General features: G+C 37.7%; 12 protein-coding genes, 1 long non-coding RNA gene and 1 pseudogene across 15 annotated transcripts; 3 read left to right on the top strand and 11 right to left on the bottom strand.

The window, feature by feature from the left end:
• Window positions 1-2,870: 2,870 nt before the first annotated feature.
• Window positions 2,871-3,515, top strand: LOC125209221 (agamous-like MADS-box protein AGL62 pseudogene; annotated as a pseudogene).
• A 15,138-nt stretch (window positions 3,516-18,653) lies between these two features.
• Window positions 18,654-19,222, bottom strand: LOC125210835 (basic form of pathogenesis-related protein 1-like). The gene has a single exon (XM_048110440.2). It carries the CDS (start codon window positions 19,220-19,222, stop codon window positions 18,740-18,742), a length of 483 nt encoding a protein of 160 aa, XP_047966397.1. The 3' UTR covers window positions 18,654-18,739.
• Window positions 19,223-22,655: 3,433 nt separating this feature from the next.
• On the bottom strand, window positions 22,656-23,284 carry LOC125217057 (pathogenesis-related protein 1C-like). The gene has a single exon (XM_048118882.2). It carries the CDS (start codon window positions 23,282-23,284, stop codon window positions 22,820-22,822), a length of 465 nt encoding a protein of 154 aa, XP_047974839.1. The 3' UTR covers window positions 22,656-22,819.
• A 4,100-nt stretch (window positions 23,285-27,384) lies between these two features.
• Window positions 27,385-28,003, bottom strand: LOC125216958 (pathogenesis-related leaf protein 6-like). Its single transcript, XM_048118749.2, has one exon. It carries the CDS (start codon window positions 27,965-27,967, stop codon window positions 27,479-27,481), a length of 489 nt encoding a protein of 162 aa, XP_047974706.1. The 5' UTR covers window positions 27,968-28,003; the 3' UTR covers window positions 27,385-27,478.
• Window positions 28,004-29,953: 1,950 nt separating this feature from the next.
• Window positions 29,954-30,542, bottom strand: LOC125208886 (basic form of pathogenesis-related protein 1-like). The gene has a single exon (XM_048108391.2). The coding sequence runs from the start codon at window positions 30,540-30,542 to the stop codon at window positions 30,075-30,077; it is 468 nt and encodes a 155-aa protein (XP_047964348.1). The 3' UTR covers window positions 29,954-30,074.
• A 1,396-nt stretch (window positions 30,543-31,938) lies between these two features.
• LOC125209217 (basic form of pathogenesis-related protein 1-like) lies at window positions 31,939-32,558 on the bottom strand. Its single transcript, XM_048108821.2, has one exon. It carries the CDS (start codon window positions 32,556-32,558, stop codon window positions 32,091-32,093), a length of 468 nt encoding a protein of 155 aa, XP_047964778.1. The 3' UTR covers window positions 31,939-32,090.
• A 3,799-nt stretch (window positions 32,559-36,357) lies between these two features.
• On the bottom strand, window positions 36,358-36,834 carry LOC125209215 (basic form of pathogenesis-related protein 1-like). The gene has a single exon (XM_048108820.2). It carries the CDS (start codon window positions 36,832-36,834, stop codon window positions 36,358-36,360), a length of 477 nt encoding a protein of 158 aa, XP_047964777.2.
• Window positions 36,835-37,742: 908 nt separating this feature from the next.
• LOC125209214 (basic form of pathogenesis-related protein 1-like) lies at window positions 37,743-38,192 on the bottom strand. Its single transcript, XM_048108819.1, has one exon. The coding sequence runs from the start codon at window positions 38,190-38,192 to the stop codon at window positions 37,743-37,745; it is 450 nt and encodes a 149-aa protein (XP_047964776.1).
• A 1,162-nt stretch (window positions 38,193-39,354) lies between these two features.
• Window positions 39,355-40,404, bottom strand: LOC125209645 (basic form of pathogenesis-related protein 1-like). Its single transcript, XM_048109233.2, has one exon. It carries the CDS (start codon window positions 39,930-39,932, stop codon window positions 39,438-39,440), a length of 495 nt encoding a protein of 164 aa, XP_047965190.1. The 5' UTR covers window positions 39,933-40,404; the 3' UTR covers window positions 39,355-39,437.
• LOC125211683 (putative pectin methylesterase CGR3) lies at window positions 40,402-43,766 on the bottom strand. 2 transcript variants are annotated; one of them, XM_048111575.2, is made up of 7 exons: window positions 43,634-43,766; window positions 42,952-43,094; window positions 42,566-42,605; window positions 42,268-42,309; window positions 41,416-41,784; window positions 41,078-41,133; window positions 40,402-40,814 (listed from the first exon to the last, which is right to left on the bottom strand). In XM_048111575.2, exons 2-7 carry the CDS (start codon window positions 43,069-43,071, stop codon window positions 40,662-40,664), a joined length of 780 nt encoding a protein of 259 aa, XP_047967532.1. In that variant the 5' UTR covers window positions 43,072-43,094; window positions 43,634-43,766; the 3' UTR covers window positions 40,402-40,661. The 2 variants fall into 2 exon arrangements, with proteins under 2 accessions (XP_047967532.1, XP_047967533.1); XM_048111576.2 differs by having other exon boundaries at window positions 42,952-43,091.
• A 1,677-nt stretch (window positions 43,767-45,443) lies between these two features.
• Window positions 45,444-49,244, top strand: LOC125213937 (DUF21 domain-containing protein At4g33700-like). Of its 2 annotated transcripts, XM_089067211.1 has the most exons (12): window positions 45,444-45,565; window positions 45,955-46,094; window positions 46,404-46,480; window positions 46,557-46,640; window positions 47,026-47,139; window positions 47,219-47,305; window positions 47,426-47,565; window positions 47,669-47,756; window positions 48,050-48,123; window positions 48,507-48,634; window positions 48,715-48,968; window positions 49,039-49,244. In XM_089067211.1, the coding sequence occupies exons 1-12, from the start codon at window positions 45,501-45,503 to the stop codon at window positions 49,081-49,083; spliced, it is 1,296 nt and encodes a 431-aa protein (XP_088923337.1). In that variant the 5' UTR covers window positions 45,444-45,500; the 3' UTR covers window positions 49,084-49,244. The 2 variants fall into 2 exon arrangements, with proteins under 2 accessions (XP_088923337.1, XP_047970695.1); XM_048114738.2 differs by lacking the exon at window positions 45,444-45,565 and having other exon boundaries at window positions 45,941-46,094.
• Window positions 49,245-55,039: 5,795 nt separating this feature from the next.
• On the top strand, window positions 55,040-55,638 carry LOC125213939 (histone H3.2). Its single transcript, XM_048114739.2, has one exon. It carries the CDS (start codon window positions 55,107-55,109, stop codon window positions 55,515-55,517), a length of 411 nt encoding a protein of 136 aa, XP_047970696.1. The 5' UTR covers window positions 55,040-55,106; the 3' UTR covers window positions 55,518-55,638.
• Window positions 55,639-56,230: 592 nt separating this feature from the next.
• On the bottom strand, window positions 56,231-60,539 carry LOC125214423 (squalene monooxygenase SE1-like). Its single transcript, XM_048115446.2, has 8 exons — window positions 60,171-60,539; window positions 58,559-58,670; window positions 58,217-58,391; window positions 57,734-57,902; window positions 57,411-57,629; window positions 57,049-57,324; window positions 56,677-56,955; window positions 56,231-56,587 (listed from the first exon to the last, which is right to left on the bottom strand). Exons 1-8 carry the CDS (start codon window positions 60,417-60,419, stop codon window positions 56,483-56,485), a joined length of 1,584 nt encoding a protein of 527 aa, XP_047971403.1. The 5' UTR covers window positions 60,420-60,539; the 3' UTR covers window positions 56,231-56,482.
• A 7,236-nt stretch (window positions 60,540-67,775) lies between these two features.
• Window positions 67,776-69,151, bottom strand: LOC125211167 (uncharacterized). Its single transcript, XR_007174469.2, has 3 exons — window positions 68,994-69,151; window positions 68,522-68,587; window positions 67,776-68,048 (listed from the first exon to the last, which is right to left on the bottom strand). It is a non-coding gene; the product is annotated as an uncharacterized LOC125211167 (long non-coding RNA).
• Window positions 69,152-69,962: the final 811 nt, after the last annotated feature.

Raw genomic sequence — 69,962 nt, 5'->3', positions numbered from 1 at the left:
TTTTTTCGGAGGGCCGCTTGTGTTCAAGAAGGGGGTGATGGCGGTGCAACTAGTGTTAAGAAGGGGTCGCGGTGGTGGTGCAGCTGGTTTTCAAGAAGGGGTTGCGGTGGTGCTAAGCAAAAATCATACTCCCTCCGTCTCACGTTACTTGAGGCGTTTCTTTTCGGCACAGGATTTAAGAAAGTTGTGAGTGAATTAAATAAAAAGAGAGAATAAAGCAAGAGAGAGGGTAAGGTAAAAAAAAAGAATAAAAATAAATGTGATTGGACGTTTTATTTTTAGCCAAAAAGAAAAATGACTTAAGTAACTTGAGATAATCCAAAATGGAATACAATCCAAGTAATTTAATTTGGGATAGAAAGAGTATCAATTAAAAGCCTAAGCGTATTAAATCCTATTTATAGCCGCGGTAGGATATCTCTAGAAACTAACACGAAGAACTAGAATACTTTGCAGATTTTCTACAATAAACTATTACTACTATCAAGTACTACCAAAAAACTACTACCTTCGTCTTTTAAAATTTGTCTCATTTTGATCCGACATTGGTTTTAAGAAATGTAATGGAAAGTAAATTGAAAAAGTTACTATTGTGGGTCCTATTTTTATATATTAGTTTTATAATAAAATATGAGTAGCAATGAGTTAGTGGAATATGTGGTCCACTACAAAAAATGATAAAAAGTGAAATGAGACAAATTTTGGGTTCGGGGACGGACGAAAATGGAAAAATGGGACAAATTTTTCAGGGGCGGATGTAGTAGAATACTTAGAAGCTTCTAGATAATTGTATCACTGTCCAGATAGTCTCAGGTGAACAAACACTTCCCCAACATTGTTTTGTGAACGACTAATTAGGTGCATTTCCACTAATAACATCAATCCAATTTCCTTCAATTCATTAAAAATGAAGAAATATTGTCTGGGACACTGCAGAATTCTGGCGTAGATGAGACGTACGCAACAGTTGTAAAGATGTGGCTCAACAAGTTCATTGTAGTCGTAGGAGAGTGGATCGAGCTCGTCAAAGAACGACCGGTGGATTGTGATACGGCAGAATTCTGGCGCGGACCGGAGAAGAACAACCTTCATATTAATGTTGACGCCTATCAAGATCAAACATATGCAGGGACGGATCCAGAAATAGGAATTTGTGGGATCGGATACGGTAAAGAATATTGATAGGGTATTCTGATTTCAGTGTTTCCTCTTCATCGTCATCCTAGTCAAACCTCCTATTAAAGTAATTAAACTATGACTATGATTATTATTACTACCGTTGTGAACTCTCATTTTCATACTCAAATTTAACGTCAAAATACGTGATTTGAGAATTGCTAGCCTCAAACAACATTTATCATTCTTACTTCGTTTACAACATTTATTCAAATTAGCACTCAATTAATGACCATATATCCATACATTAATTTATACCCTCTCCTTAGTATCCACATTTTTTATATTGCTGTATATTGCAATTAGTAAAGTTTAATAAGCGATATAAAACACAATAGGAGTTGTTATAACATGATTAAGATTATGGATATTGTCCCTAATATAAAAAAATTTAGTTGAAATTTAGTATTTTCCATAAATATAAATTTATTCACAAAAATCAGGAACTTATACAGTGTAATAAATTTCCCACAATTTTAAACATCATTCAAGAGTATTATTCTCATGTAATCCATATTTATTGTTATATGCTATGCTTTATACTCCCTCCGTCCCATAGTAGATGTTAACACTTTCTCTTTTAGTTTGTCCCACAAAAGATGTCACATTTTTTTTTTTGGAAAAAGTTTCCTCTCACATCAATTATAAAATTATATTTTCTCCCACCATTTAACACACAAAACAACATCCCCTAAAATCTAGTGTCATCTCCCAAGTGTGCCATCTTCTTTGGGACGGAGGTAGTAAAATTAGTTAGTTGGATTTCTAATACTCAACATAGTTATTGATATTATTAAATTAATGTATTATATAAAATTAATTCTTTTGATTTATTATTTATGTATTTGAAATTATTGAAAAAATAAACAAAATATACTTAAAATATTATAATTATAAATATAATAATACTAACGTACACGTTGTACATTTCATTTCACACCATTATATCTATAGAGGAATGATATGCTACATACCTTATGTGAGCACCACTCTCGTTTGCGCACGTTTAACGCTGTTCGTTTCGATTTATATTCTAATTTTAATCTAATACATTTTTTAATGTTATTAAAATTTTAATTTTACGAAATTCATAAAAATCAAAGGTCGATTTGCTCATTTTCTCTATAATTTTAAATAAATTAATAAAATAACAAATCAAGCTTTGATTTTATAAATTTTGTGAAATTAAAAATTTGAACAACTTTTGAAAAATGCATTAAAATCAAACTAAATATATAAATCGAAACAAATGTGCGTGAAACGAGAGTGATTCATGTACGTAGTATATCATATACTACATCCGGTACATAAATCAATCTATTACGTAGTTTTAAAACAACAACTAGTAACGACTATATTAATAATAAGATGCAGATTAAGGAGAAACTAATTAAAATAAGAAGCACTTTATAAATCGTTGGCCATTCGAATTTCCACATAAACCTAATTAAATCCTTCAGGTTAGAAACGTAATTAATTTAAACGTTAACAAAAAAACAAGTCTAAAATGGAGCAAATTAAGCAAGCGTGTAGAAGGTGAGAATCCACTGCATTAATTCCTCCAATATTTGCTACAATTTTCGCATTAAATCAATCATAGATTACAAAGATCCTCCAATTTTGCCGTAATTAAACCTTAATTAAACCCCTCACTTTCTTTAATCCTCCTACAAAAACCAACCATCATTTGTAGAGAGAAATTAGAGAGATGGCGATGATGAGAGAGAGCAGCGGCGCCGGGAAGAAGAAGACGATGCAGGGGCGGAAGAAGATCGAGATCAAAAAGATCGAGTGCTTGAGCAGCCGACAAGTCACCTTCTCGAAGCGGCGCTCGGGGCTGTTCAAGAAGGCCAGCGAGCTCTGCGTGCTGAGCGGCGCCGAGATCGCCATCATCGTCCACTCCCTCGGCAAGCGCCTCTTCTCCTTCGGCCACCCCTCCGCCGACGCCGTCGTCGATCGATACCTCGGCGGCGGCAATAGCGACGCTGCGGAGGTGGACACCAGGGAATTTAACCGCCACTACTCGGACGTGTCGAGGAAGGTGGAGGCGGAGAAGAAGCGGAGGGACGTGATCGAGGAGGAGAAGAGGGCGGAGGGAGATGTGTTGTGGTGGGATGAGGATGTGGAGGGGGTTGAATTGGATGAGCTGGAGCAGTACGCGGCGGCGCTGGAGGATTTGCTGAGGAATGTCGAGCTTAGGGCTAACGATCTCGTGATTTCGCACTCGCTGCCCAGGGTGATGAACCCTAGCGCGGAGGGGCTGTTTGGGGAAGAGAATAAGTTGGGGGAGTAGTTTCGATTTCGAGAACTGCGTTGTAATTCCTTATCAAGGGTTTGGGTATGGCCAGTTTTGATTGAACAATTAATTTTTTTTAAGGAATTTGTTTTAATTTGTTGATGCTTTTGTTTTCATAGTTTCTTCATGCAAGTATTAATGTAATGAATTAATGTTTGGACACGAATCCCCCCCCCCCCCTCTCATTTATGTTAAAATGATGAGAGTGTGAAATTAAGACAGATTAATGAATTCAAAATACTACACTAATTATTAATTTAAGGATAGTATTACTCATGTAGGAGTATGTTCCAAGTTTCTAACTAAATAGGTCACTGTTCCTTATTCATCAATCCGTACTCTAATCTAATTAGCAGTAGGAGAAAATCAACTCAACACAACCTATAAATTAACGCTCTCTCTTCAATCTTAATTTCATTGCACTTCACCCACCCACGCACACACACACATCTCTGAACTCCGTTGGAACGCGAGACCGGGCCGTTCGAAGCGACCACGGCTGCCACCGCGAGATTTTATGTAATTTTATTTTGTGTGTTAAGTGGAGAGAGTAAACTAAGAAAGAGAATAAAGTAGAGATAAACGTGTTTCCATTTTTGGTAATGGGTCATATTGGATGGGACAAACTAAAAAGAAAAGTATGTCATATTCATTGAGAGAATGAAGTAGCAGATATTTATTTAATGGAATACTATACTATGTACAGTGGAGAAAAAAAAAGTAAGAGATGTAAAGTGACAGAGATGAAGAGAGAATAAAGTAAGGAAGAAGATAAAGAACGTAAGACGGAGAGTGTTTTGCTTTTTGACAAATATGAAAATGATTCTATTATGATGGTGTTAGAAAGTAATCTCACATCAATCCAAGATCGTTGGATGAAGAGTGATGAAATCAAAGGCCAAGAATGGCTCGGAGGATTCAATTAGTTAAGCAGCTGGAGTGAGCTGCGGTTCTAACTAACTGAGCTTGGGCTCTTGAGAGAGTTGTTGAAATTGGAGGAGCAGTATAAAGAGAATATAGTTGCACTTCATCAATTCAGTTTTTCAGTTAGTTCTTCAAGAAAAGAGAGTCTCCAAAAATACTTCACTTGATTAGTTCTTGGTTTAGAATTAGATTAGAGGTGTTGAGTCTTTGGAGTGTGTTCTTGATTGATTGTAAAGCTATGCAGATATCTCAAATATAGTGAATCATTTTATCTTGCCCGTGGATGTAGATCGTAAGATTGAACCACGTAAAATCCCCTGTGTCATTTTCTTGTTCGTTGCTTTCTTGATGATTTCAATCTCCTCATTCTATAACAAGTGGTGCCGTCTGTGGGAATCGGGAGGAAGATTGATCGATTTGTGCTCAATTCCCAGTGTGTGATCTTCGCACACCAAGTGTTTGAAGAAATGTCTACTACAAGATTTGAAACTGAAAAGTTCTCAGGCAAGAACGACTTCGGGTTATGGCGCATCAAGATGCGCGCATTGTTAGTGCAGCAAGGTCTTGGAGATGCTATCAAGGCCGACGCTAGAAAGGGGAAAGAAGAAGGTGATCCTGATGAGAAGGCTCTTGCCAAGAAGGAAGAGATGAATGAAAAGGCTCATAGTGCGATCATTCTGTGCTTGGCCGACAACGTGTTGAGAGAAGTGTCTATGGAAACGACTGCAACGGGAGTATGGCAGAAACTTGAATCTCTCTACATGACAAAGTCGTTGGCCAACAGATTATTCATGAAACAGAGGCTCTACTCGCTCAAGATTCATGAAGATAGAAGTCTTACTGAGCAGCTAGATGAGTTCAACAAGGCTGTGGATGATTTAGAAAACATTGATGTGAAACTTGAGGATGAAGATAAAGCCATCATTCTCCTCAGTGCCCTGCCTAAGACCTTTGATCATCTAAGGGATGCCATGTTGTATGGCAGAGAGAAGACTATTACTTTGGAGGAGGTGCAGTGTGCTCTCAAATCCAAGGAACTGAGAAAGTCCAATACAGGCCAAGAAGCAGGGAGTCAGGCCTTGAATGTGAAGGGATTCAAAGGCAAGAAGAAGAAGTTCAGTCAAAATCAAAAGCCCCAAAATCAGAAGCAAAATGATGGTTCAGGGAAAGAAACTAGAAGCTGTCATTATTGCAAGAAACCAGGGCATCTTAAGAAAGATTGCTACTTGTAGGGATCAGATCACTCGGGATTCGCTAATTACCGGGACCTCTTTATTGATTGGTCTCTGAGATGGCTAATCTCAGAAATTACAAGCCAAATACAACAATAGCTACAAGGTAGCAAGATTACAAATACACTAAGTACAGTGAGTACAAATCAGGAACCCTAGCTACTAGCCAAGTCTTCAACCAGGCTGGACTCCACAAGCTTGATCCGATTAAGCACCTGCACACTAAGTAGAAGTATTAGTAATCTAACACAAGATCCTTGCGGATCTAAACTGAAATAGCAACAAAGGTTCAGAAGATTTAGGATATGGCTCAGGTCGCACACACACGACTTCACAGGGCCAAGGAGCTCCTCAATCTTCACCAACAAGTCTCAAGGGAGCACCGCGAAGTAACCAAACCCTAACCCTAGGGATACTCCGACTGCTACTACACAAGAGACCACCTGAGTCACACAAAACTCACAACACTCTCAGAGCACTTCTCTGCAACACAAGAACTCTCAAGGAAAACCTCCAACCTCTCAAGAATCCAACGAAGAAGTTGGACAAACCCTAAATCTGAGAAGGAATGCTCAAACACTCACACACTCAGAAGCTAAACCGAGGAGTCTGTCTAGAACCGAGAAACCAAGGTGGAAACAGAAGATCGGAGAAGATAGCCGGCGAACGGCGCCGGAATCTTAGAGAGAGAGAAGAGAGAAGTAGTAGCAGCCCACAAGAGAGAGAAAGAGAAGTCAGAATCGAATAATCCAGAATGTGATGAGTCTCAAGACTCATAACAAACACACACCTAGATCCAACGGCCAACATCCATGATCTCTGTGAGATAGCCACGTGGCAGCCATCGGAGCATCCCTCTAAGTTATTGGGCCAAACCAACATGGGTCACCAATAAACACTTGGGCCTCTGAATTAAATCGGCCCAGCCAACTTAATCAAGCCCAATCACAATTAGAGTCCACTATACTTCACATACTCCACCTTGGACTAAATTGGGTAAACAGAGGAGAGGCACGGTCATGTGTTGCTTTCATCATAGCCTACAAGGCCCCCTCAAGACACCAAAGAGTTTTAAAGCTCATTAGTCAAGAGATAAGGTCAGGTTGCCTAATAAGACACCAGATGGCAAGCCAATTAGTCTTATAGGACTTTTACTGCCTTGTGGTTTCAACTAAGCCAAGACTTAATGAATTATCAAGGTCTTTCCCCCGGGACATGCATATGCACATGCTAACCACAATCAAAATGCAGCCTTTTAATGCAAGAAAGCAGTTTCTCCACAGGTAAGCACTTGGTGCCCATGTCTGCAGGGTTTTTATCAGTATGCACTTTATGCAATAAAACCTCAGATTTTTCAACAACATCTCTAATGAAATGGAACCTAACATCTATATGCTTAGTTATATCATGAAAAACAGGATTTTTGCACAATTGAATAGCAGACTGACTATCAGAATAAACAGCAGGAGTATTATGCAAGAATTTGAGTTCAGAGAGAACCCCCTTTAACCAAATAGCCTCCTTCATAGCCTCTGTGATGGCTATATATTCTGACTCAGTAGTGGAGAGGGCAACTATATGCTGCAATTGTGATTTCCAACTAATACAAGACCTACACACAGTAAACACATAGGAAGTAGTGGACTTTCTCTTGTCCTTGTCATTAGCATAGTTAGAATCAACAAAACCACATAGCTCAACACCATCATCACACTTAGTAAAACACAGACCATACTTGGAAGTATGTTTCAGATACCTAAGCAACCATTTAAGAGCCTCCCAATGCACAGGTCCAGGATTAGACACGTATCTACTTAAGCAAGAAACAACATAGGCAATATCAGGCCTAGTACTAACCATGAGATACATAACAGAACCTATAGCATTAGAATAAGAGACCTTCTTCATAGCTTTCACATCAGACTCAGACTTAGGACACAAGTCCTTACTTAGCAAGAAATGAGCAGCTAGAGGAACAGAAGCAGTTTTAGCACCAAGCATATTAAACTTTTCAAGAATTTTTTGCACATAAGGCTCCTGATGAAGAATCAGAGATGAGGACTTCCTATCCCTTAGGATATTGATCCCCAAAATCTTTTTGGCATCACCAAGGTCTTTCATGTCAAAATTATCACAAAGAGAAGATTGCACATGTAACGCCCCACTTTTTCAAACCCTAATTTTCGGGTTATGAAATTTTTGCATTAAATGCCTTAAATGCTATGATATGTGAATTAATTGATGAGTGATTAATTACATGGTGTCTTTGTGACCTAATTGCGTATGAGAATGGAGATTGAGTTGAATAGTCAACGATGTGGAAAATATGACGTGGCGTTGAAAAGTCAAAGATGAGGAAAATATGACATGGCCACGGAATGGTCAAAGTCGTGGAAAAAGGTGAAGTGGAAGTGAAATTCAAATATGTGAATATTTTGATGCGGAGTAATATAATTGTGGTGGATTATTTTTCCTAAGGGATGAGTGAGAATTAAATAGGAGCATTATTTAATCATGTGGAATTTTCGATCCCTCCTATTTTTTATTGGAGAAGGAATCCTATTTTTCTTGTATTTAATTATTTGTTTGGGATAATTATCCAAATTAAATACAAAGTCCGATTATACTTTAATTCCACCTTGGAATTTTCGAAAACTCCACTTTGATTTTCCATGAGATTTTCGAAAATCTCATATATTGTGGGAGAAGGGATTATTTATTTATTTGATCTCTTATTTATTCTATTCCATGAATAAATACAAATATGCTAGAATATCTTACCATATCTTGCCATATCTAAGAAGATATTGCCATAATCCTAATTAAATTAGGATTTGATTTTGAATCCCTTTGAAGAAGTCAAAATACACGCCACTTTTCCTTTTAATTTGGGGAGTATTTTATTTTATTCTTGCTCCGTGATATATTATTCTACTCCGTGAAATATTTGAATTTAATTATAGGCTAATTAAATAGCCTACAAATTTTGAAATCCTCCTAATTCTCAACGGTTTCAACGCCAACTACTATCAAATCTCTCCATATCTTCTAAAATCTTTAATTTATTTAATTAAAGATATTGTATCCTACACTCTATAAATAAGAGAGAGATCCTAACCCTAGAAATCAAAACCGACGCCCCACTCCTCCATATTTTCGAAAATCTCTCTCCCCACTCTCTCCAAAATTTCTTCTACTTTCTTCAAGATTTCTTCATCAATTGAGAAGAATCCAAGTTGAAGTTCAAAAATTTATTGAAGAACCAAAGCTATAACTTGTTTCTACCGATTGTTCTTTTGGAAAAAGGTACTTTAATTTTGATCTCCTCTTCTTCTACCGATCAATCGGTATTCTTAAGTCCACATGCATTTAGATTGAGTGAAGGGGAATTAATCGGTGAATTTTGGGATACATGTGTGAGTGTGTGTGTGCGTGACCGTGTGTGTGTGTGTGCACGCCGACCGAGGCGTGCACATGTGTGGTGTTCGTGTGCGTGTGTTGTGTGTGTAGAGCACTCATGCGTGACACGATTTAATGGTGAATTTGGAGTTGTTATTTGAATAAAAGTGATATGCTAATCATACCTTGATTTTGGATGATGATATTAAAGATTTATCGATGGGACAAAGGGAAACATGGGAACATGCATGATTTGAATCAATGTTCGAAACTGATTTATGATACGCCTAATTTAAAGGTGATACTTCGCGCTCTCAACGTGATAAACGAGGAGAAGAGAATACTTTCGAGCTAAGCCGACAAGGTGGGCTTTCTTTTAAAATAAGAACATTGTCCTAAACTGATATTGATGAGAATGAGATATGTGTTATCATGCCTTGATTTGTTTTATCGTGTCTATCCCTCGTGGCTATGCCACTATTGATTTAATCGAATTCGGATCCTTGTAGAGCCGCAAACTCTACTTGGGTTAGTGTACACCAATGGTAGACCGAGAGTCAGCGTACGGGTTGGCCGGTCTAGTGACCTGGATTGCGGCCGCATTCCTTGTCATGTAGAATGAGGATATGGTAAACGTCGATGTGAAAAATGGTTGCGCGACCGTGATATTTGATAAAGAATATATTTTGGTGCCTCGGGTCTTTCTAAAGTTAAAACCCCGATGGACACTTGAAAATGGCATGATAACTATATTTGTGATAAAACTGTTTTCGGCAATGAGCCCACTGAGTATGATTATAAGTACTCAACCCTGCATGTGTTTTCCCTATGTGCAGGTTGAGCGGTGGCGAGCGGGCGGCGGTGTTGAGCTTTCTTAAGACCAAATAAAGCTTTCTTAAGTAAACACACATGATTGGGAAAGTTTGGATCCACAAAACCCTCTGGTTGTTTCATGTAAATGGGTTTATCCAAGTCACCATGAAGAAAAGCAGTTTTGACATCCATTTGCTTTAATTCCCAATTAAAATGAGCACATAAGACAAGCATCACTCTCACAGTAGTAAACTTAACCACAGGAGCAAAAATTTATGTATAGTCTACCCCCTCTTGCTGTGTAAAACCCTTTGCAACCAACCTAGCCTTGTACCTCAACCCCTCAATCTCATCTTCAGTTTAAACAACCACCTGCAGTCAACCACAGAGGCACCAGGGGGCAGAGGCACAAGAATCCAGGTTTTATTAACATACAAAGAGTGGATTTCTTCTGTCATAACTTTGAACCACATGTCCCAAAACTTGGACTTTTGATCCTGCTTAAAAGATTGGGGCTCATTTCCATCAGACTCATAAACATTAAAAGCAAGATTAACCAAATTAACAAGGCCTAAGTACCTAACAGGAGGATTAGGATTCCTTCTGACTCTATCCCTAGACAGGAGGTAATCCTTCAAATCTGGACCAGGGTTAGGAACATGTTCAAGCTCAATAACTTGGTCATCATGAAGAGTCACATTTTGGGGTTCAGGCTCAAGCTCAGGTTCTGGTTCAGGGTCAGGGGCTATAGGGTTTGTATTCCAGAAGTGCTCCACCTCACTTGGAGCATCATTAGATGACTCCACCTCAGTGAGAGTGTCAGTGGACTCCACCTCACTAAGAGGCTCATTGTCAGCACTTATAGGAGAGGTATCAGGGTCAGGCTTAAGACAGGGGAATTCATCCTCATTAAAGACCACATCCCTACTTATTATGACCCAAAAACCTGGTTCACTTCTATTCCAAATCCTATAAGCCTTAACACCTTCTGGATATCCAAGAAATACCCCCTTCTTGGATCTGGGATCCAGTTTATCAGTTTTAGAGTGAATGAAAGCACTACATCCAAAAACTTTTAAATGGGATAAAGTAATTTTCCTCCCAGTGAATATAGACTCAGGACATTTACCCTTTAAAGGGACTGAGGGAGACCTATTCACCAGGTATGCTGAAGTCAAAAGGGCTTCACCCCAAAATTTTTTAGAAAGACCACTTTAGACAAAAGACACCTAACTTTTTCCAAAAGGGTTCTGTTCATCCTTTCAGCAACTCCATTTTGCTGAGGGGTATAAGGAGTGGTCTTGTGTCTTTTAATTCCAAACTTGGAGCACAAAGCATCCATTTGGGAATTACAAAACTCAAGACCATTATCTGTCCTAATGGCTTTAATGTTTTTTCCAGTTTGATTTTCAACAAGATTTTTCCAAGTCAAAATTTTTTCAAAGACTTCAGACTTATTTTTCATTAAAAAACACCAAACTTTCCTGGAGAAATCATCAATTATGGACAGAAAATACACAGACCCTGAATGAGAAGAAACAGAGGCTGGTCCCCACACATCCATGTGGAGATACTCAAGAACACTCTGACTGACATTGTCAGTCATAGGAGTGGGGAAGGTAACTCTGTGTTGTTTGCCCAACACACAAGTGTCACAAAAGGGGAGACTATTTTGAAAATCATTTTCAGATAACAACTCATTTTTCTTCAAAATATTAAGACCCTTTTCACTCATATGACCAAGTCTATTATGCCACAACATGGCCTTATCAACCCTAACCACATTAGCAAGATTACTCACACAGGCCACAGATTGAGCAGAACACACATAGAGATTACACTTCTTCTCAGCTTTAAACAAACACATAACACCCTTACAGATTTTCATAACACCCTGCCCCCACTTACCCTCAAAACCTTCTTGTTCTAAACATGTACAGGAGAGCAGGTTGTAACACAAATCAGGCACATATCTCACATTCTTCAAATTAAGCACATAGAAACAAAGGTATTTTCCACAGGTTTGAAATCAGAAAACACATTTTTGAAAGGAGAGATATGATAGGTGCATCCAGAATCAATTAGCTAGTCATTAATGGAAAAAGAACAGCCAAGAGTAGAGTTAACAGAAAGAATATCATGAGTCATGAAGCAAACACCTTCAGAATCACTATCCTTAGCCAGGTTAGCAATGGAATCCAGTTGATTATTATTTTTCTACTTTTTAGGATTAGGACACTCCTTTTTATAGTGACCAACCTCACCACAGTTAAAACATTTTCTATTAGCCTTAGGATTCCTGCTTTTAGACCTGGACCTACTCTTGCCCTTCTTTTTACCATTCCCATTAGAGTTACTGTCCTCATTACCCCCTCTATTTTTAGATCTGCCCCTAACATTTAAAGCCTTTGACTGAGCAGTTTTAAAAGCTTGATTTTCATTAAGCTCATTTTCTTTGGATTTTAAAGAACTAATGATTAAATCAAGGGGGGCAGAATCCCTACCATACTTAGTGGCAGCTTTAACATCATTGTAAGAATCAGGGATAGCATTCATTAGGGAAATGCTAGTATACTCATCAATAGTTTTGTCACCAGACCTTTTAATGTCTTGAACAAGTTTTTGAAAAATATCAATATTATCCTCAATGTCCTTTGAAAGATCAAGTTTAAACTTAAAGAGTTTTTCCAGCAAATACATTCTTGATGACATTGAGGTTTCAGTATACAGAGTATCTTTCCCATAGCTCAGAGGCAGACTCAATGGTACCAACCTTTCTAATCACAAAGTCAGAGAGGTTGAGTATTATAATAGACCTAACTAATTCATTCATTTCTGCAGCCTTATCTGCAGACTCAGTGTCAGGGACTAATCCCTCAACAGATTTGAAAACTTTATTCTGAATTAAAACACACTTCATTTTCTGTTTTCAAATCACAAAATCATTTTTCCCATTAAAGGGGACAATGCCAACTGGCTGGGACATTTTGAGAAAGATTTTAACACACACAAAAGTACCAGTAACCCAGAGAGCACAGCAAGCAACCCTGCTTTCACAGAGAGTGGTCTTAAACACACAACAGTCAAGGAGACCACTTAAAACAGATATGCAGGGGTTTCTCATGCAAGAAACACAGAAGCACAAGTACAGCAAAGGCGCACACGCACAGGAGTCACCTCAAAGTGATCTCAGACTCAAGAATCAAGTCCAGAAAGAGTTCCTCCCTATCTGTCACGTGTACCCCGGCAAGAGGATTTCCCAGTTCACAATCACCCAATGTATGGGGGCGCAGGGGGTCACTCAAGGCGGTTAAGGCACAGGGTGGATAGGCAATTTACTCAAGGACACAGAGTCAAGCTCTGGGATACACACTTTGAGATTAAAGAGACACTCAAAGAAAACAGCAACGGAAGCAAGAAAGCTGTAAAGAGCAACTAGAACATGCAACACAAGTAGGAGAACAGAGAGCCTAAGCCACGGCCAGTGGCAACTACCAGCAACAACTGCCCACCCCTAAAACTAGAAAGTTGTAAAAGATATAGAGATCCAGGAAATTTACCTGAGCGGAAACCCTTCGTTAAAGAGAATCCGTCTTACCTCAGAGCCTGTACCGGAGGCTGAGCCTTACTCTGACGAGCCCACCTCCTTATTTTGCGACCCGGCGCGCCCAAGTGATCCCCCCGTGGCTCTGATACCACTGTAGGGATCAGATCACTCGGGATTCGCTAATTACCGGGACCTCTTTATTGATTGGTCTCTGAGATGGGTAATCTCAGAAATTACAAGCCAAATACAACAATAGCTACAAGGTAGCAAGATTACAAATACACTAAGTACAGTGAGTACAAATCAGGAACCCTAGCTACTAGTCAAGCCTTCAACCAGGCTGGACTCTACAAGCTTGATCCGATTAAGCACCTGCACACTAAGTAGAAGTATTAGTAATCTAACACAAGATCCTAGCGGATCTAAACTGAAATAGCAACAAAGGTTCAGAAGATTTAGGATATGGCTCAGGTCGCACACACACGACTTCACAGGGCCAAGGAGCTCCTCAATCTTCACCAACAAGTCTCAAGGGAGCACCGCGAAGTAACCAAACCCTAACCCTAGGGATACTCCGACTGCTACTACACAAGAGACCACCTGAGTCACACAGAACTCACAACACTCTCAGAGCACTTCTCTGCAACACAAGAACTCTCAAGGAAAACCTCCAACCTCTCAAGAATCCAACGAAGAAGTTGGACAAACCCTAAATCTGAGAAGGAATGCTCAAACACTCACACACTCAGAAGCTAAACCGAGGAGTCTCTCTAGAACCGAGAAACCAAGGTGGAAACAGAAGATCGGAGAAGATAACCGGCGAACGGCGCCAGAATCTTAGAGAGAGAGAAGAGAGAAGCAGGAGCAGCCCACAAGAGAGAGAGAGAGAGAGAAGTCAGAATCGAATAATCCAGAATTTGATGAGTCTCAAGACTCATAACAAACACACACCTAGATCCAACAGCCAACATCCATGATCTGTGTGAGATAGCCACGTGGCAGCCATCGGAGCATCCCTCTAAGTTATTGGGCCAAAACCAACATGGGTCACCAATAAACACTTGGGCCTCTGAATTAAATCGGCCCAACCAACTTAATCAAGCTCAATCACAATTAGAGTCCACTATACTTCACACTACTCATGGAAGAGGAAGCAAAATGAAGAGAAGGTTGCCCACAATCAAGCTGATCTGGCTGAAGAGACAGATGCGCCTCAGATTATGAATGTTGTGAGTGGTGGAATTGAGAATTCTTGGATAATGGATTTCGGTTGCAGTTTTCATATATACTCCAACAAGGAATGGTTTGAGAATCTGATTGAGGCAACAAGGTCAGTGATGCTAGGGAATGATCAAGCATGCTACATTAAAGGCATTGGAGATATTAGACTAAGAGCTCATGATGGATCAGTGAAGCTACTTACCCAGGTCAGGTATATTCCCGAAATTAAGAGAAATTTAATTTCACTTGGCATGCTTGAGTCTAGAGGTTTTAAGTTTGCTTCAGAAAAAGGCTACATGAATGTTTCAATGAATGGAAAAATTCTATTAACTGCTGAGAGAAGAAATAGCTTGTATTATCTTGTAGCAGAGACTGTTGTTGGTTCAATGAATTTTGCAGAAACTGATGATATAGAACTCTGGCATAAAAGGCTCGGCCATCTTGGAGAAGGTGGAATGAGGGAGCTGGTAAAGAAAGGGGTTATCACAGCTAGTGAAAGCCAGAAGCTCAAACAATGTGAGTACTGTGTTCTGGGCAAAAGTAAGAAGCTTCCCTACAAGGCTGGAAAGCACACTTCGAAGTCACCTCTTGACTATGCTCACTGTGACTTGTGGGGTCCAGCTCAACCTGCTACTATGGGAGGCGGCAGGTACTTCATGTCAATAATAGATGACCACACCAGAAAAGTTTGGGTGTACATTTTAAAGGAAAAGTTACAAGCATTTGAGAAATTCAAAGAGTGGTGCATAGAGATGAAGCTGAAGAAATCCACTACTCTCAAATGCTTAAGGACTGATAATGGCTTAGAGTTCTTGTCGGGTGATTTTGATTCTTTTGCAAATCAAATGGGATACAAAGGCATAGAACGGTCCCAGCAAACCCCCAACAGAACGGGGTTGCCAAGAGAATGAACATGACTCTCCTTGAAAGGGCCAGGTGTATGCTACTATCATCAGGGTTGTCGAAGGAATTCTGGGGAGAGGCAGTAAGTACTGCTGCTGTGCTTATAAATAATTCTCCATCATCAGCTATTGGAAATGAGATTCCAGATGTGAGGTGGTATGGTGGGGACAGAGAATATAATCAGTTCAGAGTTTTTGGCTGTAGAGCCTATGCCCACTACAAGCAAGGGAAACTTGATGCTAGGGCACTCAAATGTGTGATGGTTGGGTATTAACATGGGGCGAAGGGCTACAGGTTATGGTGCACAGAAAAAGGGAACCAGAAGATAGTTATAAGTCAAGATGTAGTTTTTCATGAATATCATATGCCATTCCTTGAGTCTGCAGAGCAGGTGCAGAAGAGTGTCTCTTTTGATCAAGAAATGCCGTCGGCTGAGCCATCTCATACTCAACCAGAAGCTCAAGACTACACTATGAATGAAGGTGAAGAAGCAAGCTCTCAGCAATCACAGCAGCATGACCACAATGAAGATGGTCAGAGAGAATATGTGCTAGCTAGAGACAGAGGTAGAAGAGAGCCAAAAAGGCCAGCAAAGTTCAGTGATTATGAGATGAGTTTTTTTGCTCTATGTGTAGCAGAAGTTCTGGAGTGCTCTGAACCTTCTACATATGTTGAAGCTATGGCCAGTGAAGAAAAAGAATAGTGGCTCACAGCCATGAGAGAGGAAATCCAGTCTCTTCTCAAAAACTATACTTGGATTTTGGTGAAAAATCCAGGGACTCAGAAGCTCATCAGTTGTAAGTGGATCATCAAGAAGAAGGTTGAAGTGGGTGAAATTGAAAGTATTAGATTCAAGGCAAGACTTGTAGCAAGGGGATTCACTCAAGAAGAAGGAGTTGATTATAGTGATGTATTCTCTCCGGTTGTGAAACACAGTTCCATCAGGATATTGCTAGCTCTGGTTGCAAAGTATGATTGGGAGCTACATCAACTTGATGTTAAAACAGCTTTCTTACATGGTGAACTTGAAGAAACCATATATATGCATCAGCCAGAAGGTTTCATAGAGGCTGGAAATGAACATAAAGTTTGTTTGCTCAAGAGGAGTTTGTATGGTTTGAAACAAAGCAGCAGACAGTGGTATTTGAAATTTGATGAGCATATGATGGCCATTGGTTTCAGGAAATCACAGTATGACAGCTGCGTATACATTAAGGAAAGAAAAGGTGTACCAATTGCTTTCCTACTCTTGTATGTTGATGATATGCTTGTGGCAGGAGCTGATCTTGGAGTAATTCAAGGAATCAAAGCAGAACTAGTATTTAAGTTTGAAATGAAAAATCTGGGCAATGCAAAAAGGATTCTTGGCATGGATATAATAAGAGACAGGTCCAAGAGAGAGCTCAGGTTGGTTCAGAAAGATTACATCCAAAAGATTCTAAAAAGGTTTCAAGCAGATGGTTTTAAGCCTGTTTCTACTCCATTGGCTGGGCATTTTAAGCTTAGCATGGATCAGAGACCAAAGGATGATTCAGAGAGGGAAGAATTGAGCAAGATACCCTATGCAAACATTATAGGCAGTATAATGTACACAATGCTGTGTACTAGGCCAGATTTGGCGCATGCTATAAGTGTCACTAGCTGTTTCATGTCAGATCATGGTAGAGAACACTGGATAGCGCTAAAGTGGTTGCTCATATACTTGAAAGGTGCTGCGGGATATGGTTTGATGTACAAGGCAGGTGCTGAGAATCAAGGTGGAGCTCTTGTGGGGTTCTGTGACTCGGACTATGCATCTAACAGGGCCAATAGGAGATCCCAAACTGGATATGTGTTCAATCTATATGGTATAGCCATAAGCAGGAAGTCTGGTTTGCAGCATGTAGTTGCATTATCTACAACATAAGCCGAGTACATTGTGATGACAGAGGCTGTGAAAGAGGCGATGTGGCTCAAAGGTATTCTTGAAGATTTTGGTGAAAAGCAAGACACTGTGTACATAAATTGTGACAGTAGCAGTGCACTATGCCTTGCAAACACCAAGTATTTCATGAAAGGAGCAAGCACATAGATGTGCGAATGCATTTTATCAGAGACGAGATCCAGAAGGGAGAAGTTGGAGTTGTGAAAATATCAACTGAGCATAATGCAGCTGATATGTTAACTAAGTCTTTGCCAGCCATGAAGTTCAGCTACTGCATGGAGCTGGTGGGACTTGCAGAGTAAGTGTTTGTGGTTATGGCAGGAGATCTTGGCTCATTATTGATTATGAGATTAAGGTGGAGTTTGTTAGAAAGTAATCTCACATCAATCCAAGATCGTTGGATGAAGAGTGATGAAATCAAAGGCCAAGAATGGCTCGGTGGATTCAATTAATTAAGCAGCTGGAGTGAGCTGCGGTTCTAACTAACTGAGCTTGGGCTCTTGAGAGAACTGTTGAAATTGGAGGAGCAGTATAAAGAGAATATAGTTGCACTTCATCAATTCAGTTTTTCTGTTAGTTCTTCAAGAAAAGAGAGTCTCCAAAAATACTTCACTTGATTAGTTCTTGGTTTAGAATTAGATTAGAGGTGTTGAGTCTTTGGAATGTGTTCTTGATTGATTGTAAAGCTCTGCAGATATCTCAAATATAGTGAATCATTTTCTCTTTCCCGTGGATGTAGATCGTAAGATCGAACCACGTAAAATCCCCTGTGTCATTTTCTTGTTCGTTGCTTTCTTGCTGATTTCAATCTCCTCATTCTATAACAGATGGAACGTCCCGAAAAGGAATACGACTCTATTGACATGGAATGAAGAGAGATTGTCAAATCAAACTCTACAATCTACATACGTAATTTTAGTTGCTCAAAATTCTACCATCACATATATTGGAAATTGGAATAATTTAAATTTCAAGCTTTTGTTCTTAATTTTCCCTTCTGCACGGTAGGCCTCGAAAATCATGGATACGCTACTGATACATGTATATTGGTTGCGTGCTTAGTAGGCTACAACGGCGTGCTTTTGAACATAAGACAACAATACGTACACACATACAACAATACATACACAAAGAATTTTATACAGTACATTACTTAAGGCATCGTAAAATAGCTTTTGAAATTACATAAACAAACAATACACACATGACATGCATGACATTGGGTTTATCATAGGCAACCAACCAACCAACAATGAAAATAGATAGTGTTACATATCCAACAGTGGAGCATAGGTGAAGAGTAGCTAGTAGGGGCGTTCGCCGATGAAATTTCCGGGCGGATTATAGTAGCAGATGGCGAAGACGAGGCCGTTAGTGCACTGCTGCCTGGCGCAGCCTAATTCAGTTGAGTTGGCCCACACAACCTGCGTGTAGTTCTGGCACGGCCCTCCAACGCAGGAGTTGGAGGTGTAGTCATAGTTGGGCTTCTCGCTCACCCAAATGTTCACCGCGTCCTCCGCCGAAAGCTGCCCCATCCTGCTAGCCTGGTTCTCCCCGTACGCCTCCCTGGACTCCACCAGACTGCAGTTGTTGTCGGGCCTCTGGGCGTAGGTGACGGCGAAGTTCTCGACGATGTTGCTCCATTCCAGGGGCTGGACGCCCACCTCAGCTCGAGCGCGGTTGTGGGCTTCCAGGAAGTCCAGGTATTCCTCTGACGAGCTCTGTCCGGCAGCGGTGGCGGCGACGAGGGAAAGTGTTAGGAACAGGGAAATGGTGGAAGACTCCATTTTTTTCTGTTGTTGGATACCGAAGAAGATGCCTCTTAATTTTGCTCTATTTATACCTTCTATCTTTTGAATTCAAATCAAAGTTGATGATTTGTTTGTATTATTATTATTATTATTATTATTATTATTATTATTATTATTATTTGCCTAATTGAATTAGTGAGTGTAGTGGGGATACACTTTCCTTTTAATAATGCATTAAGGTCACCTTGCCTAATGATGCATCAATTTCCTACTCTACAATTAATCAAATATTTTTATGTAAATTTCAACTAAAATTTTGTCATACTTAATTAATTGGAGTTTTTTTATACAAACAGTACTATAGCAATATTCTGAATCTCTCATTGAAGTTACAAGGATCGGGCGTGTCACAATAACATTAATAATACACCACGATATATATGCATACTATAAAATACTCAATCAAATCTTATAGGTTGTTGGTCAAACAGGGTCTGGCTCATCTAATTATTTAATCCAATAATATTAGGATATCGACAACAACGTGCATAATAAAGATTTAGGACCATCCAAGAGCATCCACAATAGCGCTCGAAAACCTGCTAGCTAGCATCGTGCGCCGATTTTCAAGTTGCTATTGTAGATGGGGCGTCGGTTTCCGCAGTTTTCGCAGGGCAATTTTTTTAATATATTGTTCTAGAGGTGCGTTAGGGTGACATCACTCTTAAAGTGATAACGTGACAACGAGTAACGTGCAATATGCAATACATATGTAAGCAATATGTGATACATAGGCAAACAATTCGGCATATGGTTCCAAGCAATATGAAATACTTACGAAATGAGAGAACTATCGTGACACCATAGTTAAAATCACAACCTAGGCAAGTAATATGCGATACGTAGGGAAGCAATCTATGATGCATAGGCAAGCAACTCGGCATATAGTTTCAAGCAATTGTGATGCAAAATAAAATATAATGAAGCAATCTACGATATATAGGCAAACAAGCCTACCACGTGGCAGGCTAAGATTGAATCTGCTCCTAAATCTAAGGATCCTCATTGGTGGTATGTTGTCATTTTAAATATGGTTGTCATTTTAATACAATCCTATTGTTCTATCTTTAAATACTCTCATTCTTCTTTTATTATTGTAGTATTTTAATATGTAGTAACCCATCCGTCCTCTAAAAATAGACAATATTTGTCATTTTGGGATCTCTTCTCACTAATGAGGTGAGTCTTATTCTCTACTAACAATATTCTAATCTCTTTTTCTTTCTATATTTCTCTTGCTTTATCAATTGTACATAAAAACTCGTGTAATTTCAAATGTTGTCTATTTTTTAGGGACTTGTTATTTTTTCTAAATAAAAAATTAAAATAACAACATAAGAAAAATTGTAAAAAAGTTGGGGCTAACGCTATTGTAGGTTTTGAGGCTGGAATTTAAAAATGCTAGCAAATGAAAAATGGATTATGGAGTTTTGGGAATGCTTTATGTCTAATGGTGGATGCCCTAATGCCCATCTACTTAAACATAACTAAAGTTGGGTAGGATCCAAATTCCAAACACTCTAAAAGATCCGATCCGTAAGTTCTAGAATAATTAAAATAAAGCAAAAATTAAAGGAATCCAGAATAATCATATGACCATATTCTAAATGAAACTAAAAAACCCTAACTCATCAGGGATGTAATAACTAATTATCAATCCTAAATTAGACCAATTTTCAACCATTAGATTAGAAGATCTTGTGGTTAATATAATGTCAAGTGTAATATATTTTAAATTTAAATAATTATTAATTAAATTAAAAGGGTATTAATGTCAAATCCTACATGTAGTAATTATAACTAACTACTTTCTCTCTCCTCAAAATTATCTCAAATCTTTAAATTTACGTAACTCTCTCAATTTAAATTATTTTTTCGCAAAAAATATATCAAATTAAAGATAATTTAATAAGGATTCCAACGAGATCTCAATTGCATATGTTCCGACGATATTCGGGTGATGAAATTTGATAAATTATATTTCAATTTTCGTACATGTTGATAAGCAGCTATTTTCTACAAATACAACAAAAAATCTCAATATATTGTAGGCAAAATCTCAATATTATGCATGTCCAATCTCAATAAAAATGTGTTGATATTTTCTTATCCTTATGTTGATATTCTAATGTCATATTGTTGATATTTGTAATGCACAATGTTGATATAAAAAAACACTCACGAAAATTATCATATGATAACATAATGACGATATTATCCTTTTGTTGATATTTTGTCTGCTATTTATTGAGATTTTGTGAGCTTTAATCTCATCCACTCATTTTAAAATTCAGTGATGGTGATTTAGTCTTGATTTTGGATTAGGATGCTATAAGCATTAGAATAGGACCCATTTATTAAATTTTTAACAAAAATATTCTTTATAAATTCCAACGGTTCAGTCATCGATAATTAATTAAGGAATGTACGTGACACGACGTGCACACACAAATTATAAAATAAGATTAATTATACCACTCGAAATATATGGATATAACTATTCAATTAAATCTTATGGGAAAACGTGGACCATATTAAAAAGATGGTCAAACGCGATTGGGCCTGGCTCGTCTTATTAGGAATGGTATAAACAAAAATATTTTAATCTTATTCGAAAGGATGGGAGGATAAAATGATGATGTGGCGGAGCATAGGCGCCCTATAGGGCGGACCTTAGGACACCCCGTTGTGAATGCTCTTATAGCATAGAAGCTATCCTTGAAAGCAAGTTTATGGAATGAAATGGTCATTAACTTGCCTCGGACCATGAGCGCGAACCGGTAATATGAACCATCAATACGTAAAAAACTTCGTCAATGTATGCCCAGCTTAGAACACTTGTAGTGTGCGAACATTATTTTGGTGGAAAACAAGCATTCAAGATGAGAACATGTTATAACAGACCAAACGGGAGAATTCGTCACAAAATACTAGTCTATTAGGAGAGAGAGTTCATTTAGTCTATAAACCTCACATCAGTTGCTCTCACAACCAATGTGGAACATTGAGTCCATAACAATCGACCCTCTTCAGGGCCAACGTCCTCGTTGATTACGGTTGATTCTTTGTTAGGCCACCATCCGAGCTCTAGTTGGTCATGGTTGGTTCTTTGTCCGGTATTAATAGGACAGATGGAAGTATAAACATGTAAAGTCATAAGATTCTGAACTATAGAATTTGTAAAATTATTGGGGAAACTGTTTGGAAAAGTGCAATATTGTTTGTGACATTTTTCCGCGTACAACGCAATGAGCCAATCATTTTAAAATCTTCATGTAGTAGTAGTATTATTATTTAATTCTTTTGATAAGGGGAAAATGCCCCCCTTGCAAACTAAATTCATGGCTCAACAACATGATTTTGAACATAAGACAACAATACATACATGAAGTATTTTATACACAGCACATTATTTAAGCCATCGTAAAATAGTTTTGAAATTACATAAACAGACAATACACATGTGACATTGTTTTTAACCATAGCCAACAAACCAACAATGAGATTAAAAGAAGAGAGAATATTTTTTTTTTCGGAAATTGAGCAAATGAATACTCCATGTAGGAAGAGTAGCTAAAAGGGGGTTTGGCCGGCAATATTTCCCGGCGGATAATAGCAACAGATGGCGAAGATGAGATTAGAGCACTCCAGCAGCGCGCAGCCTAATTGAGTTGAGTCGCGCCACACAACCTGCGTGTACTGCTCGCACGACACTCCGTTGCAGGTGTTGGAGGAGGAGGAATAGTTCTGCCCCTCGCTCACCCAAATGCTTACCGCATCCTCCCCCGTAAACTGCCCCTCCCCGGTCGCCAGGTTCTCCCCGTACGGCCCCCCGGACTTCTCCAGAGTGCAGTTGTTGGCGTAGCTGACGGCGTAGTCGGCGACAGTGTCGTTCCACACGAGGGGCTGGACGCCCACCTCCGCCCGAGCGAGGTTGTGGGCGTCCAGGAAGCCCTGTGTCTCTGTCGAGTTCTGTCCGGCAGCGGTGGCAGCGATGAGGGAAAGTGTTAGGAAGAGGGAAATGGTGGAAGCCTCCATTTTTGTTGGATATGGGATATCACTATTTTGCTCTATTTATACCTTCTATCTTTTCAAATCAAATCAAATTTGTTGATTTCTTTGAATTACTTATTTGCCTTCTTGAATTAGTGATATAGTAGTGGAGATCAACTTTTCTTTTATTTTGATGCTGTGAGAGCTTGGATAGACATGCTCCTTGCATCAATTTCATACTACAATCAACTTGGCATCACAAACGTTCATCGCTTTATCAATACATACAAATACAAAATATTAACAACACAATAATGGGTGCTCGCTTGCCTAAGAACATCCGTGATAGCGCTCGAAAACCCGCCAACCTGGGGCGGCGGCCTATGCGCGGTTTTGGTTGGGCAATTTTTTTTATTATTACTCTCATTTTTAATCTTTTGTCATAGTAGTATTTTATAAATTATTTTTTCCAAATAAAAAATTAAAATAACAATACAAGAGAAATAGTAAAAAAGTTGGGGGCCAACGCTTTTGCCGGTTTTGACGCTCGAATTTAAAATACTATCCTTGCATATGAAAAGCAGATACCTCTATCCTCAAAATATTAACACATTTTAATTCGGAACGAATCTTAAAAAATGTAATGAAAAGTGAGTTGAAAAAGTTGGTGGAATGTGGGTCCTACTTTTAAAGTATTAGTTTTATAATAAAATGTGACTAGGAATGACTTAGTGAAATATGACGTTCATTATAAAAAATGGTAAAAAAATGAAGTGTGTTAAACTTTAAGGGACGAACCAAAATAGTAAACTGTTTCAAATTTTCAGAGAAGGAGATAGTATGTCTGATTTTTGAGAATATTTCCTGTCACTAGGGGATCCCTACTTAAACATAATAGAGTGGACCCACTAAAGTTGGGTAGATCCAAACACAATAAAAAGATCCGACCCATAATTAAGTGCCAGAATAATTACGAGCGCCTAAATTAAAGGAGAAAAGGAACCCAACTCATCATTTCTTAAATTTTAACCAAAAATAACTTTGTATAAATTCCAACTAAAATTTAGTCATCTTTTATAAATTAAGGAGTGTGCGTGATACAACTACTTATAAACTAACACGACGTGCACACACAAATTAAAAATGTAGATATATATTTTGAAAACAATAACAAGTACTCCAAATTGGCTAATTCCGATAAAACTGCAATATACAAATTAATTGAATTAATAGGTGGAGTAGTACCTTATTCATCAATCCGTAGTTATCTAATTAGGAGAAAATCGTATAATTTCATTGCACTTTACTAGGGTGGTTCGTTACGGTATACCGTATTATAAGTGTCATATCTATACCGTACCGAAAGTTAGGGTATGACAAAACACTATACCGATATCATACTGAATTTTTCCGTATACAGGAGTTCGGTATATGAAATTCGGTAAGATAGATTTTGATACCGTTACCATACCATGTTTTCGGTATACCGTACTTTTATGGTATACCGAACTGCGGTACGACATACCGTTATACATGTTATACCGAAAAAAAATCTATTATACCCAAAATATTCAAAAAAACAATTCTATTTTTTATTTTCGTATAATAGAGAATTTTATTTTAAACTTTTAGTATAAATATAACATAAAATATACTGTATATAGTAGGTTTGTGTTAAAATGACAATCCATCTTAAAGTGACACTGTGACACCACTTATACAGCAATATTATAAACGCTACACAGCAATATTACAAAGACTACACAGCAATCTATAGATTGTTGTATAGTGTGTCGGATATTGCTGGACAAGAAAAATTGCTGTATAAAGAACAACAAATTGTTGGCCGTCTTTTTCAGTTTTTTTTTTTTTTTGCCACGTGGCAGCTTATTATTCGTCCACGTGTACAAATGATTGGCAAGGAATTGTGGTATGGTGTTATTTTAAGGGGTGGTGGCACCCTAACATGCCCCATATATAGTATGTTTATATATATAATAATCAATCGATATATCACGTATACCGAAGTGTCGATATATATTGACGATTCGGTATGACGGTATATACCGGTATACCGCGGTATAAGAAATCTAATACCGTTATCGTACCTAATCTTTCGGTACGATATCATACCGTACCGGAAACTACGATTTACCGAAAAATCGATATTTTCGGTATTTTTTCGATACTGTAAGTCCAGTATTTCGATATAATTCTCCACCCCTACTTCACACACAGAGCCGCATAGACATAGTCATGGACATCTCTGATCTCCATTGGAACACGAGACTGGGCCGTTCCAAGCGACCGCGGCCGCTGCCAGATGTCTAGTCCTGCTTCTCAAGTCCGGCGGCAGTTCCCCCCTTCCACCGACCATCCAACAATCCCTCCTCCCGTGGCACATCAAGAAGTCCCTCCCTCCGAAGCCGATTGTTAATTTTATTAATATGAAGCCAACAGTACCCTAAACCGGTCTCCGACTTCGATTACTATGTTTCATCCTTTTTAGTTAATAAATCCGATATGTTGTTTTATTTTTCTTGTTTTCAATTTGAGAAAATTAATTACATGTTCATCAATAACTAATTGATATAGTAATTTTTTGTTAATAATCTTTTATAAATTCCAACCAAAATTCAGTCACCTTTTTATTAATTAAGGAACGTGCGTGACACGACTAACTAAATATAATATATTAAGGAAAATTAATTACATGTTCATCAATAATTAATTAAGGAACGTACGTGCGTAAGATTAATCATACCACTCGATATATATGCATATAATTAATATATTACTATAAAAATTCTCCAGTAGTCAATTAAATCTCGTGGGAAAACGTGGACCATATTAAAAAGTTGGTCAAACGTGATTGGGCTTGGCTCATCTTATTAGGAATGGTATAAACAAAAATATTTTAATCTTAAGCATTCACAATATTTTCGTATTTTCTTGTACTATCCACATTCATATATACGCAAAAATCATCAAAATTTTAAGTACTTATACTGTTCATATTAATTTTTTTTTATTTGTTAGTTATATAATCATTATTTTTATCATCAAAACAACTTAAAATATATAATTGGAATTGGAGTGTGAGAATTGTGGGGTGAATGAACAAGCCAAAGGGGTGTAATATATATAATCATTAATTGAATGAGAAACAACTTAAAATATACTGTTGAAGTGTGAGAGTTGAAGGGTGAATGAGCCAAAGGGATGTATATACAGATTAAAAAAGAAAAGTTATGATAAAATATATTCGTTCAGTTTTATTTTTAGTATTATTAAAAAAAATTATTGAATTTCATTTTTTAAACTTAGGATCGGGGGCTTATTATTTGAATTTTGCATGATAGAGTCGGTGTTTCCTATATTCATTATGTTTTCTCAAGCTTTTCCACTTTTTCTAAAAAAAAAAAAAAACTCATAATTACAATATCATCTTTCTAAATTTTGCAATTAAAACACGATGAAGTTTGTCCGGTGCGCACTACGTAATTTTATTTGTGAAAAGCTCTAGCTAGCATTAATAAAGTCTACATATTATACAGTGTTGTGATCCAATAATTTTGAAAGAGATGTCACCACAACAAACTTATAAAAGCATAAAATTTTAGATGCAATTACTTATGTTAGAAATTTTTTGATAAATAACCATATTGAAAAACATTGTTAAGTTAAGGACACAATTATTTGTTGGGATGTAATCAAATGCAAACTTTAAATATTGTACAAACTTCAAACTACAATCTAAATCGTAAAAAAATGTCAACAGATTACAAAATAATAGCAACAGAAAATATCAACACAGTGTCAATGGTTGACACCGTGTTGATATTGTGATAACATTGTATTAACATTGTGTTGACATCAAAATATTGAAATTTTACACTGTGTTGACACTATGTTGAAAAGTTTGGAGTTTGTACAATATATGAGTTTGCATTTTATCATTACCCATTCTCTGTTAAACCTTAATATTTTTTTTGTTTAGAGAAATTTTTGTTTGCATTGAGATGGTAAGATTGAAAACTTTTATTAAAGCGTAGGTGGTGTATTTAAAAATATAAATTTGCATCCTTAAATAATAATAATAGTTTAATTAAGAATTTCCATAACATTATTTAAAGCCATGATGATAAGACAAGCTTTGAACACAAACATTACATTTTTTAAACCACAGGCCATAGCCAACAAACAATAAAATAGATAATGTTCCACGATTCATGAACGCTAGTAGGGGCGTTCTCCAACCCAATTTCCCGGCGGATCATAGCTGCAGACGACGAACATCCAGCCGTTACGGCACTGCTGCAGCGCGCAGCCTAGCTGAGTGGATCCGCGCCACACGACCTGCGTGTAGTGCAGGCACGATTTTCCGGCAATGCATGAGTTGGAGGCGTAGTCATAGTACGGCTTCTCGCTCACCCAATGGTTCACGGCGGTTGCCGCCGTCACCGAAAACAGCCCCAAGCCATGCCCCTTAAACAGGTTCTCGCCGTACGGCCCCATTGACAGCTCCAGGTTGCAGTCGTCGGACCGCTTCTTGGCGTAGCGGAGGGCGTAGTCGGCCACGGTGGCGTTCCACTCGAGGGGCGGGACGCCTACCACCGCTCGTGCGAGGTTGTGGCCTTCCAGGAAGTCCCGTGTCGAGTTCTGTCCTGCGGCGGCGGAGATGAAGGAAAGTGTTAGGAAGAGGGAAATAATGGTGGAAGAATCCATTGTTTGTGAGGGTTTTAATTTGTTGGATACAAAAGATGCCTGTTTTGATCTAGTATTTATAAATGGAATGTGTGTAGTGGTGATACTATGATTTAACGTTTTAACCTTCTAATCTTTTAAAATGAAATATCAATGTTAATGATTTCTTTGAATTATTATTATTGTTTGCCTTGATGAATTAATGTGTATAGACTATATATAGTGGAGATCAACTTCTCTCTTTCATTAATGCATGAAGGTCAACTTGCCTAATGATTTGTGATGTTGAGATAGACATGCTCTCTGCAATAATTTCGTACTACAATCAATTTTTTAATTGAGTTAAAAATTAAGCTCATGGTAAATTCCTAACTTGATAACACAATCGTCGATCGCTTGAGAAACGTAGTACTCCTAATTTGGAGCTATTGACCCTTTTTTCCATTTCACCTACTAAGATTTTTTTTATTTGATTCAAAGCGATCAAGCTATAAAATTAGTGAGTTAGCATTGCATAGTAGTAGTATAAAATCAAATATAAATAGCTATAAAAGTAACAAACTTAATACTCCTTCCGTCCCACATTTATAATCACATTTAGTTAGGGCACAAGTTTTAAGGAATTAGTGGAGTGTGTAATTAATGAAGTGAGATATGAAGTGTGTAATAAATAAAGTGAGATGAAGGAGTGTGTAATAAATTAAGTGAGTTGGTTGAAGGTGAGTCCCTTGTTGACTTTTTGGTTTTTTTATTTTTGTTTTGGTTTATTTTTGTATTGATAATGGCATTTGAGTGTAATTTTAGTGAATAATGGGGTAAAATTTTATGTCCAAATATGGAAAATTCTAAATATGACTATAAATATGGGACGGACTTTTATGGCAAAATGTGACTATAAAACTGAGATGGAAGGAGTATAACAACAATAAGAAAATAAGAGATAACAATGTATTACCAGGCAATCTTCATCTATCAAAGAATAGCGACTTCAACGCAAGTCAAAATCGAATAAGAAGTTCCAATAAAGTACGAGTACTTAGTAGTATGTTGTAAAATGGAGTAGTACCTTGTCAGTGGCGGATCCAGGATTGATAAACGGAGGGAGCGAAATATATATTAGTAGGTTGGTTTAGGTCGAAAATGACAATTTTTTTCAATTTTCGGGGCGACGTCAGGGCAAACAGAAGGGGCGGACATGGTGATTTTACGTCCGGATAAGAAGAAATTAGTCGCACGGCGGGGGCGACCGCCCCCTCCTGCCCTCCCCCCCATCCGCCACTGTACCTAGTTGTAAATGAAGATGATGCATACTCTTGTCAAATTGTCAAATGGGTCAGGTCGAATAGCCCAAGGGAGTACATTTTCTTTTGTATACTCTATCCTTCACTTTCTCACACTTTATCTCTCCATTTCGCTCTATTATTTTTTTTTTTCATTTTCTCTTTCACTATTATTAATCTAAATAATAATGTTAAATTTTGTAAAAAAAATAATAGTATTATCAAAAAAAATTTATTCCAAAAAGTTATATGAAAGACTTAAATTTTTACGTATTTCAAAATATATAAATGATCAAATTCTATGTTTTTTCTTATTTTATTAAAATAAATTATTTTTAATATTCCCAAAATATCAATTAATATACTATAACTAAAAAACATTATACTGCATAATTATTTGATAGTTAAAATTTTTCTATATATATTTTTATAACAAATATTATATAATGCATACTTAACAGATAATTAAATTTTGCAATTATTTTTAATAGAAATCATATAAATATTTCTACAATATTTTATATTGAGATAATAATTATTTAATTTATGAAGATTGGTTAAGTTCTAGTTAATCACATTTGTATATAAATTGACATCTTCGTTTCAATAATAAAAATAAGAACAAAGCAATAAATTAATCCTTTTATATTGTATGGAGAAAGTAAAAAATTAGTCCTTTTATATTGTTTCAATTATTTAGTTAGCTTATAAATAGTAGAGTGAGAAATTGAAGGAAAGAATTTATATTGGAAATAGATTTTTTATCCATAAAGAGAGATCCAGATGTTAATGTTGCGGTGTATTAGAAAATGTAGTATATAGTAACGTATAAGGTGATTCATTCCGGCCTAGTAGGCGCGTTCTCCGTCGTAATTTCCCGGCGGATGATAGTTGCAGATGACGAAGATCCAGCCGTTCCGGCACGGCTGCAGCGCGCAGCCTAGCTGGGTGGAGGCGCGCCACACGACCTGCGTGTAGTGCAGGCACGATCCTTTGCAGGAGTTGGATGCTTGGTCATAGTTGGGCTTCTCGCTCGCCCACACGGTCACGGCGTCCACCGCGGAAACCTGCCCCTGCCCCATAAACAGGTTCTCGCCGTATGGCCCCATTGACAGCTCCAGGTTGCAGTCGTCGGCGCGCTTCTGGGCGTAGCGGAGGGCGTAGTCAGCCACGGTGGCATTCCACTCGAGCGGAGGGATGCCTACCTCCGCCCGTGCGGCGTTGTGCCCGCCCAGGAAGTCCTGTGGCGAGTTTTGTCCGGAGGCGGCGGCGATGAAGGAAAGTGTTAGGAAGAGGGAAATGGTGGAAGAGTCCATTTTTGTGAGGATACAAAAGATGCCTGTTTTGCTCTATTTATACATTTATCATATCGAATTAATTGGTAAGGTATTATACATGTGAAAATTTGTGATATTCCGAAAATTCATGTGAAAATTTGTGATATTCCGAAAATTCAGTATATTCAGTATTTTTTTTTTGTTTGGTAAGAGCGGGTAATTTGATATTTTTATCTATTCCTAGCTATCCACAACAAGCATGTTACAAATTAGTATATTGACAATTTGACATCAATTTATTTTTCAACTCCAAATTAAGTAAATTAACAATTGATGTTCATATGTGCACTCATCTCATCACAATAAGATTAATAATGCGACACGACATATGTGCATACTATAAAATACTCAATCAAATCCTAAGGTATGATGTAGTTCAAATTAACGTGACTGGGTCTTGAAAATAGAACAACCAGATTTTCTGAAAATAAAAAATCCCTTGAGCTTTACTTGAGTTTTTTCTAGACTTTCTAAAGATATTTTTTTATCACTCTTAGATAATTAAAAAAAAAATCCACTAAAGCCCTAGGGATACTTAAAAAATTTCTCTTTTATTACAGAATCTTCAAATTATACTACTTATGTAAAAGATTTAATCAATTATCTGGATCACCTAATATTTTCGAATAAAATATAAACATCACCACCATCATTTTTGTCTATGTCTGCATAGACTTGTCAACTAGGCCGGCCCATATCAATCAGTGAAACGAAATGAGCCCGAGTTGAGCTCCTCAGTTGATGTGTGCTTCAATTGGGCCATTTTGTGAACTTAGGCTCAGATCCATCCAAAACCTAAACCAGGCCCAGCCTATTAGACATCCACTTTATATAATTAATTTTTTTTAATGTAATTAAGTAACTAATCACTGATAATAGTTGTTTCTCGATTTATGTATGCCAATTTTGTCCAATCTTCTCGACTTATACATGTCATCTTTGTGCATGTGTCATATGCAGGGAAAATTATATAGATGTGACCGGCAAAAAATCTGCGTGGAGAAACATTCAAAACACCATCGTTTAATACACCTTATCAGTCACTTCGTTAATTTTTACAAACATATATGTCACACCAATAAATTTAGACACACGGCACATTGATTTTTTTTTTTTGTTTGCTATAGGACAACTAAAAAATACTAACAAAGTTATGATAAAATTGGTCATAATTGTTAGTTGTGAGATTGACCCAAAATTAAACTGATTTTTTCAACTATTTGCCGTAAATTGTTTATTTAAACCATCATGAAATAACTTTTGCACCTAAAACAATACAAACTTGAGGCAACCAACAATAAAAGCAGATAAGAAACCATATCCAACAGTAGGCATATAAGTTATACACATATTTTCTTGCGCGCAACTAATCAAATGAATTACAAAAATATTTTTCTTCATTATTTTTTTATTGGCTAGTAGAGGCGTTACAGAAATATTTTCTTTCATTACTTTTTTCTCTTTTTGCTACTTCCGATTATAATTGACTAGACACATCAAATGACGATTCGACTACATTTTTACTCGCTAATAGGGGCGTTGGCCGATGTAATTTCCCGGTGGATAATAGCTGCAGATGACGAACTGCCAGCCGTTACGGCACTGCTTCCGCGCGCATCCCAACTGCGTAGAGTCGCGCCACACGACCTGCGTGTAGTGCAGGCACTCCCCTCCTACGCACGAGTTGGAGGCATAGTCGTAGCTCGACTTCTCGCCCACCCACAACCCCACGCCCTCCACCGCCGAGAACTCCCCGTACCCCTCCGCCAGATTCTCTCCGTACGGCCCCCCGGAGTGCTCCAGCTCGCATCCGCCGGACCGCTCCTCCGCGTAACGAAGGGCGTAGTCGGCCACAGTGGCGTTCCACGCCACGGGCGCGACGCCCACCTCCGCTCGCGCGCGGTTGTGGGCGTCCACGAAGTCCTGTGGCGAGTTTTGGGCGACGGCGGCAGCGACGACGATGAAGAAAATTGTTAGGAAGAGGGATTTGGTCATGGTGGAGAAGTACATTTTTGTGATTGTGATATGGAGAGATTTGAGTGTTTTGGTGTATTTATAAGTGGAATTTAATTGAATGTTTCATTCCTATGTTTTCAAAAGGATATTAACATTGATGATTTATTTGATGATTGTGTGAATTTTAGTATAGTGGAGATCAACTTTCTTTTATTACATGAAGCTGGTCAACTTGCCTAAAGATTTGTCACCATGATAATTTCCAATTTGAGATCAATACACAATCAATTACTGCGGCTCAATTGATAGTATATATACGGAAAATGATTTTTTGATGTTGTATGTTTATTATTTTCTCATAATTATACACTATTATGTTTAAATTAGTAGTATCCTAATGTTATTTTAAAAGGAGTTATATAAAATTATAAAATTCAAATTAAATTTAGCATTTTTACCCAAGATGTTATACTCCTACATTCTACATATTTATCCATATTTCACATATTTATAAATATATACTAGGGCTAGCATATATATTACGTACACATTTTAGAAAATGTCAACATTTTATACTTGTAATTTTACAAGGTAAAACACATCATCAAATCCTTGTACTTTGATTGTTTATTTCAATAGGTCCTTATACAATTTTCTCGTTTTAACAAGTCCTCATACTTTTATATTCGATATATTCCAATCATTATTTAACGGAATAGTTAACTTTTCTGTTATAAAATAACATATCATATATTAATTATTTAAATCTATTCCACTTAATATCCTAGTTGGAAAATGAGTATCAATTTTTTGAAACTGCCCCTTCCCACACTCTCTCTTTCTCCCTCAAACACTGTGTTGCAGCCTGGTATCGTATAACGCTAAGAGAGCTATAATCACACCCAATAAATTCAAGAACCAATTTTTTTTGGAGTGGTCTTCTGCTTAAAGTTGCTGTTCTTTTCGATTAGAAATTAATGAAAGCAAAATGGCAACAGGTTCTTGAACGCCGGAATATTTGGAAACGGAACGGAATCAAACCGCACGCTGCCGCACACGGCAACGAGAGCGACGATGCTGGTCCGGATCAACACCCTACTCGAAGGCTACTCCAGCATCCGATTTGAAATCCTTGAAGCCATTACCAAATTCTTGAACCAGAACATCACCCCATGTCTCCCTCTCTGCGGCACATCACGGCCTCCGGCATTCTCGTGCCCCCTCTCCTACATCGCTGGGCTCCTGACCGGCCGCCCAATTCCAAGGCCGTGGGCCCCACCGGAGAGCTCCTCAACGCCGAGGAAGCCTTAAAGCTCGCCGGCGTCAAGGGCGGCTTCTTCGAGCTCCAGCCCAAGGAAGGCCTCGCCCTCGTGAACGGCACCGCCGTGGGCTCGGGGATCGCCTCCATTGCCCTCTTCAACGCCAACAGCCTCGCTCTTCTCTCCGAGGTCATGTCCGGCCGTGTTCGCAAACCCAACATCCTCGCTCTTCTCTCTGAGATCATTTTTTCTTGTTTTATCTTTTTCTTAATGTTTGGTTGATATTTTCCGACTAGGATATTAGGTGGAATAGATTTAATAATTAATATATGATGTATTATTTTATAACGGAAAAGTTAATGGTTCCGTTAAATAAGGATTGGAATATATTGAATAGAAAAGTACGAGGACTTATTAAAACGAAAAAATTGTATAAGGACCTATTGAAATAAACAATCAAAGTACGGGGACTTAAGGATGTGTTTTGCCTTTTATGTTCTACGTATACATTATAGTATTACATGCACATAACATCTTGGTGAGCCAACATTCTGCAATATTACAGCCATTCAACATTATTTAATTATTATTGCCATTGGTAAGGTTTTTACATGTTTTATAATGTGAACATTCTACCATGAAATAGCAGCAGATCTGCAACATCAATCTACCATTGTGTATATTCTTTAGTGACTAGCAGTATGTCTAATAACTCTTTCTATTAAGTAGTAGTATAATCGTCCATTCATTTAATCATCCATCTAAAATAATTTTCCCGAGAATGAGAGAGAATGAGAGATGACGAGAAATATATAAAAGAAAATAAAGTAAAATAAAATATTAGTACTCCCTCCGTCCCAGAGAAGATGTCACACTTGGGAAATGACACGAGATTTTAAGAGATGTTATTTTGTGTGTTAACTGGTGAGAGAAAATATAATTTTATAATTGATGTGAGAATGAACTTTTTCCAAAAGAGGAAATGTGACGTCTTTTCTTTTGTGGGACAAACTAAAAAATAAAGTATGACATCTTTTGTGGGACGAAGGGAGTAATAATTAAGAAAAAACTTGACTTTTTAATTCTAAATATGCCGTATATATATAATCCGAATTCGAAATTAAGAAGATTAATAGAATAGAATCAATAGATTATATTATATCAGACTTTGTTTTTAAAATTATTTATATTATCACATTCATTTATGTATACAAGACATTTAATAAAAATAGAAAGTAATAAAAACTTAATTAGCTTGGTCTATTTATATAGATTTGACTATTGACGGAGATATTTGTAATATTTATATAATTGTCCTGGATTCTTGGCAATTCATATACTACTACTATTAGTTAAGTACTTTAAATAGACGTCAGTCACGAAACTGAATTTAGCAACAGACGATCATAAAATGACGTCTATAGTCATTTATTAAAAAATCAATCGGGTGATGCGTTGTGCAAATTGGATTGAATGTATATTTGATCCGGAAATAGAATTTATAAACTATTGTAGTAGCAATACATTGTGCAAATTCAATTCGTCAACATAAAAATTTACAATACATAAACATAACATAATAATTTCACAAGATGTATCATCTAACGAATTTAGTACTGTTACATAGGGTCTTATTCTAATGCTTATAGCACCCTAATCCAAAATCAAGACTAAATCTCCACCCTTGGATTTTAAAATGAGTGGACGAGATTAAAGCTCACAAATCTCAATAAATAGTAGACAAAATATCAACAAAGGGGTAATATCGTCATTATGTTATCATATGATAATTTTCGTGGGTGTTTTTTTATATCAACATTGTGTATTACAAATATCAACAATATGATATAAGAATATCAACATTAGTACAAGAAACATATTTATTGAGATTTTTACATGGTTTTATTGAGATTTTTTGATGTATTTGTTGATAAAAATCTGGGTATCAACATTTACGAAAACTAAAATAAAAAATATCAAATTTCATCATCCGAACGTCGTCGGAACATATGCAATTGAGATCTCGTTGGAATCCTTATTAAATTATCTTTAATTTGATATTCCCTCCGTCCCACTTAAAATGAAACATTTGGGAATCGGCACGGGATTTTATGTAGTGTTGTTTTGTGAGTTGATGAGGAGAGAGTAAAGTAAGAGAGATGAAAAAGTAGAGATAGAGTTGTTTCCATTTTAGGAAACGTTTCATTTTTAATGGGACAAACATAAGAGGAAAACGTTTCATTTTTAATGGGACAGAGGGAGTATATTTTTTGTGAAAAAATAATTTAAATTGAGAGAGTTACGTAAATTTAAAGATTTGAGATGATTTTGAGGAAAGAGAAAGTAGTTAGTTATAATTACTACATATAGGATTTGACATTAATACCCTTTTAATTTAATTAATAATTATTTAAATTTAAAATATACTACTATTACACTTGGCATTATATTAACCACAAGATCTTCTAATCTAATGGTTGAAAATTGATCTCAATTTGGGATTGGTAATTAGTTAGCAATTGATTACATCTCCTATTACATAATACTATTTCACAAGATGTAGCATCTAATTATCAAATTTAATAAGGGCGTTCTCCAACAATGTTGCCCGGAGGGTCATAGTTACAAATAACAAAGGTCCAACCATTTGGGCACGGGGCATGAGCACAGCCAACGAAATTAGAGTTTCGCCAAACTACCTGTGTATAGTGCAAACAAGCATTCCCTCCTCCCACACAAAGACCGGTTTCAACGTCGTACAACGGCTCTTCATCGAGCCACATGTCGACAGCCTCCTTCGCGCTCACGTTCCAACTCCCTGCCGCTAGGTTTTCGCCATATGGGCCATCTGAATGCCTCATTACACAATCTTTTGACCGTACTTCAGCGTAAGCCTTAGCGTACTCCGCCACTGTTTCGTTCCAAACGAGGGGTCCAACACCCACCGTTGCTCGAGCCACGTTGTGGGCATCTACGTAGTCTACGGGACGGTTTTGGGCATGGATATGGTGGCCCAAGGCCACCATCACACTGAACAATATAATGACCTTTCTCATTCTATGTGGCTTAGATAAGGAAAATTTGTGAAAAGTGAATGACTTAAATTTGATGATCAGCATGGCCTTTATATAGTCAAATTAGAGTTTCCAAATTGAAAGATTGCGTTCTTGAATTAATGACTATTTAAAATAGTGGAGATAAAAAAGTCTTTTATCGTCTGAATGTCAACTTGCCTAATGGTGTATGTGTCCCTAATTATTTTATTTTATTTTTTATCGAAGAATTAAAGTGAAAATTAGGTTGTGCTATGATAAATTCCAACTTGGCGAACCCAAATCACTCTAAAAAACACAATCAATTTATAGTACCGTGATTGTTATAAAATATCACATGTGATTTTAATTAAAAAATCTAATTTTAAATATAATTAATTATAATTACGTAAAATTTTACATACATAGACTTAATCAGCATTGGTTTGAGATTATTACATTCATAATGCATACAAGACATTTAGCAAAAATAAAAAGAAACTAAATTTAAAAATTTAGTTTGCACAACTATGTACGTAATGATTCATGATATTGATTGGCATGATGCCATAATGATTTTCGTGAAGGACACGGTGATAATTTCAATATTTATGTAATTTTCTTAAATTCTTGATAATTTATATGTTTAAATATTTCCAATGCACACGCACTTGTATAGTTGCATTTAGCAACCATCATACAATGAAATTAATAGCCAACGATAACAGAAGCATGAACAATTTTATTCTTTATAATAACTATAGCCTTATACAGTCATCATTTATTAAAGAACTATTGCCTTGTACGAAATGAATTGAAGGTATAAAAAACCAACATATATAGATATACCATATCATATTAATCAAACTATCAAAGTATGCCATTTGGATTTTAGGCACATAACATTTCACCAGATGTATCATCTACTAATTTTAATATGCACGTTGTCCGACATAATTGCTCGGGGGATCATAGTTGCAAGTAACAAATGTCCAACCAGTCGGACACAAGACATGAGCGCAACCAACGGAACGAGAATTTCGCCATACTACTTGCGTATAATGCCGGCATTCCATCCCTCCTCCCACACAAAGATCAGTTTTAACGTCATACAAAGGCTTCTCATCGACCCACATTTTGACAGCCTCCTTCGCGCTTACCCTCAGAGTCCCTGACGCTAGGTTTTCGCCATATGGGCCATCTGAGTGCTTCATTGCACAATCTTTAGACCGTACGTTAGCATAGGCCCGGGCGTACTTTGCCACTTTTTTGTTCCAAACGAGGGGTCCAACCCCCACCGCTGCCCGAGCCTCGTTGTGGGCGTCTAGGTAGTCTTTGGGACTGTGTTGAGCATGGATATGATGGCTTATGACCTTACTCATTTTTTATTGTGGCTTAGATATAAGTATAATGTGAATGACTTTGATGCATGACCCACATGACCTTTTATATAGGAAGCAAAGGATTCCCAAATTGAAGGATAGCGTTCTTGAATTAATGACTAATTGACAATATATAAGAGTGGAGATCAACTTTCTTTTATTGAATGAAGGTCAACTTGCCTAACAATGTTAAAGTTATGAACCTAATAATATTACTACATTAAATGAATAAAGATGTTGGAATGAAAGTATCACAATATCAAGATTTGAACTACGGAGATGTATTCAATCATCCATCAAGAAATTGTGCTAGACTTCATGTGCGGGGTTTTATATTTGGCTTTTTCAATGGTCATGTACTTTTTTATTTTATTTTTTCATTAGATATTTTCTCGCGTTTTGTCCACTTTTTTCTTTCAAAAAAAATAATTAACTTTATTTAAGTTATGTTTTTAGAACTTAATAACTTCAAATATTGATTTTAATTAAACATATGAATAGTAAGAATGTACAAGATCTAATTTTAATTACTCCATTAATTACAATTGCAACTTTATTATAACGAATACACCTAATTAGTATATCTTGCCTTTTAGATTATTACATTATGTATGGGAGACATTTTAGATAGGGCTGACAATTTGAAAACTATATAAAAATTGGACAGGGACATGGATGGGTGTAGGTAAGTTGTATTGGGTTGATATCCTTATTAGTTTGACTTATTAGGAACCTAATAATTTCGGGTTGTGTTCGGGTAAGATGCTAAATAAAGCAATTATTATTATTTTAAAATAATTGTATTTAAATTTTCTTCTCTAGGTTCGTGTAAATGAAGGTTAATAGTGTCGTATCATATTTTAATCATGTAAATTGGGTTTGTGTCGTTATCGTTATGCTATCGTATTGTGTCGTGTCAACTCATAATATATTGTGTTCGGATTGAGAATTTCCTTAACAAATCGGGTTTGGTTGTCACGTTATATTTGATTAATTTCTCATATTAGTTTCAATTTTGCTCGTTGTAGAATAACTACAAAAATATTACTATAAGGTTATGATTTTATATTCTAGTTTTAACCGTCTGAGTATAAGATTGACCAAAAGTCAACGAAAAATTTCAATTTAAATGACATCATCGCTTGAGTTGTATCATGTGATCTTGAAACAGAAATTATAAACGTTTGAACCCAAAACAATAAGCAAATAAATCCAACAAATCATAATCATACAAGATGTAGCAATTTAAAAGGGACGTTCTCCGACATAGTTACCCGGGGGATCATAGTTACAAATGACAAAGGTCCACTCCTCCGGGCACGGGATGTGAGCACATCCAACGGAATGAGTGCCTCGCCAAACTACCTGCGTATAATGCAAACAACTACTCCATTCTCCCTTGCAAAGATTGGCTTTAACGTCGTACAAATGCTTCTCATCGACCCACATGCGGACAGCCTCCTTCGCGCTTACCTGCCAACTCCCCGCTGCTAGGTTTTCGCCATACGGGCCTTCTGAATGGTGCATTTCACAATCTTGAGACCGTACTTGAGCATAGGCCTTGGCGTACTCTGCCAACGTTTCGTTCCAAACGAGGGGCCCCACCCCCACCCTAGCCCGGGCCTTGTTGTGGGCGCGTAAGTAGTCTTTGGGACGGTAGTGGCGGCCGCCCTTGTTGGCATGGATATGGTGGCTTAAGGCCATCAACATCACCAATAACAACACAATGACCCTACTCATTTCTCTCTCTCTCGTGGCTTAGATATGGCAAAGTGTGAAATGTGAATGGCTTTAACTTTTTATAGAAACCAAGAAATCCTAATTTGAAGGATTGCGAGGAATGGGTTGGGTGGTGGAAAGAATTTAGGCAAAAAAAAATTGAAAGAGATTATCACTTTATAGATTGTATAGCATATTATAGATGTTAATACGTTCGGATATGCAAGTACTATTCTATAATGTATATTCACTTTTATTAGGTAACAGTTGATTGCTAAAATTCATAAATAGAAAAATAGGGTATTGAAATGGAGTAATCAATCTAATAGTATGACACAAAGTGTGTGACACATTACAGATATCATCAACTTTAACCCTATTATTTGTAATAAATTATGTCTTTTAATTAGTTTGAGTAATTTTTCCGTTGCACGTTTCTTCTTCGTCGTCAATTATGGAAAAATAGAACCATAGCACCCGACATGAAAAAAAAAAAAAAAAAAAGAAACAATTCATATTCTGCAGAGCACTTTTTGCCAACATAAAGAGACACTAATGAGGATACATTTTGTTGGTTGCTAAATAAGACCAGCAAAAAATTTCAATCAATAATTAGGTCAAATATTTTACATCAAACAAGATTAACTAACACAAATTGCACATTTGATAACTAATTTAACACTTTGAAGAAGTAAAGATGCTCGTTGGCTTTGGCGCCACAAAAGAATACCTTGTTCTGTAGTGAGATGATCAATGCAGTGGTTTGAGATGAAAAGCTTGGCAGGCTGACTTGTAAGGGTTCTTGGATACTGCCTGCTCAAACTTCTTCACAGCAGATTCATTCTCTTCTAAGCTGGTTTGAATAAAAAACCTTATCCACCAAGTTGAGCTCCGCAGCTTCGCCTATTCAATGGAAACCAACACCCTAAGTTTAATGCAGATCAAGATGAAGATATTTGTGACATAAGTGCCTGCTTAGAGACATTTGATCAATGAGAATTATCGTGAAGTTTGAACACGGAATGTCACCATTCGCTAAATCTACTGAATCGTAGTTCACAACATTTGTCACACTAATCGTGAAACAGGACTGTAAGAATTTTTCATAGATTGATCAGCTATGAGGCATTTGAAGAAAACAAATGGAAATGAAGTTTGGCAATTACCGGGCGCCCCCACTTAGAAAGCTCCGACACTTTAGCTCTTTGCTGACCTGGGTAACCTGCAAGCGTGTATGTTATAATGAGAAACACGGCCTTCTAACTTCTGAGATTTACAAAAGATGAATGGTATGCAATTGCAACATGGGAAAGAGTGAAAGCTGCTGTAAGGCATTTGAAAAGAGAGTATGGAAAGACTCTGCGGCGTATAACTTTTCTGAAATTGAGATGGAAAAGATATTTTACTAAAATGGATGTCATGGACTAGATGCATGCATTTATATAATGGCGTGTAACTTCCAGAATCATAGAAGCACTTAAGAGATCAAGTTTTCGAGTATTACCAGATAATATAACTAAGCCATCAGAAGCTACCCTTGCTAGCTGTGGCACAGTCTTGTTCAGATACTTAGGAGACAAATAATCCAATGCATCTGAAACTATGACGAGGGAAAATGTTTTGGGCCTGTACGGAAGGGGAAATTTGATATCAGCCACGCGCACAATGCCTTTGCGAACAAGACTCTTGCAGCTGGCATCAGCATCATCCAACTCATAGGGCTCTATACCCCAGGCTTCTGTATCCTCTTGTTTCAACAGTTGAGAGACCACCGAGCAGGTTTCAGGACCAACATGTAATATCTTTTTCATGCTGTCACCGTATGTCTTCTTTAAAATAGGTATTATTTTCTGAACCTCTAGAGTACAACCACCTGCATGAACACTACTGGTTCAACAAAATGCATCTCAACCGATCGCAAAATTATTCACATTTCATAACAATGAAGCCACGGAAGACAAAAGTCAGAGAGAAGATTGATTGGCAATTGATAAACTTCTTTTTTACCATTATTTAAGAATCAGAGGTATACATCACAAGTGCAATAGTATATACAGACCATAAAGACCTTTTTGTATCTTGAACATGGATTACTTTTGACTGAAACACCGGAATCACAAAATAAGGTGAAAATCGCTGTAGGTGCAGCTAAACCAATGAAAAACCAGGAAATTCTGAAGCCATAATAATGGTCATAAGAACAAGAAATAAAGCCTTTGATACATGCATTCATTATTCAGTCATGATTCACCAGAAAAATCACAAAAACATAGCTGAATTACGTTTTAAATTACAAGTACGTAGTGGATCTTTTATAAAATCATAGATAGTACACTTATAAATCATAAACGCTTACCTTCAAGTCTACTTAAACTATTTATGTCAACACTCCTGCTACCTGTCAAGAACAAAGGAAAATTGATATAACCGCTTATTAAAGGGAATGTTTCCATAATCATCATATTTTCTAGTCAACTTCCTACTCCCTCTTTTCACTTTGATTCAGCATGGGTTTCAATAAATGTTTGGAAGATAATGTTTTGAGTGGGTGAAAAGTGTGTTGCTGGACATATGGCTATTTTTGAACAAGCATGTAAGATTAATTTTCTGGGATCAGATCCAGAAGAGTGTGGGTAAAAAGGCCAAGAACAAACCTGAACCATGGTAAATATAACCAACAACCAGCAATGCTCCCTGAGATTCAAGAAAAAATGTAGCTTTTCAGTTTTCGCATTATGGATTAACATTGACAAAAACAAGCTCAACTATGTTACAAGGACCATCGCCACATGTATTAGAAAGAAGTGGACAAGCATCATCCTTAAGCCATCTCCTTTTTTTTAATTCATATACACAAGGTAACTATAGCTCGTTACAGGATTGCAAAATATGGATACACGGGTCTATGTATGAACACACGCATGGATGGGCCTATCCACTATATGTAAATGCAATAATAGCGAATAAACTCATGTAAACACATGATCAAGAAAATATGGCGAGCAGCATTGGGTAAAGTGAAAGAAGCAATAACATATACCACAACAAAAATTCCAATGGATAATAGTGGAGATGTCTGGGCCTTGGAATGCAATGCCCCAACGAAAGGAATACTCCCACCATCTCCAATACGGCGAGCAGCATTGGGTCTTCTTGACATTGCTTAACAGCTTGAAGAGCCTGCTGAGGATTGAAGGGGCCAGAAGATAAGGACACGTTTTTTGAAGCCACAAAGCTCAGAGACTTCTACTCAATGATCATCAAACTAAACATAGCCTTTTACTACACAAAGATCTCTACTGAATGATGCTATCTGTTCTACACATATAAATTAGTTAATATTCCAATGTGAGAGTCATAAACGGGTGAAATATTCACATATTCTGCATCAAACAAGGCGATCAACAAGCTCCAACACTTCTAAGTAATTCATTTTGGCCAAAAGTTTACATCTTTAACTAATTCCCCTAATCTGAATCCCAAATCAAGCTCGCCGATACGACGAGGAATAAGATCTGCTAAATCAAGCTCCCCAAATGGCATTATGCAGCAGGAAGAAATCATCATAAATCTCAATCTCAAACAAACTATCCCACAGATCAAAAATGACCCAATTAACACCAAAATCGTGACCAGTTGATTCCATCAACAGAACAATATGCATCAGCATTCTTCACAAAAGTAAAAGGAGAGAGATCATTGAGCAAATAAACGCATTTTACCTGAAATAGAAAGTAGAAAGAGTGGAGTGGGAGAACTGGGAGCTGGGATCTAGATCTACTGACGCTAGATTTTTGCTTAATCAGTGAATGTGAATCCCAGACATCAGAGGAGGCGAGATTTAATTGCGTGGCAAATTCGATTTATTTATCTATTTCGCTCACGTCATTTTCACGAGTTAGTGAGAGATTTATTTTGGTTGTTGGGCCTAAATAATTAGTTGTTGGGCCCAATATTATTATTTTTTTTTGGTTGTTGGGCCTAAATAGTCAAAGTAAAACTTAATGAAATTCATACAAATGCCATTTTCGTTTTCTAACAATTTTCCATTTGAATTGAAACAAATAAGGGATATAGTTGGTATTTAAAGACTTACAAATTAAGATTAATTCTATATAGCACTGTTGAGTACAAATCCATCCCAAGTCGGGAGTCTGAGGAAAGTTGGAATGTGTATAGAATCCATGTCCAACTCCAATTAGTTTGAGGCCTTTTGGGATGACCCAAAAATAAATTCGTGCATGCTTGATCCAAAGCAGACAATATCAAACGGTTGTTGCAGCCGACAATTTGAACAATATGTTGCCGTCGGACAATTCGAACAAGCACTATTGTACAAACTACTCAAGCTTATTTAACCCACCAAATCAAACACTGAATTAAACCATATGCTAAAGTTGCTGGGGCTTGAAGTGGGTTACACTTTACATAAAACACATATAAATATGTTTTGGCATTTTGAGTTTAACTATGTGATACAGCAAAATAATTCTGACTTTTAAGCTCTATTCAATTTTTAAATACAATGTCGTAGCAAAATAAGTCATTTTGTGGGTCATGCTTTTCCTAAAAAGCATTGCATTAAACTATTAATGGAAATTACTATCGATTCTTGATTACATGATTTATCGTGGGCTTATTCTTATGAAAATTGATACGCATAACGGCATAAGCTGCAGCCCACATATTTTATATTTAGGCCCAAAAGGTTGTTAAATTTAACAAATCTATAAAAAAATTTATTTTAAATATAATTTCTCGATAAAATAATTAATATCTCTAGAAAATTTATAAATTTGAAATTAAATTTATAATTGTCAAATTTAAAAAATTAAATAATGTTTTTTTGTTTAGAATTATAGTTTAAAACCACCATAATATCTCTAGAAAGTTTTAAATTTGTTGGTAGTAATTTAAACCAACGATGTTCATATACTCTAGGGATCAATAGTCTGCTCCTTTACCAGATCATTAATAATGTAATATATGCCCTTATTTTATTGTGATTCTAGATTTGATGTGATTTTTTATACTACTACTATTACCTTTCATGGCTACTTTCATGCAGCAATGATTCACTCTATATTGTCTCTGCCCCACTTGACGAAATCTCGACAAAAATTAATTTTTATATAAGTCGATCACAAATTCACAATCTACAGATTTACATTTCATTGTTATTACTACATAAATAGAAGATTAGTTTATTTCTATAGATTTATCTTCAAAAAATAACGTAAATATGGCTATATGTACATATAATTCAAGACACAATATCCAAAATATCATAACTAGACATTTTTCGATCACATTTTGAACCCCATCCTTCTCTTCACACTTAACTGATTAATCCGAAAAAAAAATAAAAATGAATGATAATTCAATATTAGTTCTAACAAAAGGTTATGTTGCTATTCAATTTGATTTAAAGTTGGATGCATAAATAAGTGAAGGAATGGGACACGTGGCCAGAAAGCGTGAACATGTATGAATTGCGCAGCCGCAAAATGCTGCAATCGGTAGAAGAATTCAGAAAGCAGAGGCGATCGATTAATTGAATTGGGGTGATAAGTAGGCGGTGTGTTTTGTATGGCGGTGGAGTATCAGTGTTGCGAGGCGGGGTTCTTCATTAGCATTGCGGTTGTGGCTTTTCTGTGTTAAAATTCTAATATCTTGTCCCACATCGGCTTGGTGATGATCCTATCTCTTCTATATAAGTGTGGATAACCCTCCCCTTTATGAGGCCTTTTAAGGGGTGAGTGGCCCATTTTTAATATGGTATCAGAGCCAGGTTCCAAGTCGATGATGGAGTTTATTTCTTTATCTCTTCTCTTGCCTACCCACGTGATGGAAGTCCGATGTGTCATTTCGGCCCACACGTGAGGGGGCGTGTTAAAATTCTAATATCTTGTCCCACATCGGCTTGGTGATGATCCTATCTCTTCTATATAAGTGTGGATAACCCTCCCCCTTATGAGGCGGTGATGATCCTATCTCTTCTATATAAGTGTGGATAACCCTCCCCCTTATGAGGCCTTTTAAGGGGTGAGTGGCTCATTTCTAATATTCTGGTGCTGTTTGCGGGCCTCATGTCGGGCCTCACTTTGGGCCTCATGTCTCTCACCTTAGTCGACCTCGAGGTCCTCGCCAAGTCCGGCTCTCCCAACGATCGAAAGCATGCCGGTACATAAATTTGTTTTTGCTTCATTATCATCAATTTCATGATTCACTTCCGCTTCTATTTACGTATTTTGCAATCATTTCTGGTCAAGTACTCCATAAATTAGTCCTGTTTTCACGATCAATCGCGTTTTGAATGCTCCATTCCCTAGTTTTTGAATTTTGATTAGATTTTTTTTTATTGTAAAATAATAATATATTGGTGACCTTGAAATGCATAGTGATTCCATTTTCTTGTGTTTATGAACTAAAGGTATAAATTAATGAAGATCTGATATACGTTCTGTTAAAATGATTGAACTCACTTTGCAGAAAAGATATTGCCGGTTGTTAAGAATCAGCATTTGTTGCTTTGCACACTGCTAATATGCAATGCTGCTGCAATGGAGGTAATGATAAGTACGCTTCAAAAGCTAGCGAGTCGTTTCAAAGATTATTTCAAGTGCCGGATACTTTACCTTGCAGGCTCTTCCTATTTTCCTCGACAGTCTCATCTCAGCTTTGGGGGCAATCCTGATATCTGTGACGTTGGTACTTCTGTTTGGTGAGGTGAGGAATTCCTCGGGGAGCCGCTTATAATGAAAATGTGGAATCCTGATATCTTGCCATTTTTGGTTGTTACAAAATGTATGTAATCGCAGGAAATATACAAATTGAGGTTGGATTTTCATTGATGTTAGACCAACCAAAACAAAAGGCTTTATGCAAAGCATTTTATAGCTTTCCGTATATGAGATAGAGCATACATAGATATCTAATCAGAGGTTGTGTGGCGATTGGTGACATAGTTGCTCATTGCCTTTCAACTGTCATAAAATGGACTCGATATGTCAGACATTACTTTGTTTTGCTCCCATTATATTTCCAAGTATGAAAAATCTGCTAGACCAAATTGGATTCATCACAAACTGATTCAATGGTTTTGTAATTTCAGATAATCCCACAGTCTGTTTGTTCCAGACATGGCCTAGCTATTGGTGCGACTGTGGCCCCAGTGGTTCGTGTCCTTGTCTGGATCTGTTTTCCAGTTGCATATCCTATAAGCAAGGTACAGTTATGCATATTGATCGTTCAAGTTTTGCTAGTTCCATTAACACTTTTCATGCATATATGTGTCTAACTTCCAGTTGTTGGATGCACTACTTGGCCATCGACATAAAGCTCTATTTCGTCGTGCTGAGTTGAAAACTCTAGTCAATTTACATGGAAATGAGGTACAAGAAATGAAAAAATGTTTGGGTTCCATATGATTATCTTGTTTCTTATTTCTTATTCTTTTCAGCAAATGCTTTTTATATAAAGTTGAGTAAACTTTGTTCTACACTTTTATGTAGGCTGGTAAAGGTGGAGAGCTCACACATGATGAGACGACCATAATTGCAGGGGCATTAGAGCTCAGAGACAAAACAGCAAGTGATGCAATGACGCCTATATCTGAAATCTTTTCTATTGATATTAATGCGAAGCTCGACAGGTTGTATATGCATTATTTTATATCAACAGCTTCAGTAACCTTTTACTCTTTTTAGAGTTGTAAAATGCTGAAAGTAGTTGTTTGTGTGTGTGTTATGGTGAAGGGTTTTAATGAATCTAATTTTGGAGAAAGGACACAGCAGAGTCCCTGTTTACTACGAGCAACCTACATATGTCATCGGGCTTATTCTGGTAGGAGTAGTACTTGTTTCATCTTCTGTTCAGTTCCTTTAATGGGCTTATTCTGGTACTTGCTAATATGGCTTATTAGATAACTGCTCTTCATAAAAAATTTATCAAATCCTAAAGAAGCAGCTTCCTTCCATCACTCTGCTATGAAATCAGTTTTCCTCCTATAGTCATATTAGCCATCACTGTTACGAAAACACTTGTGAGCACGTTGAAATTGCTAATTGAACTATGGTTGGTTATGTATTATCTGAATGATCTGATTTAGTATGTTGAACTTTTTCCTAATCTTGTAGGCGAAAAACTTGCTGACGATTCATCCTGAGGATGAAGTCCCAGTGAAAAGTGTCACAATTCGCAGAATTCCAAGGTATCTTGATGCTTCAGAACTTAAATGTACTTTATCCAAACCCGAAGTATATAATAGCATTATGTAATAAAACTCTCCACTATTGCTTCACTGGGTTCTTCATATACATTTCCCATGCTCAGACATGTAGGATCAAGTGAATCAGCACATGTTTATACTGCTACTTGCTGTTATATTCAGGCAATTAGTGTCACAATATAAAATAGTTGGAAGTTTTGCTAATGCATTTTGTTTTCAAGTATGCTTTTGTTATACTGATACTATAATCTTGTTCATCACGTATCTTAAGCCGTTTTTAGAATTAACCGGGCTTCACAGGTGGAGCACATGCAATCTCACGTTGATGATTACATAATGAGTCTTCTATTCGTTTTCCTTGTTAGGGTGCCAGAAACTATGCCATTATATGACATCTTGAATGAATTCCAGAAGGGACATAGTCACATGGCTGTCGTTGTGAGGCAATGTAACAAGGTTGTGGACAAACCTCCTAGCACGGATTCTGCAGGAGGTAAATTTCTTCTGGTTTTACGATGAAATGCCAATGTCAAATGGACATTTATTTGACACTAGTCTTCCATGTTTGTGCAGTCAAAGATGTGAGAGTCGACATTGATGGTTCATCGCATAAAAATGTTAACCCGAGGATACCTCTGCAGAAATGGAAGAGTTTCACAAACACAGGAAGCAATTCCTCCAAGGGTACACCTAGGAGCAAGAAGTGGACAAAAAAAATGGACTCTGATATCCTGCAAATAGATGAAAATCCGCTCCCAACGCTACCTGAACATGAAGAGGCGGTTGGGATAATAACCATGGAAGACGTCATCGAAGAGCTCTTACAGGTAATGTCAATTATGTAGGAACTACAAGTTTTGAGATTCCCTAATTTGATCAACTGCTTCCTCCTTGCAGGAAGAGATATTCGACGAAACAGATCACCATCTTGAAGATTCATGACATATCATATGTAGACGTGGAATAATAATAGGTGCAGATTACAGTTGAAGAGGAAAGTAACAGTTTCATATTGAGCTGTTTACAAGAATGAGTCAACAAGTTATGTTTGTGTGTGTGTGTTGGAAATTCATTTATTAATTTCTACCAACTTCTTCTAAGCATATGTTTGGTCTCGATTTCCCTCTCCTTCACGCGATACTTCACTAGAGAATTTCTCGTGATAATACGAGGGAGTATTTCACTAAATAATTTCCGATGAGAATATTTTGCTTGGGATGTATTCAGATTCATAAACTAACCATCTATGATTAAAATAATTATAGAATAATTAGTTATAGCTAATCCTTTATGACTAAAATAATCTCACAACTCAATCCTAGATTATATCTTTGTTTATTTATCTAGGAAACCGAACATCAACTAAAAGGTTCTTCGTCCAGTCACTTGCAGTGGCGGGTCTAAGGGGGGCAGGAGGGGGCGACCGCTCCCTCCGTGTGACTATTTTCCCCTTATCGGGACGTAAAATTACTATGTCCGCCCCCTCCTTTTCCGGATCCTGGATCCGCCACTCAATTGCATGGAACAAGGGACTTGTGTCTCAAATTTGTTAGGTTTATTGTAATAGTAAAGTTTAATGCAAGTGACTCATATATCCAAGTACTTCTTTAACTCACCTGTCATCTTTAGAAGTTGATTATAAACCGTAGAACTTACATTTGTGTATATGTGCGAACCTGTATTTCTTTTTAGATCCAGAAAATCTAAAAATAAGAGCATCTCCAATGGTCAGCAAGTGACCGGCTAGCCGATTCGCGGCGCTGGCCGATCGGCTAGCCGAACCATTGGAGGCGGCCAGCAGGAAATCGGCGAGCCGATCGGCGTGGGCTGGCCGATCGCTCGGCGCTGGCCGCCATTGTGGCGGCCCGATCGGCCAGCGCCGAATATTGTTTTTTTTTTTTTTTTAAACCTATATAAACGCGATTTTAGTTTCATTTTCATTTGCACCACTTGTTTTAACGAGTTTTCTCTCTCTCTAACTTTCTGTACAAGAGCATCATCGAGCGATGGATCACAACAACGAGTCCAGTCCAGCGACGAGTGGATCTCAGACTCCCACGGTACCTGTGGGATCTGGATGGGGTCAGATGGGCCCAGGGTTTAACGTCCCTTGGGGGCAGTTGATGGGGATGATGGTCGGTGCGCCGAGGGGGATGCAGGGGGGAACCAGGGGGTATGCCGGGGGGTATGTCATGGGGGATGCCGGGCGGGGGGCAGGGGAGCCAGGGGAGCAGCGGGCAGTCAGCGCCGGGGTGGGGAGGTATGCCCCAGATGTAGCAGCAGATGTTGCAGCAAATGATGGGGATGATGTGGCAGGGAGGGATGCAGGGGGGGATGCAGCACGGTATGCATCACGGGATGCAGGGGTCACCGGGGGAGGGGGGGGGGGGGACACGGTCTATCGTCCCTCTCTGGATTTTTTGACGGCTTCGTCTCACACGTCGACCCCAGTGGAGACGCAGTTCACTGGCGATGACCTTTTGTCATTGCATGACATGGGGATCGATCTCGGCGATCCGGACACTCCCGTTCCAGCGGGGCGGGGCGGGCCGCGGCGAAGAAGAAGAAGACGAGGGGGAAGGCCAAGGCGGCCGGCGAGTCGTCGCAGCCCGTTGTTGACGACATCCCCGACCGGAGGATGAGTACGCTGGGGTGGCCAGGGGGTGGTTGGAGGTGTGCGACGATCCGCTGTTTGCGAACAACCAGCGGGTCGTCAACATGTGGGCGAAGATTAGAGCTGCCTACAGGAGGCATTGCCCGCACGGGAAGGACTTCGGCGGGGAGGAGGTCCGGAAAGGGTGGGAGCGCATCAGGGCCGCGGTCGGCTGTTTTTCGGGGTTGTACGCCAACGCCCTCCGTCAGCTCACTAGTGGGCAGAATGAGGAGGACGCCCGGAGGATAGCCGAGAGTCAGTTCCCCTTGGCGGGGACGTACAAGGAGTTCCACTTCTGGGAGTGCTTTTTGTTGCTGAAGGACTCCGAGAAGTTCCGTGCGAGGTGCGACGCTGGGTGGCCGAAGAAGCAGAGGCTGAACTATACCGGCAACTACAGCGGCAGCAGCGGCGGATCCCACGACCTCCCCCCGGATGCTGAGGAGTTTCCATCCCCTCCTTCATTTGTTGGTCGCCCTCGCCCGTTTGGACAGAAGCGGGCGCAACGGGCTGTGAGGGGCGGATCCCCCCTGTCGCCCCGCGAGGTCCAGTCCTCCGCCCTCCCACCCGCCCCACTCGAGTACACTCTTCATTCGCGTAACCAAACGCGGGCTCAGATGTACAAGGTCTTCCAAGATTGGAGGACCGCCACTGACCCCACGGAGAAGATGTTTCTTCACTCGATGCTCGAGAGCATGCGGGTTGATTTGGATGTCGCGAGGGCACGGCTAGGGGGTTCCGACGTGGGCTCAGATACCACGGGTGGCGGCAGCGGCGGCGGCGACGGCGACGGCGATGAGGAGTAGAGAGTGGCGGGGCTCGTGTGTGGAAGCCCTTTTTTTAAAAAAAAATCTTGTACTTTTTTTAAAAATCTTTGTACTTTTTTTGAATGGAATGGATTAATTTTCCCGTATATGTGTAGTAAATTTAATTCCGTAATTTAATCATAATTTTAATTTCGTAAATGTAGTATATTTTGAATTATTTTTATTGCGGCTGGCCTAAATCTGATGTGCCAGGTGGATTTTTAGTGCTGCTGACGTGGCAGGGAGAGAAAATAGCTAGCCTATTGCTGGCCTATTTAGCATTGGAGATGCTCTAAGAGCATCCACAATAGAGATAGGCCAGCCATAGGCCAACCACTCTCTCTCCCTGCCACGTCAGCAGCACTAAAATTCCACCTGACACATCAGATTTAGGCCAGCCATAGGCCAGCCGCAATAAAAAATAATTCCAAAAAATGCCACATTTACGGAATTAAAATTACGATTAAATTACGGAATTAATTGCACGAGACATATACGGGAAAATTAATTCATTTCATTAAAAAAAAAGTACAAAGATTAAAAAAAATACATGATTTGGATTTTTAAAAAAAAGTCTTCCACACGAGCCCAGCCACTACCTACTCCTCGTCGCCGCCGCCATCCTCGCCGTCCTCGCCGTCGCCGCTGCCGTCGCCGCCCGTGGTATCTGAGCCCACGAACCTCCCACCAATGCCTTCGATGCATTCAAATCCACTTGCATGTTCTCGAGCATCGTGTGGAGAAACATCTTCTCCGTGGGGTCTGTCGCGGCCTTCTAGTCTTGGAAGACCTGGTACATCCGTTCCTCCGTTTTTGCGCGCGATAATAACGTGTACGCGCGTGGGGGTGGGGGGGGCTGAGATGACCTCCTGGGGCGATAGGGGGGATCCTCCCCTCGCCGCCCGTTGCGCCCGCTTTTGTCCAACCAGGCGAGGGCGACGAGCAAAGGATGGAGGGGACGGACACTCCTCAGCATCCGGGGGAGGTCATGGGATCCGCCGTTGTTGCCGCTATAGTCGTCGGAATAGTTCAGCCTCTGCTTCTTCGCCACCCAGCGTCGCACCCCGGCCGGAACTTCTCGGAGTCCTTCATCAACACATAGCAATCCCAGAAGAGGAACTCCTTGTACTTCCCCGGCAAGGGGAACTGACTCTCCGCTATTCTCCGGGCGTCCTCCTCATTCTGCCCACTAGTCAGCTGGCGGAGGGCGTTGGCGCACAACCCCGCAAATCGGCCGACCGCGGCCCTGATGCGCTCCCACCCCTTCCGGCACTCCTCCCCGCTGAAGTCCTTCCCGTGCGGGAAGTACCTCTTGTAGGCATCTCTAATCTTCGCCCACATGTTGACGACCCGCTGGTTGTTCGCAACCAGCGGATCGTTGCACACCGTCAACCACGCCTTGGCCACCCCGGCGTACTCATCCTCCGTCCACTTCCTCCGGGTGGGGGTGTCGTCAACAGCGGGCTGCGACGACTCGCCGACCGCCTTGGCCTTCCCCTTCGTCTTCTTCTTCTTTGGCGCGGCCCGACCCGCCCGACCCGCTGGAACGGGAGTGTCCGGATCGCCGAAATCGATCCTCATATCATGCAATGACAGAAGGTCATCGCCAGTGAACTGCGTCTCCACTTGGGTCGACGTGTGAAACAAAGCCGTCAAAAAATCAAGAGAGGGACGATAGACCGCGTCCCCTCCCCCCGGTGGCCCCTGCATCCTGGGATGCATACCGTGCTGCATCCCTCCCTGCCACATCATCCCCATCATCTGCTGCATCATCTGCTGCTGCATTTGGGGCATACCTCCCCACCCCGCCGCCGACTGACCGCCGCTCCCCTGCCCCCCGCCCGGCATCCCCCACGGCATACCCCCCTGGTTCCCCCCTGCATCCCACCCGACGCTCTGGCCATCATCCCCATCAATTGCCCCCAAGGGACGTTAAACCCTGGGCCCATCTGCCCGCCCATCTGGCCCCATCCAGATCCCACCGGTACCGTGGGCGTATAAGAGTCGCTCGTCGCCGGACTGGACTCATTGTTGTTGTCCATCGCTCGATGATGCTCTTGTACAGAAAGTTAGAGAGAGAGGAAACTCGTTAAAACAAGTGGTGCAAATGAAAATGAAACTAAAATCGCGTATATATAGGTTTAAAAAAAAAATAAAAAAAAAAACGAAAATAGGCGCTGGCCGATCGGCACGCCACAATGGCGGCCAGCGCCACTGAATCGGCTAGCCCAGGCCGATTTTCTAGCCGATTCGCCGCTGGCCGATCGCAATGGTTCGACTAGCTGATCGGCCAGCGCCGCGAATCGGCTAGCCGGTCGACTGGCCGACACTGTGGATGCTCTAAGGATGCATTCAGATTTATAAGCTAAATAGTGTTCAAAAATCAAAACACTTGTAGTCCATTGAATCTTGTGATCTAATGGTTAGATTAATGTCGCGTGTCATCTAATAATGTAGATTATTAATTTAATAATGTAACTTAGCTAATAATGTAGATAATGTATCATTTTAGTCTAATAATGTAGCTAGGCTAATAATATACCATCTTAGGCAAATAATGTAGCTTATCACAATTATCCAATCCAATGATCCATTGGCTGAGATTTGCTTTAATTTTTGACAAAATTTTGGACCTAGATCCCCTGCGTGCTCAAATACACATATATTTTATTCATAAAAAATAATGTTAAACTATTAATTTTATTTAATATAAAATAATTGCTTGCTTGAAATAGCACCCCCTGTTGTGGCTTTGAGCACAACAGAGGATCCGAACTTCAGAATTTCACTTATTGACCATAGTGCACCACCCTCTATATTGTTTTACTATAGAATTTCTACACTTTTTTTTCGTATTTCACTAGATAACTTCTCTATTGTGAATGCTTTTAGTTGAATTCAAATTTTCATATTAAAAATATTTAAACCAAAATATATGTATCGTATCAAGCATTATATTCGAAATTGGAGGATTCAGTTATAAATTTAAATCCTCTTGTTTCTCGGCACAAATGGTACTCAAAATTTTAGATATTATTATGTACGAATTTTAAATTTTTTTAGAGAAATATGGTATTAAGTTTTAATAAGAATTGATTGTTATTTTATACTCCATACTACATATACTAGTAGGAGTACTAGTGTAAAATACAAGGAGTAGAAATATTTTGGTAGATCCCACTTCTCCAAAACATTTTCAACGAAAAGAAAATAAAAATTCCTGCGGTGGCTACGACACGTCATAAATCCGCACCATGTTCATTTACAGCCACCGATTTCCACACTTGATCCAACGAACATGAGCACTGCCACGTCAACGATCCGCGCACACAAAAAGCAAATCACAGCTGTCCATTACAAAAAGCAGGCACCAACGGCCAAGATCGCACTCCCATCCCCGCCTAAACCTTCAAACCAGGAATAAATACTCCTTCCAAATACACTTAACTCATCCCAAGTTTCAATCGCCTATTTCTCCATCAACAAATTCCAATCTCCAAACCCTAGCAATGGCCCGCACTAAGCAAACCGCTCGCAAATCCACCGGCGGCAAGGCGCCGCGCAAGCAGCTGGCGACCAAAGCCGCCAGGAAATCCGCTCCGGCCACCGGCGGAGTGAAGAAGCCCCACCGCTTCCGCCCCGGAACCGTGGCTCTTCGTGAGATCCGTAAGTATCAGAAGTCTACCGAACTCTTGATCCGCAAGCTCCCGTTCCAGAGGCTTGTACGCGAGATTGCGCAGGATTTCAAAACCGATCTGAGGTTCCAGAGCTCCGCCGTGGCGGCGCTTCAGGAGGCGGCCGAGGCGTACCTCGTTGGATTGTTTGAGGATACCAATCTCTGCGCTATTCATGCCAAGAGAGTGACAATTATGCCTAAGGATATCCAGCTAGCGAGGAGAATTAGGGGAGAGCGGGCGTAATTGTTAATTGCTGTTTTGATTTGTGGCTCTTGGAAATATGTAGTTGCATAGCCTTTGTGGTTTTCTGATCTGATGTGTATTGGAATATTATGTTAATGAAAATCGATGAATGCTTCTGTTATTTGATTTTGTTTATATTTTCTGCACCTGATATTTTGTGTTATGCTTTATTTGCAGAGTTTCCCTTGGTATCATATTCCTTTCTGCGTGATCATCTAATTCATAAAAATAAGTTAGAAAAAATAATTTCCTGGTAAATTTACAAGTTATTGAATTTTATTGCCTTTCAATTGTATCCAATTAGTGTTTCTATGAATCCTCTTTCTTTAAATTCAATTTAATTTTAATCACTACTACTATGTTACTAAATCTTAATTTTAAAATACTGAATAATTATTTAATATTTAATCAGATTAATTTTTTGTTGCTGGATATTTTAAACATTTCAAAATGTTTTTAGTTTTAGATTTCAGATTTTTATTTTTTATTCAACTTAACATTTGAGTTTTCTTCAATTTGGTTGTGATTTTCGAAGAATTATCTAAATTACTACTTGTATCCAAATGTCAATTTTGTATTGATGTTACTTAGATTTTTGGAGATGATATAAGTGATCATATTTAAACGTTAATATACAGGAGTAATTTATTGCATGAATAATTATAGCAAATATACAAATGTAGATTGTTTGCTTCATCAAGATAGCACATGGATAGAATTCAAGAGAAATGTGTATAAATAAATTTAGAGCTATGATAGTTCTAGTAAATGCTTTACACTGTAATTATAATGTGTTTGCACTTCTTGCTTATTCTATTGGTGTTTACACTTCTGGTTTCTGCGAATGAGAGGCATCACGCATCTATTGTACTACTATTTCTTTAAGCAAATCAACACACCATTTTTCTTTTCATTTTACAGTAAAAGAAGAAAATAATGAATATGATCATTTGGTAGTTCATCTTCTAGTTAACAGGGGGTGCTCTGTAGTAGGCTGGCACGGTAGCGGGGAAGAACATTTGTCTAACGCCTTCTGCTTTAATAATCGGGAAGATGATTCCAGATGCTGCCTGTTAGTTATAAAACACATAAATTAGCATACACATCACGAAGTGATGATTATGAAAAATTTTAGCATGAAAATGAACAAGTTACTCACCGAAAGCAATCTAGCACCCAACCAAACCTTGCTTGGCGATGGGTATGGAAGTAGCAAACGACCAACACCATAGACAGCCACAGCAAAGAAGTGGAGAAAGAGGCTCAAGGGGCGCGGGTTTAAGCCAGAAAGTAAGGAGATAGGCCCATTTGAGAAGATGCCTCCGAGGCTCAAGTAGTCAAAACAAGCCTCACGCATTTCCTTCCTTGCTGGATCGGGTGAAGCACAGAAAACTTTGTAGAGCGCTCCAGCCAATGTGTTGATGGTAGATGATACTGGCTGCAAAAGGGAGTAAAATTCAAACATCAAATCTCTGTATCTTGCTTCTAGTAGCTTTCATTACATAGGGGCAGAGTTTGGATCTTCAAATACCTTTCTTAGAGTGTAGAAGGATTCAAGATATTGGCAGAGTTTGGATCCATCGCGTAAATTGTCAATAGGCCTAAGAAGATTGCGGAGGAGAACAATATCGGATAGGGCCACGGTCATTCCTCCACCAGTTAAAGGGTGACGCATGTTGAATGCATCCCCCAACAAAAGCGCGCCAGGGGTGGGACGGGGATTTGCTGGCATGCTTCTGTTTGGATGGGTCCGTATGTTCCCTTTCTCGATAGCAGCTATAAATGAATCATGCAGCTGAGGAGGAACCTGTAGAAACATTGATTTAAGTAAGCTTATACTAGAAAAACCAAGGAAGGAAGAAATTTCAAGTCTTTCAGAGAGCATTCAAGCACCTGAGGAGCCACCACAGTTTTCAGATAGTGCGCCATTTCGCCGTTGGAAATGGATGGAACCTTTTGCCCGGGAACGTCAACCAAGCATCGTATCTCTGTGCTGCTGATGGGATAAAACAGGATAGGGGAAGGATCTCCAAGAACAACGTGTCCATGATTAGCATGTGGGAGACCAGAGTTTTCCAGGATCAGACCCACAAAACACGAGGGGTTCTCCACCTGACCATATAAAGAGAACTCATCTTAGGAAACTTTTAGACATGAAAGGGAAGCATAAAATTCGTAGAGTGCAGAGTTTATTTATATGTTGTCCTCTTATTCACCTGAGGAGAACAGAGAGAGCGCCTCAGGTTCGAAAAACATCCATCGCAAACAATGGTAAGAGGAGCATAAGTGGTAATCTCTTCGCCTTTCTTGGTCTTGTATTGGACACCTCTAATAGTTCCATTTTCTTCAAGCAACGACGTCACTGTGCCTTGTTCAAGTGTTACGCTGCATCAGGAGTTATCGAGTTAAAGTCTTTTCCCTTTTCAGGTGTACTAGAATTTAAAACTGAATGAATTTGATTCGGTAAATATCCATCTGCTCAATCTTGCATCTTTTTCAACTTTTAGGTATCATTCAATGTAAACACATGATAGAAAATTGCAAATTTGACAATTGATGGAGTTAGAAAGTCTTTCATAGAAGTGCAACTAACTACTATTATGGTCAAGTCTGCCAACTCAACATAGTGGAATTCACGCCTCCATATTCATCTTCTAGTAAGCATGGACATTAAATAAAGAAGTGTTACGAAATCATACTTTGGAAGTGTTGCAGCCTTTTCTCTCATCCTCTGGATGAAACGGCCATTGTGGAAGCTTCTGCCAGAGACATCTGCGTCGAAGCTCTCTAAGGGGTAAGATAACTTGGTGTCTTTACCGTCCTTGTAAAGGGCATATCCAAAAATTTGTTGAGCATCGATCTCTTTCACACAATCTGCAGTTATGTAACCAGAGCCTTTAGTACCAAGTTTAAAGAACACAACAAACTTTTCCAGCAGTTAACAAATTTGGACCTAATTCTGACCGTCCATACATACTTATTATGGCAACAATAAATACAGAGTTGATATAAAGTTTTGATATGGACCACTGCAGCTGTACCTTGAAGGCCCAACTCAATCAATTTCAAATAACCACCAGGCTGGAGAAGTTCCCCAACAATGCGATCTTGCTCGGTCAAGTCTCTTTCAATGACATGAACACGACGTCCATCCTGCAATTATGCCAATGGAAAGAAGTTAATGATGAGTAAAATAACAACCGTTTCTTTGGCGATTTAATGCTTCCTTGAAAATATCAGTTGCATACTTTCACAATCAATCATATGTTCTCGACTTCTATTCATCAGATGACCTTAAAGCCACGTTACTCTTCCAAGAACTATAACATGTTCACATGTATATTTATAGATCTCTGCTGGAGTAGGTGGATGGCATGACTTGTCAATTAATAGACAGCAAACACAGTAATAGTTCGAGTAAAATTCAATAAACATCATCTTAAAATTTTCTTAAGGCCATATTATCATAGTTAGTATGAGGAATGAAACATGTAATTCTTCAACTAGCACCTAAGATCCGTAGGAGGCGGGACTATCCAACTCAAAAACTCCTGCAGCCGCTGCCTATATAAATTATTTTTTCTTAGTTTCTTTACACTCCAGTTAATGCCAAATTCGAACTTAATTTAAGAACAAATTATTTGCTACTAAGCATTAATCCTATTATATATTCAGAGATTAGGAACCGACAAATGTTAGATGGTATAGTATTTGCTTATGCAAGTCCAGAAAATATGCCGATAAACAGGTATCTTATAAACAAAAGTAAGCAAGGATGAATCTCACAAGTTAATGACAGATTAAAGAACTAATCTCCACACAATTATTCAGCATTAAAAAACACAATCAAGCGGATGCTTAGAGCTCTTATTAATCTTAGTCGAGTACGTTAGGTGTAATATAGGGTTTAGGGTATATATATATATATATATATATATATAGGGGTGCACTAGGGTGCCACCATAGATAGGATAACATCATACCACCAATATAGTCCGTTAGATCTCATCTATGGACGCCTAGGATTAAGTTTCGTGAAAAAACACGGGTTTGCAGTTTACTGTATTAGATATTGCAGTCGTGGTAAACTGCAATATTGTTGTAGTAAGACTGCAATATTCAATGAACAGCACTGCAATCTGGTAACGTAAAATTAAAAATTTCCTATTTTACCCTTCCGTATTTTTACACGTGGCAGCATGACAAGCACACGATTTTTAGATCTAATAGCCTAAAATAGTGGTATGGTCTTACAATAAAGAGGGTTGTCATTTTAGTACATTCCTCTATATATATATATATATATATATATATATATATATATATATATATATATATATATATATATATATATCATCTACTTATCAGCTCGAAGGATTGTATCAATATTCGTAAATAAGATCGGAAAAGGATTTGAATCGTCAGCTCCGCCCTAATATAATAAAATAAAAGTGAATCACTAATTCTGTAGCAATAATTAGTGTTTATTGGCAGACTACTACGCACGAAGCCTGAATAATATTCTTCAGATGCAATAGTTTCAAAGCTTGGTGAAATTTAACGAAAGTAGCTAAATTATAACGAAATCTGGATGGTGAATGGTAGAAACAGAATCAAACAGTTGAGGAACAAATTAAGAAACTCCTTAATTACCTTGCCGAGGGTGTAAGCCAGCGCCGCACCGGCGACTCCGGCACCAACGATTATAATGTCAGGCTCGCCGCCGCTCTCCTGCCGCAATCCACCGGCAACTGCGGCGGCGGAGGTCGTAATGCATTCGTCTTTTCCGGCAGCCTTGGAGCCTCTATTCCGCCTTATCTTCCGGCGCAAGTTGTAGAGCAAAGCGAATCCGAACAACGAAGCGGCGAAACATCCAAAAATATACTGATCTATCATCACCATTTTCTTTTATCGTCGTGAATGATAGAAAAGCGCCACGAATTCGATTCTCTGCCCTTTTTAGTCTTTTTATTTTTTTGTTTTTGCTTTGTTTTTGCGTACTCGGAATTTTGCGTGTGAGGTTTTGAAGTTGTTATGCAGCCTTATAAATAGAAATCAAGTGATCCGGCTCCAACGGCTCGGCTTGTGCACGCGGAAAGCGTGAATAAAAAAAGTTCTAAATAAACCAAATCTATATTATATATTATTCCATCACAAATAATAATCTTATTTATTAATTTTAATTTGTTCACTAAAATTATGCACTTTCCACTTTCAGTAGTGTAGTAGTAGTACTACTCTTTTATGTTGGATCAATTCTCTATTTACTTTCTTTACTAGTAATATATTTATCCATCAAAATATTCAAGGATGTTTTTAATTCATTCTCTGATTACTTCTAATCTTGCTTTTATTTGGTATCTGATTTTTTTATTTTTTTACGGTTAGATGATGTCTTTTTTGTTTGCTTTTTTTTGTTTGTTATTCTAGCCATCTCTTACGTCTTATTTGTGTCTCCTCTTTTAATTGTTCTCTAAGTTAGTTTTGTTTGGATTTATGATGGCTTACTGATTTATTGACTCGATCATCTTTGTCTTAAGCATTTTACATTCATCTGAAAAAAACCATTCTCATATTTTGAATCGATTGGTGTTGAACGATGAATCGATTGCTTAACCTATTTAAATTGTTGTATCTACGAGATTACAATGACGGTTACCTACACTTTATATAGATATATAGTTTAATACTACTACAATGAATAGTACCTATAATTCGACCTAAGTATAAATAATCAAAAGACATATCTTCTTTTTATATAAAAACGGAGAAGTAGAATTTTTTCTCCTAGATGGATTATTCGTTCATGGAGGATTTTGAATTTCATTTTTCTTGATAGAGCTCATTCTCTATTCACAATGCTCTCATCACTATTTATTAATATTCGTGTATTCTTAACCAAGACTATTGTTAGTGCACAAATGAATTATAAGTAAGTACTATAACTTATTTTTTCAAATTTCCTTTTCTCTTTTAATAAATTTCTTAAAACGGCTAGACGTCGTAAAAGTTAGTTGCACCTATTTATTATCCAATCATAAACCGACATAATACCACCTTGGCATCTGCATGAGATACGTGGCAAAAGTCTGTCGGTGCCACGTAGTGATATTTCTCATTCGAAAAGTTGGCCACGAATTATTTGTTTTTGAGAGGCCAGGCCAATTAACACATAACTAAATACTCCGTATAAATTTCAAAATTTTATTGAGTAATTTCTTAGATGAATTATAAAGTGCATTTTATTGATTATACAAACCTAAATTTTATTTGAGAATAAGCGTTATTTTTTTCACCTTCGAGAAATATGAATAAAGAATTAAACCTAACTACCTCATCAAGTATAACTACGTTGCATAAGTTGTAGTATATGTAATAATTGATTACTTAAAAATAGAAGGAAATAAGACATTTAGAATTTAGTAGGACTACCGTAGTTATGATTATGAACCGCTAACTAGATGTTACTAATATATAGATTGGGCACCGTTCATATGTATACAATTAAGAGAGGTTTAGTACAGTATGATTATTTGTTTGATGAGTACGTGCACTTAATTTGATTGGCATTTGGCACGTTAACGAAGATTGACGTGTTTGGAATACATAAATAAATAAATATATAGCCAGTTACTTGGCTCAATATTGACCACTGAAAACTTGTCCATACTTATTTATTATACAAAGCTTATTTTTAATGTACACACACACAATTGGTTAATTTATTAGATATTGAAATTCAATTATGCCGCGGCATGTTGTTTTTGATCTCTAACTAGGATCTCACAGTTAGGGGGGGCAAAATGGGTAGCGGGTAATAGGTAATTCTCATCTCGACCCGCTATCCACTAGGTATTGGGTATCCGCTACCCGACGATAATGGGAAACGGGGCGGGGTCGGGTAGTGTGTTTTAGAGTTTTGCGGGTAGCGGGTATGCCCACTACCCGCGCGGTATACCCGTTAGTCCCGATAATACCCGTTATTATTAGTATTAGCCATATTCTATCTTCTAATACTCCATCCGTTCCATATTAATAAAGGTGTTTAAATAGCCAAAGTGGAGAAAAAAAGTAAATAGTGAAATAATACTCCTACTTACTTAATAGCCATATACGCACTCATTTTGAAAAATTAAAACTAAATAGTTAGAACGGAAAAAAAATAAAGTTAGAGAGATAATAATGTAGAGAAGAGTATTTCTATTATTATATTTCCAAAATGAGTGAAGAAATTGAAATACCTCTATTAAGGGGAAATAATGGAAGTACTTTATATAATCTAAGAGTCCTTTTAAAACATTTTTATATTCCAACGAACATACAATTGAAAACTCACCGGAATTAGCTATAAAGTGTCCCCTCACTTTTATTCTCAATCTATTCAACATCACCATCGATATTAATAAAGTAAATTAGGGAATGTTGACGGTTATTATGGTTTTCAAATTTTTTATTAGGATTTTGGGTCGGGTACGGGTACCCGCAATGTCGGGTACGGGATACCCGACACGGGTATCGGGTAATCCCGGTATGCCGCGGGGTGGGTATTGGGACAACAAATTTGGGTAAAATGGGTATGGTACCCGACTTGTCGGGTGCGGATACCCGCGGGTAACCCGTTTCGCCACCCCTACTCACAATTAACACATAATCTAATCGATAAATAATAGAAATGAGAAACCCAATATTGGATATTCATATTTCAAGAATATTGGATTATAATACTCCCTCCGTCCTCCATTAAGAGTCACATTTTTCCATTTCAGTCTGTCCCCAATTAAGAGTCACACTTCATTTTTACCATAAATAGTAAGTGGGTCCCACATTCCACTAACTCACTTCACACACATTTTATTATAAAACCAATATTAAAAGTTGGGTCTCACATTCCACTAACTTTTTCAACCAACTTTTCTTTACATTTCTTAAAACCCGTGCCCGGTCAAATTGTGACTCCTAATCGGGGACGGAGGGAGTAATAAATAGAGTACGGTCAAAGTTTTACCAGCCTGACTCCACAGTCAAATCCTCAAACCTTTAATTGGTCAACGCCTTGGATTCACAATAGTACATGTAAGGCTCCACTACATGATTAATTATTATATTCTGAAATTATTTATTTCATATTATAGCAGATTTTCAACGAATAATTCAAATTTGAATGAATCGATTTAGATTTGTTCTTTTGAGAATGATAATACACCAGACTGAAAATGTATTTGGTAGATATAATTTGTAAATGTTTTTGATACAATGAGTCAATGAGGAAATGGTTAGAAAATAAATGCAACTTTACATCAAGATGACAGCCAAATTCAAATGTTTGAAATTAAATTAAACCTTGTACTACTATAAGTTAATTATTAGTTAATTAGGCAGGCGAAGTATTTTTTTTAGTCTAATAAATTCTCATGTGACCATTTCCAGGCGTTGACTTGAACTGGTCAGCAGTTTACCACATGATATTTTGCTCTTGCCTTACCACTTCACTTCAAAATTTTTAAGACACTAGAACACCTTCGATATTTTTGTTTTAAGCTAAGCTTAGGACTTCAATCATTAAGTTATGATCATTGATCAAACTTAAATAGATAGTAGGATAGTAACAATGTTAAACTCTATCGATGTATATAGGGGTACGTTAGGCTTCTTTGCACCCCAAGTGTCCTATTTTCTTTTTAATCTCAGCCCTTGGATCCTTGAATCGGATGGTTGTGATCAATGCATTATTAGTCTATAATGTTGCATTATTAGCCGCTGTGCATTATTAGAATGAAAATGTGCATTATTAGTCTATAATGTTGCATTATTAGCCGCTGTGTATTATTAGGATGAAAATGTGCATTATTAAATGACACGTGGCATTAATCTAACCGTCAGATGACAAAATCGTGGGACTAGGATTAAGAAGGAAAAAGGACAAAAGATATGAAAAGGATTTGAATACATCCCCTATAAGGTCATTAAAATGATCCTAGCCAAACATTATACAATCGATCAAACAGATTAAATATGATACCTTCTCCGTCCAAAAATAATATGCTCCTAGTATTTAATTTTTCAATTTCAACTATGCACAAAAATTAATTAAATCCCTATTTTTGATAAAAATAAATAAAAATTACCCACAATATTTAAATCATTTTATCTCATACTCCACTTTACTATTTTTTATTAAAACTTGTATAGTCTAGTTTTTAGACTATTGGCCGTGGAGGGAGAGTGAGTATCTATTTTACTAATTGGATAAACAAAGTATTTTATACTCCTTATTCGACAAGTTGTAATGCAAAATATGCAGTACAGCTCACTCAAATATATTGTAACGTGTTAAACTCAAGATTAGTTATACGTGATTACATATTATAATATGGTTAATTAACTAATTAGTATCTATAATTATTGTAATAACTTGACCTAACCAACCACCTTGACCTTTTTGGCATATTTTTTTCAAAATTTACATGCAAGAAGAAAACGCGAGTTCCCATGGATGATGAGCAAGTCAACTTTGGGCTGCTACCAAAAAATTAAGTAAATAATTTAGCTCAAGAAAAAGAATAAAAAACAACAATACTGATAACTAATAAATCAATATACCATGACATATGGACGTATTAGCTCTAAAATATTTTGGCCCTCTTACTCAAGAGAGTTACTTATTTTTCAATTATTTGGATAAATTATAATGTTTGAATATATATAGTAAATGAAGACCTATAATCAAAATAAGAACAAAAACTAATTTTCTGTCTTTCGCTCATGAACAATATCCTCAATGAATTCATCATCTACTAGTAAGATGAGTGCAACAATAGAAGTTGAATTTCAGAGGCGAAAATTTAATTTTATTCCATTTACCCGAATGCAACTAATTTAACGAAGAATGACTAAATTCAATAATTTTATAAGTTTGAGTGCAGTTTTTTTAGTGTTCTTAATTATACACATGACTTAAATCTACATGTCAAAATGCTTTATGCATTAACGAACCACATAAATAACAGTGGTTACCCTTTTTGTAGGATATAAATTAAAGGGTTAATTGATTAGGCATATTTTTGGTGGGCTTTGAAGCAATGAATAATTAATACTTTAGGTGAGACATATTATTATGTAAAAACAAAAAACCCCAAATTGAAGTTCCAAACAAGTTCATGTTGCAAATTTAAAAGGGAAACAAACATAATAGACCTCAACTAATTGCAGTTTGAGTGCTCCATTTTTGACTAATGTAAAGTGGCTGTGCCCCACAAACAAAGCTAATAATAAATGAATCGCGATTTCAGGGTTCACATTGTAGACATGTATCGTGTATTTCTCGCTTGATTTTTTCATTGCTTTTTATTGAAATAAAATATGATCACAATAAAGAATCCCCATGCTATTTTTTCCTCTTTTCTTTGCTTTCTCATCGTATTTTCGTTATAACTTAATGCATGTTGCCTTAATAAGTAGATTCGACGACCCTTCTTGGAAGTCAATACAAGACTCAGACACGTATGTGATTATGTATTGGTTTACTCATTCCTGATTCGACCATTCCATGAAAATTAGTCCTGAAGATGGACGACGTCACATATTTTTAATGAAAATTGATAATGTAATATAATAAAAAAATTGAAGGATGAATTAAAAAAACATGACTATTTTTTGTGGACGAGAGAGTACATTTTACGATGCCAGAGAGTATGTATATTCAGCATCATATCTTAATTAATTAAGGTTGTGTAAGTAAGTTTAAGGTTTGTATAATTACTATTAGTATATATCATATTTTCCGTGTGTTTAGTGGCTTTAATTTGAATGGAGTTCTACAATGTGAATGCCACCATACTTGATAAAAAATTTGTAGAAGAAAAACAAATTATACGTGGACTTTATAAATAAATACTCTGTGGACTGTGGGCGAGGTGCGTGGGAATATTGGGTTTGAAATTTGAAGCTATAGTAAAGTCTTGTTTGGCAGCCTAAGGCATTTACATTTTTCACTATTGTGACGAAGTGACACACTACTTCATGTATAAATAAATATTTTAATTCGACTTATTGAAGTCAGCCTAACAGGATATTAGTGGATACAGTTTTCATTTGCACCGCATTAATAAATGCCTAGTCAAAATAAGAAAAATATTGTCACAATGTGTACTGATCATTTTTGTCAAGGCATACATAGTTATAACTTATAAGGGACACGAGAATTGGAACACCATCAATAAAATTGAATGAAATTTAGTTGTTAAAACAATTACTCCTATTTACGAAGAGATTTGAGTCACTTATATGCATGAGTCTGAAATGTGCGTGAATTGTATATAGTTCAAAAAATAAAAGAAAAAAAAAGCTTTGCGACTTAATTATAAAATGTTCCAAATATAACACCATCTTTTATTTTATTTTATTTATTTAAAGATAAACACAGGATATATTTTGCTGGAATGATCGAGATTTTAAATTCCAAATAGATATTTAAAGTGATGCTGTATAATTGCTATTCGTCAAAGTCAACATATGGAAACTTTAAGTAAATACTATAGTTGTATTATTTTTTATAATTAACCAAATTTTCACCGGCATTATTATTATTATTATTATTATTATTATTATTATTATTATTATTATTATTATTATTATTATTATTATTATTATTATTATTATTATTATTATTATTTCCACCCTTGCGCATGAGTTGTGCAAATGATCTGACTTTAACTTTGCCACGCACAGTTTAGAAATTGGATCAATAACAACACATAATCCGTACAATTACAAAACTAATAGAGCTAATATAGTAGTAATAGCAGGACTCTATTGGAAGTATTCATTTTTGTAATGGCGAATTGTTTACTTACTTAGCTATAGTCAATTTGGCAATACAGCATATACATATGTGTTATGTGTGCGTGCAACTAATATTTTTTTATATAAATATAAATTCATATTACAAGAAGTCTCGATCTTTGAGAAATCTGGCAAACAAATAGGTACTGTTACCGAAAAATCTTACAATCTTATAGTTGGCATTTTTAATGCTGAGATTGTGATTATACCATATATGAATAATGATTTGTATAATACGGAGTATGCCCTTTTTCTTTAGTATGTTTTTGTAACGACCCGCCCATTTAGGGTATAATAAATGCGGCGTTCGCTGACTAGGTAGACTTAAATGCATCAAAGATCATAAACTAGGGTTTCAATAGAAAGGGATTTGACCAAAGCATTAAATGAACAATTAAGTAGAGTAAGAATCATGCCTTAGCAAAGGAATCCAACAAAAGACTTATTTAAAATAAAAGCTTAACAAAGTTTTCGAGATAATATCTCTAACTGTTCATACCCCAAAATATACCCACGAAAGAAAGAATAGAAGTATTTATCCCAACAAAAGATCACGGTTTTCATAATCAATAGCGGAAGCGACCAAGAAAGAAGTGAGGCTATGTATGAGGACACAACGACACCTTAAGTACCAACAGATCATCTTATTATTCTCTACTCAACACCGCCGCCCGCTCGTCACCACTCAACCTGCACATAAGGAAAACACATGCAGGGCTGAGTACGATAATCATACTCAATGGGCTCATTGCCGAAAACAGTTTTATCACAAATATAGTTATTATCATGCCACTTTCAAGTGTCCATCGGGGTTTTAACTTTAGAAAGACCCGAGGCACCAAAATATTTCTTTCTCAAATATCACGGTCGCGCAACCATTTTTCTCATCGACGTTTACCATATCCTCATTCTACATGACAAGGACTGCGGCCGCAATCCAGGTCACTAGACCGGCCAACCCGTACGCTGACTCTCGGTCTAACATTGGTGTACACTAACCCAAGTAGAGTTTGCGGCTCTACAAGGATCCGAATTCGATTATAACAATAGTGGCATAGCCACGAGGGATAGGCACGACAAAACAAATCAAGGCATGATAACACATCTTTCATTCTCATCAATATCATTTTAGGACAATGTCCTTATTTTAAAAGAAAGCCCACCTCGTAGGTTTAGCTCGATAGAATTCTCTTCTCCTCGTTCATCACGCTGAGAGCGCGAAGTATCACCTTTAAATTAGGCGTATCACAAATCAGTTTCAATCATTGATTTCAAATCATGCATGTCTCCCATATTTCCCTTTTTCCCATCGATTATTTTCAAAATCATCAATCAAAATCAAAGTATGCTTAGCATATCATTTTTATTCAAATAACAACTCCAATTTCACCAATAATTCGTAACACGTATGAGTGTTCCACACACATAACACACGCACACGAACACAACAATTGTGCACGCCGATCGAGACGTGCACACACACACACTCTCGGCCACACACACACACACACACACACACACATCCATGCATCGCAAAATTCACCAACTAAAACCCCTTTCACTCGTTCTAGATGCATGCGGATTCAAGAATACCGATTAATCGGTAGAAGAAGAGGAGATCAAAATTTAAAGTACCTTTTCCAAAAGAACGAACGGTAGAAACAAGGAATTAGTCTTGATTCTTCAATAATCTCTTGAACTTCACTTGAATTCTTCTCAATTGATGAAGAAATCTTGAAGAAAACTTGAAGAAAATATGGAGAAAGTGGGGAGAAGATTTTTGAAAATATTGGGCAGAGTGGGCGCCGGTTTTGTGATCTCTAGGGTTAGGGTTTCTCTCCTATTTATAGAGTCACAAATAATAATATCCCTTAATTAAATAATTAGAGATTTGGGAAGATTTGTTGGTTATAGGGGCCGAAAATTTGGAGGTGGTTAGGAGAGAATTTTCGAAATCTAGGCTATTAATTTAGCCTATGATTTAATTCAAATATTTCACGGAGTAGAATAATATATCACGGAGCAAGAATAAATAAAATACTCCTCAATAATAGCCAAAAGTGGCGTGACTTTTTCAACTCTTCCAAGAGATTTGAATTTCAAATCCTAATTTAATTAGGATATGCAATATCTTCTTAGATTTGGCAAGATATGCTAGGATATTTTAGCATATTTATATTTATTCATGGAAGAGAATAAATAAGGGATCAAATAAATAAATAATTCCCTCTTCTCCAAAATATGAGATTTTCGAAAATCTCATGGGAATAATCAAAGGTGGAGTTCGAAAATTCCATGTAGGAATTATAGAGTAATTGGACTTTGGATTTAATTTGGATAATTATCCCAAACAAAATAATTAAATCCAAGAATAAAAAATATTATTTCTTCTCCAATAATCACGATGGCCGAAAATTCCACATGCTTTAACAAATGCTCCTATTTAATTCTCACTCATCCCTTAGGAAAATAAATAATTCCCCCACAATTATATTACTCCGCATCAAAAATACACATATTCAGATCAATCATCTCTTCACTTCCACTCCCTTTTCTCAACGTATTGACCTTTCAACGGCCACATCATTTTTCCACATCTTTGAC

This window comes from Salvia hispanica, chromosome 3 (assembly GCF_029641045.1).
Source record: "Salvia hispanica isolate PSC_SH4W2 chromosome 3, Shi_PSC_v1, whole genome shotgun sequence".
NCBI classification, from domain to species: Eukaryota; Viridiplantae; Streptophyta; class Magnoliopsida; order Lamiales; family Lamiaceae; genus Salvia; species Salvia hispanica.
Note: the sequence above shows the minus strand (reverse complement) of the source record. Positions and strands in the feature narration are given on the sequence as shown.

Bases quoted from the DNA above. Each gene is read 5' to 3' on its own strand.
- LOC125210835 (XM_048110440.2), bottom strand. From the start codon at position 19,222: ATGGAGTCTTCCACCATTTCCCTGTTCCTAACACTTTCCCTCGTCGCC.
- LOC125217057 (XM_048118882.2), bottom strand. From the start codon at position 23,284: ATGGAGGCTTCCACCATTTCCCTCTTCCTAACACTTTCCCTCATCGCT.
- LOC125216958 (XM_048118749.2), bottom strand. From the start codon at position 27,967: ATGGATTCTTCCACCATTATTTCCCTCTTCCTAACACTTTCCTTCATC.
- LOC125208886 (XM_048108391.2), bottom strand. From the start codon at position 30,542: ATGGACTCTTCCACCATTTCCCTCTTCCTAACACTTTCCTTCATCGCC.
- LOC125209217 (XM_048108821.2), bottom strand. From the start codon at position 32,558: ATGACCAAATCCCTCTTCCTAACAATTTTCTTCATCGTCGTCGCTGCC.
- LOC125209215 (XM_048108820.2), bottom strand. From the start codon at position 36,834: ATGAGAAAGGTCATTATATTGTTCAGTGTGATGGTGGCCTTGGGCCAC.
- LOC125209214 (XM_048108819.1), bottom strand. From the start codon at position 38,192: ATGAGTAAGGTCATAAGCCATCATATCCATGCTCAACACAGTCCCAAA.
- LOC125209645 (XM_048109233.2), bottom strand. From the start codon at position 39,932: ATGAGTAGGGTCATTGTGTTGTTATTGGTGATGTTGATGGCCTTAAGC.
- LOC125211683 (XM_048111575.2), bottom strand. From the start codon at position 43,071: ATGTCAAGAAGACCCAATGCTGCTCGCCGTATTGGAGATGGTGGGAGT. The intron at 41,785-42,267 runs GTAAGCGTTTAT...GTGTTCATGCAG, and splicing joins TAGTTTAAGTAGACTTGAAG to GTGGTTGTACTCTAGAGGTT. The intron at 41,134-41,415 runs GTAATACTCGAA...ACACGCTTGCAG, and splicing joins TGGCTTAGTTATATTATCTG to GTTACCCAGGTCAGCAAAGA.
- LOC125213937 (XM_089067211.1), top strand. From the start codon at position 45,501: ATGGCGGTGGAGTATCAGTGTTGCGAGGCGGGGTTCTTCATTAGCATT. The intron at 46,641-47,025 runs GTGAGGAATTCC...TTGTAATTTCAG, and splicing joins TGGTACTTCTGTTTGGTGAG to ATAATCCCACAGTCTGTTTG. The intron at 47,757-48,049 runs GTAGGAGTAGTA...CTAATCTTGTAG, and splicing joins ATGTCATCGGGCTTATTCTG to GCGAAAAACTTGCTGACGAT.
- LOC125213939 (XM_048114739.2), top strand. From the start codon at position 55,107: ATGGCCCGCACTAAGCAAACCGCTCGCAAATCCACCGGCGGCAAGGCG.
- LOC125214423 (XM_048115446.2), bottom strand. From the start codon at position 60,419: ATGGTGATGATAGATCAGTATATTTTTGGATGTTTCGCCGCTTCGTTG. The intron at 57,325-57,410 runs GTGCTTGAATGC...ATGTTTCTACAG, and splicing joins AAACTGTGGTGGCTCCTCAG to GTTCCTCCTCAGCTGCATGA. The intron at 56,956-57,048 runs GTATTTGAAGAT...TCCCTTTTGCAG, and splicing joins CCTTCTACACTCTAAGAAAG to CCAGTATCATCTACCATCAA.